Consider the following 72,089-nt stretch of genomic DNA (forward strand, 5'->3'; position numbering starts at 1 on the left):
CACTTGCCTACTTCAATATACGGTATTATATTTTGTTGCATCTGTTGTGATGAAGTGGGAATGTTCTTAATATTTTCTCTGAATACTGTGTGGGTGCCTCAGTTTCCCCTGCAAGATGCCAACTGAAGGTGTTGGGGACAAAGAGATCAGGTGGCCTCCCTGTCCGGAAGAGACACAGAGGCCAGAGGAGGGAGTGTCAGTTTGGAGCTGGCTGGGGAAAATGGGGAGAGACCCAGAACTTGGTTCTGGGCTCCCCACCCCCCAAGATGGACCTGACAGAGGGGTTCTGTTTTCTGTACCAACAAGCTCTGTTTAAACTGTGTTCCCGTCATCTAATAAACCTTCTGTTTTACTGTCTGGCTGAGAGTCACATCTGACTGCAGAGTTGGGGTGCAGGGACCTCTGGTTGCCCCAGGACCAGCCTGGGCAGACTCACTTTGGAAAGTGCATGACGTGGAAGGGCATGCTGAATGCTCCGAGGTCAGACCCAGGAAGGTGTAAGCTTCTTGCCCTGGAGACAGTATGCTCCGAGAGAGGAGGCTCCCCCAGAGTCCTGACTGGCTTTGTATGGAGATGTTCCAAAGCATCACAGCATCCCCTTCCACACCGTGCACTTCCCAGAAGTCCGCACAGGCACTGACACTCCCTCCTCTGGCCTTTGTCTCTTTTCCAGGCATTAGGAGGCCACCCGATCTCTCTGTTCTCCAACACCTTCAGTTGGCACCTTGCAGGGGAAACTGATTTGGGAGAAATGAAGTAAAAGCTGCCCAAACCGAGCTTGAGCACTCCTGAATTTTGAGGTGTTCAAATCTGGAAGGCAGGTGCTGGGGGTGGGAGAGGGCTGTGGGCTCCATGGGGGAGCATGGCAGCAACTGTCTGGAGCTGCATGGAGCCAGATACGCTGGTCTGAGTGGCACAGTAAGCGGTTTGGGGGTTGGAGAAGAGGTAGGGAGTTCCGGGGGGCAGTCAAGGGACAAGGAGCAGGGGGAGTTGGATGGGGCAGAGGTTCGAAGGGGCAGTCAGGGGACAGGCAGCAATTGGATAGGCATGGGAGTCTAAGAGGTTTATCAGGGGACAGGTAGGGGGTGCGGTCCTGGGGGGGGGAAGTTGGGTGGGGTCTCAGGAGGGGGCAGTTGGGGACAAGGAGAAGGGAGGCTTAGATAGGGGCTGAGGTCCCAAGGGGCAGTTAGGGGCAGGGGTCTCGGGAGGGGGTAATTGGGGAACAAGGACCAGTGGTGCTTAGATAGGGGGTGGAGGTTCTGGGGGGCAGTTGGGGCAGGGGTCTGGGGAGGGGGCAATCAGCGGACAGAGGCTGGGATTCAAAGGGCTCTGGGCTGCTGGCAGCCGCGGGGATCCCAGAGCCCTTTGAATCCCAGCCCCGGCTGGGAGTCAGAGGACTCTGGGCTGCCTGCAACCGCAGGGAGCCCAGAGCCTTTTAAATCCCAGCCGGGGCCGGGAATCAGAGGGCTCTGGGCTGCCCGCTGCGGCGGGGAGCCCAGAACCCTTTAAATCTCAGCCGCTGCTGGGATTTAAAGGGCTCTGGGCTGCCTGCAACCGCGGGGAGCCCGCAGCCCATTTCACCTCAGCCGCGGCAGGGATTTAAAGGGCTCTGGGCTGCCTGCAACCGGGGGGAGCTGAGACCCTTTTAAATCCCAGCCGCAGCCGGGAATCAGAGGGCTCTGCGCTGCCCGCTGCGGCGGGGAGCCCAGAGCCCTTTAAATCTCAGCCGCGGCTGGGATTTAAAGGGCTCTGGGCTGCCTGCACCCGGGGGGAGACCATTCCTTTAAAAAGCCCCGCGGCGGCCGCGAATCCGGGGGCTCGGGCCACCCCGCCGCAGCAGGCAGCCCAGAGCCCTCTGATTCCCGGCCGCGGCTCGGATTTAAAAGGCTCTGGGCTCCCCGTGGTTGCAGGCAGCCCAGAGCCCTCTGATTCCCGGCGGCGGCTGGGATTTTAAAAGCTCTGTGCTCCCCGCGGTTGCAGGCAGCCCAGAGCCCTCTGATTCCCGGCCGCGGCTGGGATTTAAAGGGCTCTGGGCTCCCCGCCGCAGCAGACAGCCCAGAGCCCTCTGATTCCCGGCCGCGGCTGGGATTTAAAGGGCTCTGGGCTCCCCACCGCAGCGGGAAGCCCAGAGCCCTCTGATTCCCGGCTGCGGCTGGGATTTAAAGGGCTCTGGGCTCCCCGCCGCAGCGGGAAGCCCAGAGCCCTCTGATTCCCGGCTGCGGCTGGGATTTAAAAGGCTCTGCGCTCCCCGCGGTTGCAGGCAGCCCAGAGCCCTTTAAATCCCAGCCGCGGCCGGGAATCAGAGGGCTCTGGGCTGCCGGCTGCAGCGGGAAGCCCAGCGCCCTCTGATTCCCGGCTGCGGCTGGGATTTAAAAGGCTCTGGGCTGCCCGCCGCGGCGGGGAGCCCAGAGCCCTCTGATTCCCGGCCGCGGCTCGGATTTAAAAGGCTCTGGGCTCCCCGTGGTTGCAGGCAGCCCAGAGCCCTCTGATTCCCGGCCGCGGCTCGGATTTTAAAAGCTCTGTGCTCCCCGCGGTTGCAGGCAGCCCAGAGCCCTCTGATTCCCGGCCGCGGCTGGGATTTAAAAGGCTCTGGGCTCCCCGCCGCAGCAGACAGCCCAGAGCCCTCTGATTCCCGGCTGCGGCTGGGATTTAAAGGGCTCTGGGCTCCCCGCCGCAGCGGGAAGCCCAGAGCCCTCTGATTCCCGGCTGCGGCTGGGATTTAAAAGGCTCTGGGCTCCCCGCGTTTGCAGGCAGCCCAGAGCCCTTTAAATCCCAGCCGCGGCTGGGATTTAAAAGGCTCTGCGCTCCCCGCGGTTGCAGGCAGCCCAGAGCCCTTTAAATCCCAGCCACGGCCGGGAATCAGAGGGCTCTGGGCTGCCGGCTGCAGCGGGGAGCCCAGAGCCCTCTGATTCCCGGCCGCGGCTGGGATTTAAAAGGCTCTGGGCTGCCCGCCGCGGCGGGGAGCCCAGAGCCCTCTGATTCCCGGCCGCGGCTCGGATTTAAAAGGCTCTGGGCTCCCCGTGGTTGCAGGCAGCCCAGAGCCCTCTGATTCCCGGCTGCGGCTGGGATTTTAAAAGCTCTGTGCTCCCCGCGGTTGCAGGCAGCCCAGAGCCCTCTGATTCCCGGCCGCGGCTGGGATTTAAAAGGCTCTGGGCTGCCCGCCGCAGCAGACAGCCCAGAGCCCTCTGATTCCCGGCCGCGGCTGGGATTTAAAGGGCTCTGGGCTCCCCGCCGCAGCGGGAAGCCCAGAGCCCTCTGATTCCCGGCTGCGGCTGGGATTTAAAAGGCTCTGGGCTCCCCGCGTTTGCAGGCAGCCCAGAGCCCTTTAAATCCCAGCCGCGGCTGGGATTTAAAAGGCTCTGCGCTCCCCGCGGGTGCAGGCAGCCCAGAGCCCTTTAAATCCCAGCCGCGGCCGGGAATCAGAGGGCTCTGGGCTGTCTGCTGCGGCGGGCAGCCCAGAGCCTTTTAAATCCCAGCCGCCGCCGGGAATCAGAGGGCTCTGGGCTGCCTGCAACCGCGGGGAGCCCAGAGCCTTTTAAATCTCAGCCGCTGCTGGGATTTAAAGGGCTCTGGGCTGCCTGCAACCGCGGGGAGCCCAGAGCCTTTTAAATCCCAGCCGCCGCTGGGAATCAGAGGGCTCTGGGCTTCCCGCCGCAGCAGGCAGCCCAGAGCCCTCTGATTCCCGGCGGCGGCTGGGATTTAAAGGGCTCTGGGCAGCCCTGGCGGCGGCGGCGGCAGCGGCGGGGGGGCGCTCCAAGCAGGGGAGAAAAAACATTGGTGGGGCAGAGCCCCTGCTTGGGATTTATTCATGGGGCTAAAGCCCCAGAGCCCCATATAAGTCGGCGCCTATGGATAGGATTGAAGTTCTGATGGTGTTCTGACAGTCTTAGAGGTTTGTAAGGCCCGGCTTGACAAAGCCCAGGCTGGGATGATATAATTGGGGTTAGTCCTGCTTTGAGCAGGGGGTTGGGCTAAATGAGCTCCTGAGGTCTCTTCGAACCCTAATCTTCTATGGTTATATGAGATATGGATTGTTTTGTGACAAAGAAAAGCGTACAGCGCAAACTGAAGTGAGGGCAGTGAGCAGTGGAGGTTCCGGCATTACTCAAAAACCGAAAATGTGACAATATTTATTTCAAACTGGGCTTCACGTGGAGCGGGTCCAGTGATGCACCGATCACTCAGTGTGTTGTATGCAATGATGTACTGGCAAATGACCGTATGCAGCCTTGCAAGCCACGAGATAATATTGAAACAATACACCCTACCTTAGTATTGTAACTTTCAGAGGAAACTCAATGAGCTAATGAGACAAAAAAGCGCTGTTGAAGTGCACAGCACTATTAACAGACAGGGTACGGAGGCTTCTTTCTGTGAGGCTCTGCACACTGCCAAAGCTAGTAAGGCACACATGATACGTTAGGAAACACTGCTTCCAGCTGCAAAGGATATGTGTGCTGGTTATGAGAGAGAAAGCCGCATCACAGCTTGACGTGATCCCATTTCCTAATGACACAGTTGCATGCAATATTGTGGAGATGGCCACTGATGTAAAAGGGTAGTTCCTTGAAATTGTTCATCAGAGAATGAAAGAAAGCTATTTTAATTTCAGCATACATGTAAGTTTTGTATCATTTTGAAAAATAAAATTTTATTTTACGGTATAGTTTTGTTTTTATTTTGAATAACATATGTGGGGGGGGCACCATAATCTTTTCAGTGCTTAGAACCTCTAAAGGTCTTAATCTGGCCCTGCGGGCCTTGCATGAGGCCCATGCTTCAGGCTTTCTCTTTATACTACTTAAACATTCAGAGAATTCAGTCGCTCTCCACTTGTACAGAGTTTCCATGGCATTCATTGGATAGCTCTGTTGTCATATCTGGCTGCCACATTCATATTACTGACAAGGAAAATATGGACTTCCTCACGCAGTTCACATAGTGTTGTCAGCATCTTGCCTCTGGACTGCCAACAAATTGGCAAAAACCCATCTTGAATTAACTGGGCATAACTTTATAAAATTCATAATATTTACTGCACCTGAAAGACCATTCCTAAGCTACTCTGCCATCTTCTTTGTAGCCAATCCCTGTCTATGGATCATGTGATGACTCCAGGTTGCTGAGGGAACCACTTCTTGTCCCCTTGTCAAAAGCCTGCTATGCCGTCCTATCATAGACTGTGCTCCATCGCTGCAAATTCCAAAACTATGTCCCCAATCCAGGCCTGTGTCTTGGACAAAAATATTTAATTATTTAAAACAACTCTTCACCAGTTGCTGGTGTTGGTAGTGGACGGCACCTGAGAAATTAATAAATAACAGCAAATAAACAGAAATTAAAAATGTTGTTCTGCAAGATTCTAAGACTCAGAAGGCAACGCTGAGTGATTTTGCTATCACCAATTCTGATATCACTTGTTACAGATTTATATTTTGAGAAACACAATGAAGGTCTTTATAGAAAAGTTTCTTCATCACTTTGACACGTTTTAATGACAGACACGTGGGGCTTTTTTTAAATACTATCAACACCAAGATTTTTAGTTATTTTCTTAGCTGTTGTCAGAGCTCCTCCCATACCTGTAGCTTACAATATAGTCAGGACAGACATTTATAAAAGTTTGTGGCTGCAACTATGTTGATGATTTTCCCACATTTCTTGCTTTTGATCACCACATTGACTTGGAAAAGGGTGTCAGACCACACCACAATGGAGACAAGAAACTTGAATTCAGTTAATTGACATGCCAGGGAGATTGATTCATGGCGGACACCAATGCCTGCTTGCTCCAATTCAGCCAATGTGATGAGGGCATCGTGGACTTCAGCTGTTTGTTATCATGTTAGATATAAAAATTGACCGCTATAAAATCGACCTATTTCGTAGTGTTATACCATGTTATGCATGTGTTTCTTATGTTATGACTCATGAGTGGCCAGGCTTTGGTGTGACCGTTGTGTGCGTTTCTCCTTGATGCAAACCTGCCCCCTTTGTTGATTTTAATTCCCTGTAAGCCAATCACCCTACCCCCTTCGAAGTAAAGTAACTATTGTTTTGAAACCATGCATTCTTTCTTTATTAATTAAAAAATAATGAGATAACGGACAAGGTAGCCCTCGTGGGGTGGGGGAGGAGGGAAGGACAAGGCCACATTGCATATTGTAGCCACACTAAAATCAATCTGTTTGAATGACACCCTTTTGTTACTTGGGCCATCCTCTGGAGTGGAGTGGCTGGGTGCCTGAAGCCTCTCCCCGCGTTCTTGGGCATCTGGGTGAGGAGGATATGGAATATGGGGAGGAGGGTAGGCGGTTATACAGTGGATGCAGCAGGGGGCTTTCCTGCAGCTCCAACAGATGCTTGATCATATCCATTTGCTCCCCCATTAGCATCAGCATCGTGTCCTGCCTCCACTCTTCGCACTCACTTAATTCTTTCCTGGCCTCTGCCACTGAATGGCTCCATGCCCTAAGCGGTGCCCTATCAGTGCGGGAGGACTGCATGAGCTCGGAAAACATGTCATCGTGAGTGCGTTTTTTCACCTTCTAATTTGCGATAACCTCAGGGATGGAGATGATGGGGGAGCGTAGAAACATTCTATGATCTACGATTCTGCGGGGATTGCATGGTCACCTGTGCTGCGGAGTGCTGCTGAGTTCGCCATGCTGACCAAACAGGAAATGAAATTCAAAAGTTCCTTGGGCTTTCCCTGTGTACCTGGCTAGTGCATCGGAGTTCAAAGTGCTGTCCAGAGCGGTCACAATGGAGCACTTTGGGATAGCTCACAGAGGCCAATACCGTCGATTTGCATCTACACTACCCCAAATTCGACCAAGCAAAGTCTATTTTAGCTCTACTCCCCTCACCGGGGAGGAGTACAGAAGTTGATTTTAAGAACCCTTTAGGTCAATGGAACGCGATTGGTTTTGTGGACACAGTCATTTTTAAGTCGAACTAACATGGCTAAATTCGATCTAATCCTGTAGTGTAGACCAGGCCTTTATTTCTTTTTCAATGATTCTTGATGTTTCCATTGTGACCATTTCGCTACTACTGTGTGGGTTTCCGTTAACAGATTTCAAGTATTTTTTCATTGCATCCACACCTTTCTTCATTGTTGTCATTTCCTCAGCTTTTTGTGTCCTCTACTACACACCTGACATTTTCTTTTTAGGTACCGGTGACATTTTGTTTCCTTTCAAATATCCTGAAATACCAAAAACATTTAAAAAATTAAAAAAAAACCCTAAGTTACAAGACATTTGTTACTCTATATCACATTTGTGTTTTAATATCTTTAAAGCTTAAACTCTTTGAATCTCAACATCTAGTGCCATGAAAAAAAATTAGCTGACCTCCGCCCATAATTTCCCACAACTGTGAAAAATAAAAATTATAAAACTACAAAAAAACTTAAAAATAAAGAGTTGATATTATCCATCACTTAAAAAAATATAAAAATTAAATTCTGAGAAGCCTATTTATAAGCCACTAGAGCAACAGGGTTGAAGCATGGGGAAATGGGGAACGGTGAGGGAAGAATCTATCCCCACCAGAGTTCTCCCAATTTAAGGGCCTGAAAACTGTAAATCATAATTCCCCACTGTCCTGACACTAGCAGCAGGAACCTCAGCCACTTCCAGAGGACAAAGAAGGCTTGCAGGGTATGGGATTAAGTCAGAGATGGGAGTAAAGGAGGGAGTTTGTTTATTCTTCATGCCATGTAGAAAGGTGCAGTGCTTTGCCCAACATCATAGCCGAAGCTTTGCCCCAGGAGTTTCAGTGTTCTGTGAAATACAACCGGTAGAAACAGAAACAGTTACAAACAGAAAGCCTGAGAATGGGGATAGGTGATCAGGGATTGTAAGAAAGGGAGATGGGTTTCAGGGAGGCCACAGCAGGCACTAATGGTTAATCTACCATTGTTGGGAACATCCCTAGGACAGAGCACAGCGCAGGGAGTCGGCTTTCTACTCTCCTACCCACTGTGGCCCCCATTCCCACTCCTGATCAAATCAGGGGGAGGCACATGTGGGAGCTGATCCCACACCCATTGATCTCCTCTGCACCAGCCTGCCTGACTTTGGGAAGGCAGCCCCTGGGACCAAGGAAGTGAAGCGTCTGAGCCAGGGCAGCAGAGAGGACCCTTATCTGCTCATAGTGGGAAGGCACAATTTGAAGGTCCCCCATAACAGCTCAAATCATTCCCCCGCTCTCCAGGCAGCCTCTTCCTTATCCTCAGTTCTCCTATGTGAAAGCAGCTGTTCCTCCCCTACCTCTCCCTGTGAGGCTAAAGCAGCAGCCCCTCCCTGCAGGTCCCAGCTATTTGGTGCATGTGCTGTTTGTTTGCCTCTCTAGTTCCCTGGCTTCAGCAAGTGCTGAGTGGGGGGGAGGGACTCAGCAAGCAATGCTTGGTAGAAAGCTGGGGGGTAGGTTATATGACCCCGCATGCTCCCCCCCATGAGTCACCTCTCTGCAGGGGAAGGCTGGGAACAGGCTGCAGGATCCCTGGTTACTGTGGTGCTCCACTGTGCAGAACAAAGTCTGTGCACACTTGCCTGCTGGGATTGCCGGGGAAAGAGCCAGCCCTTTCCTGGGCAAGTGTGGGGCTCTTAGGGGACAACAGTGTAGGCCCACCCGAGCCCTCACAACCTAGACAGCAGGGAGGCACCAAGCCCCCAGCCAGGACACAGAGCTGCTTGGACACTCACCCCGCCTCCTCTTCCCCCCCTCCCCACCTCAGCCACCCACCCCAGAGATCAGATTGGGAGCCACTTCCAGCCCATCCCCACTCCAGGCACGGCTTCTAACGCACGGGGCCCTCTGTCCTGGGAGAGTGGGGAGCCCTGAGCACCCCGGCTCCCACTGGAGGATTTAGCTGGCTGAGTGCCTGCCTGGTCGAGCTGAAGGCTGGCTCCAGCACTGACGGTCTCTTGCCTGGCTGGCTGGGTGCCTGCCTCCACAAGCCGAGCCGGCTCTTGGTCGGCAGTTCAGGTCACGTGGGAGACACCAAACCATGCCCCCTACAGGACCTCGCATTGGGCCATCACCTGGACCGCCCACGTCAAAGGCCGGTGCTGGGTTTGACCCCCAGGTCTCATTGTGATCACTGAAGAGAGGTGCTAGCGTGGCCTCAGTCTGGGTGCTGTCTCCGCACCAGCCACTCCCCTAACCCACTGCTCACTGCACGACGTTCAAACCACATACAATTCATTTAACAGCAAGGGTGAGAAAAATAAAGAACAAATTGAAAAGATTAAGTGAAACAAGGAACACAGTTCTGTGGGCATGGGGACACCACACACATCTGTCTCTGGGATATAAGAAAAGTTCACAGTCTGCTCCACACATGTCTCAGGCCTCCCTCCCAGGCCCTGGCTGCACTGTGCTGATACATGGGGTCAGTAACCTGGTCTGGTGGAGGTCACACACCCTCAGGTTCTTGGTGGCAGGACACTTCTCCCCAGCATCTGTCCTTCCATTGGGTTCACCTCCTGCCCTCTGAGTCCAGCCTTCAAGGGCCTCCCGCATGGTAAAGTCTCCTTGCACTGGGAACTCTGCCCATGGCCCCACCTGGCTCTCCCCAGCTGCTCATCACGTTCGCCTGCCATATAACTTGTGGCACAGCTGACATCCACTATCCTAGCTCTGGCCCCGCAGCTCCTCGCTGTAGCTCAGCCCTGGCTCCCCACTGGGGCAGATGGTTTGTGCTGCCCCATCTCCCGATTGTGGTCTGCTCCAGGTGCAACTCCCCAGCTCTGCCTCATCACTGCTGCTCTGCCTTCAGCCCAGCTCTACTTTCTGGGCCTCTTCTCTGGCCCCTCTGGTTCTGGCTGAGGTTGCCAGATTTCCACTGCATTAAAGCCAAAAGTCATTTAAAAACTAACCTAAAACTAACCTAACAATCAATTTATTGAAACAATTTTTTTTAATTCAGTTTGGTCTATACACCAAATAACAAAAGGAAGGTTTTGTTTGATACCTAGTACAGATTTGATTAAAGAAACCAGCTACAAGCCCCAGCAGAAATTTGTCCACGTTAGCAACAAAGCTATCAAAGGATAATAAAATTCAAATTCAAAACCCCAGTACTGGTATTTATTTCCTGACTGAGGGTTGGCAGGAGTTTCAAACAAACTGCTGCAACTGATGTCGTGAAAATAGCCCAAAAGTAGCCCAAAAGATCTGTAGCACAGAAACATGATTATAGTATTTATTTCTAATTGCATTCAGTGACGGTAGTCAATGTCCACATTTTGTGTTGAATTACTTTGTTACTGTTACTCTTTACTTGGTTTATCTGCCGGGTTTCCTGAAGGATTGGACGTGAAAAAAAAATTGCTCACTGGATTACTGTACATATGATAAAGAAATTCAGCATTGTAGTTTCTTTCTTTTCTGTTTGACTATCTGAAAGTATACCTTCTGTTCATCAAACTTATAAGGAATCCTGTTCACACAGGGACTAAGGGGAATCTGCAGAATCTTCTGGTAGTCTCGGAGTTACAGAAAGGCCGAGTGACATGGTATGTGGGGTTGAGAACTGATGGGTGAGAATGAAAGAGGACGGGTGATGGTCAAAGAGAGGGAACTTAGCAACAGAGAGCGCAGCTCTTGGTGATGGAGTGATAAGACATTAGATGAGAGGAATTTCTCAGACTGTGAACTTCCAAAGTGCTGAGCTCAGCCAAAAGGACCATCCTTTCACCCTCATGTCACACAGGTTGAAATCAGTGGCCTCTGGTGATCACCTTCTGCAAGTGTATTTGCCCACTTTATCACGCAGCTCTTGGGTATTGACCCCATAAATGATGGGGTTGAGCACAGGAGGAACAAGGTTATAGAGGACAGACAAGATGATGCGACCATAGGATGTGACGTCTCCACTTAACCGGATTGTCAGGATGGTGAAGAGGACGGGAGTATAAAACATCACCAGTACGCAAATGTGGGCTGTGCAGGTGTTGAGGGCTTTCTGGTGGGCTCTTTTGGAGGAGATTCTGAGGACGGCCCTAATAACGAGAGAATAGGACAGGGCAATGAGCATCAGATCTGACCCCATGAGTAAAAATGGTATCACAAAGCTGTATGTCCTGTTGAATGTGATATCCCCACACGATATCACTGCCAAAAGCATGTGCTCGCATTGTGTTTGGGGAATAAAGTGGTTGTCACAGAATGGCAGCCTGATCAGGGTCAAGGGCAGGGGCACCATGAAGAGTAAAGCTCTTACCAAACAAGCAAGCCCTAGCATAACTATTCGTGCGTTGGTGAGGATGGTAGGGTATCTCAAAGGGTTACATATGGCAACACAGCGATCAATGGCCATTAGCATGAGAACACCAGACTGCACAAAACCAACTGTGTGAAGGAAGAAAATCTGGGTGAGGCAGCCACCCATAGTAATGCCTTTCAAATTGAACCAAAATATACACAGTGCCTTTGGCATGATTGTACTAGACTTGCTGATGTCTGTGAGTGCCAGCATGCAGATCAGCAGGTACATTGGCTTTTGCAGGGTCTCCTCTTTGCCTACAACAAATAGAACCATGCAATTTCCCAACAGGCACATAATGTAGGACGTAGCGAAAGGGATGGAAATCCAGATGTGGACATCTTCCATGCCAGGGACCCCCATTAGGATGAATGTTGACGGATCAGAGTGGGTGAGGTTCAAAGCTGCCATGAAGTCATCAATGCGTCGATCGGGTTTAGAAATGCTCAATATACCTGTGAAGGGAGAGGACACAGTGAGAGGGATTACATGGTTTATAAAATAATTAGTAGGGTAAACATTTTATAGCTATTACCGAAATGGGGGTGAGCAGTGATGTGACAACATTTGAAGATGGCACCAGATTATTTAGGTCATTATCAAGTACAGAGAAGTTCTCAGAGGGAGCTAACCCAACCATGTGAATGTGCAGCATATTGGCAGATGAACTTTGATGGCAATAATTGCCTCGTGTATGCACACTGGAGGGAAAAACTTGAATTCCTCAAACACCTTACAAGGTTCTAATTTAAATGTATGCACTCAGGACAGGGATCTGGGTGTCACGGTACACAGCTCTGTGAAACCCTGCTCACAATGCAAGCACAGACAGAAACTAAGCAAAATATTGGGATCCAGGAAGAGTGTTATGGGGAATCATACAGAAAATAGAGTGTCATGAGATCAGTCAGTCAATGTTTCACCCTCCTCTGGATTCCACTGTGTAGTACTGGGCACCCTTCTCACATGGAATATTGCAGAAATAGAGGGTTTCAGGCCAGGGGAACAAGAATGATCTAGGGCCTGGGAAAACACTCATATGGAGAGAGGTTGAAAAGACTGGGATTATTACCTTACAAATGAGATGAAGAAAAGGGGATATGAGAAAAGTCTATAAAATACTGATTGGTAGAGAGTAGATTGAGAATGTGATCTCCATCTCATTGCACAAGTTTAAGAGGACATTGGATTAAACTGAAACGTAGCAAATTCAAAACAGATAAAAAAGAATGCTTTCTTCACTCAATGCCTAATTAGACTGAGGAATTTGTTGCCAAAAGAGGTAGCTGAGGCCATCAGCTAAGCAAGAATCAGGAAGGATTTGGGCATTCATATGGAAAGAGAGATATCCAGTTACAATAGTTGCAGCTAAATAAATATTTGGAAAGCCTATATGCCAATGTGATTCAGAGCACAAGCCAGTGTCTAGCTTTTAGGCATTTAGGTGACACCCTCCTGATTATCAAGTCAACTCCCCCATATATCTACTGTTGGGTTTTTTACACATTCTCCTGAAACACCTGTGGCTGTCACTGTCACAGAGAGGACACTGGAGTAGATAGGCCATAGGTCTGATCCACAATGCAGTTCCTATATTGGAAAGGAGCCAAGTTTTCCCCATGGAAACAGAAATCATTATAGAATTATAGAATATTAGGGTTAGAAGAGACCTCAGGAGTTCATCTAGACCAATCCCCTTCTCAAAGCAGGACTAACCCCAACTAAATCATCCCAGCCAGGGCTTTGTCAAGCCGGGCCTTAAAAACCTCTAAGGATATAGATTCCGCCACCTCCCTAGGTAACCCATTCCAGTGCTTCACCATTCCCCTAATGAAATAGCATTTACTAATATACAACATAGATCTCCCCGACTGCAACCTGAGACCATTGCTTCTTGTTCTGTCATCTGCCACCACTAAGAACAGCCGAGCTCCATCCTCTTTGGACCCCCCTTCAGGTAGCTGAAGGCTGCTAGCAAATTCCCCCTCAATCTTTTCTTCTGCAGACTAAATAACCCCAGTTACTTCAGCCTCTCCTCATAAGTCATGTGCCTCAGCCCATAAATCATTTTCGCTGCCCTCCACTGGACTCTCTCCAATTTGTCCATAACTCTTCTGTAGTCGGTAGACCAAAACTGGATGCAATACTCGAGGTGTGGCCTCACCAGTGTTGAATAACGGGAATAATCTTTTCCCGCATTCTGCTGACAATGCTCATAAGAACATAAGAACGTCTGTACCGGGTCAGACCAAAGGTCCATCTAGCCTATTATCTGTCTACCGGCAGTGGCCAATGTCAGGTGCCCTGGAGGGAGTGAACCTAACAGGCCAAGTTCAGGTACGATCTTGGAGTCAAAGTGCCTCTAGCTGACTACTGGGGACATGTTCATAGATTCAAAGCCAGAAGGGACAATTGTGATCATCTAGTCTTTATAACACAGGCATGAGAATTTCTCCAAAATTATTCCTAGAGCAGATCTTTTAGAGAAACATCTAACCTTTATTTATACATTCTCAGTGATGAAGAATGTGTGAAGACCCTTGGTAAATTGTTCCAATGGTTAATTACTCTCACCATTTAAAAAATGTACGCCTTATCTCATAATTTCTTTAAGTTCGACTTCCAGCCATTGGGTCATGTTATTCTGAAAAGCCTAATATTACATATTGGTTCCCTGTGTAGGTACTTACACACTGTTAAGAAGTTAATGCCTAGACATCTGTGTTAAAATAAATAGATTGAAATATTTGAGTCTATCATAAGGCAGGATTTCTAATCATTTAATAATACTTGTGACTCTTCTTTGAACATTACATCCATCTTTGATGGTGGACATCAGAACTGGACACAGGATTAGAGCAGCAGTTGCACCAGTGCCAAATACAGAGGTAAAATAACTTTACTTCTCCTTAAGATTTCCATGGTTATCCTCCAAGGATCACATTGGTTCTTTTGGCTGCACGGTCACACTGGGAGCTTATGTTAATTAATTACCCCTTCGTGCTCCCAAATCTTGTTCCGAGTCATTGTGCTTCCCATGAGACACCCCCACCATGTTAGCATCACCTACGTTATTTGCTCCTAGATGTAGATATCTATAGCTATACTAGAACACATATTGTTTGCTTTAAACCAGTTTACCAACCAATACAGATTTCTCTGAATCAGGGACCTGTCCTCTTCATTATTTAAAATCCCCAAATATTTGTGTCATCTGCAAACTTCATCGATTGTCAGGCATGAGGAGGATAAGTGGCTGAGATGCTGACACAAGTCTTTGTTACACTTGTCAGTTAGCTCCACTAACTTATGTCTCGGACAAAGCAGGGTGGCTGCAAGAAATTGTCTCACTAAAAGAAAGAAACAAGGGAAGTAACAGGGCTGCAGGCCTGTAGCACTAAATAACAAATGCCTTGTGCATTTCGTGCCCATTCTGTCGAGCATAAAGTCATAGCCCAGAACCTGGGTGTAGCGGGGTGAGCACCCACTCCAAGCCTGAAGGGTTTGGAAAAGCCCTGCAGAGGGCTGGGGCTGGGAAAGGGAGCAAAACCCCGGCTGATTGGCGGAAGTGGCTGCAGCTGTGGCCATGCCCCAAATAGAGCAACTGGGCCTTTGAAGGAAGCCAGGGCAGCCAGAAGCTGAGCAGTCTCTCTCTGACTGGAAAGACAGGCCTGGCTGCTGGGGAATTCACCCGGGGACCTAGACGGAGACAGGGCTGGGGAAAGGCCTTTAGGAGCAGGGAAGCCCTAGGCCAGCAACTCCCCAGGCTGCGGGGCCTGGTCCTAGGCCCACGTAGGTATTGGCGTTGCAGGGGGGCAGCCTGAGGGTGGGTAAAGGCAGACGGTCCAAAGCCCTTGTTGCCTGTGATGATTGGCTGATAGACTGCAGTCTGCCCCAGGGCACGAGGGCTAGACGGTGACTGGCAGTAGCCATGACTGAGGCAATGTGGGGATAGGAGGTGGGGGTTCCCCTGGGTGAGGAAACCTAGAGAGAGTGGGGTACTGTCAGGGGAGCAGCACCCAAGACAAGGGCATTGTGGTCTGGGAGGGTTATAGGGGCCAATGACAGGTGGGACACCTGGCCTGCAGAGGGCACTCAGGCGACTGGTGAGCTAATTCCTGAGATGACCAGCAGGAGGCACCGCCGGGTGAGTCTATGCCTGATTACACTGGGGAACTACAGACCGGTCAGCTTCACTTCAGTCCCCGGCAAAATCATGAAGCAGGAACTCAAGGAATCCATTTAGAAGCACTTGAAGGAGAGGAAGGTGATCAGGAACAGTAAACATGGATTCACGAAGGGCAACGCATAGCTGACTAACCTGACTGCCTTCTATAATGAGATAACTGGCTCTGTGGATATAGGGAAAGTGGTGGATGTGATATATCTTGACTTTATCAAGATGAATGAAGTATAAGGCCTATAGAAATCTAGCTAGATGGTCAGGCTCAACAGATAGTGATCAATGGCTCAAGGGCGAGTTGGCAGCCAGTATCAAGAGGAGTGCCCCAGGGATCGGTCCTGGGGCCCGTTTTGTTCAGCATCTTTATTAATGATCTGGAGGTTAGAAAATAAGAACATAAGAATATAAGAACGGTCGTACCGCATCATACCAAAGGTCCATCTAGCCCAGTATCTGTCTACCGACAGTGGCCAATGTCAGGTGCCCCAGAGGGAGTGAACTTAACAGGCAATGATCAAGTGATCTCTCTCCTGCCATCAATCTCCATCCTGTGACAAACAGAGGCTAGGGACACCATTCCTTACCCATCCTGGCTAATAGCCATTTATGGACTTCAAAACCATGAATTTATCCAGTTTCTTTTTAAACGCTGTTATAGTCCTAGCCTTCACAACCTCCTCAGGTAAGGAGTTCCACAAGTTGACTGTGCGCTGCGTGAAGAAGAACTTCCTTTTATTTGTTTTAAACTTGCTGCCTATTAATTTCATTTGGTGGCCCCTAGTTCTTGTATTATGAGAATAAGTAAATAACTTTTCCTTATCGACTTTCTCCCCATCACTCATGATTTTATATACCTCTATCATATCCACCCTTAGTCTCCTCTTTTCCAAGCTGAAGAGTCCTAGCCTCTTTAATCTTTCCTCATACGGGACTCTCTCCAAACCCCTAATCATTTTAGTTGCCCTTTTTTGAACTTTTTCTAGTGCCCGTATACCTTTTTTGAGATGAGGAGACCACATCTGTACACGGTATTCGAGATGTGGGCGTACCATGGATTTATATAAGGACAATAATATATTCTCAGTCTTATTCTCTATCCCCTTTTTAATTATTCCTAACATCCTGTGAGCTTTTTTCACTGCCTCTGCACACTGAGTGGACATCTTCAGAGATCTATCCACAATGACTCCAAAATCTTTTTCCTGACTCGTTGTAGCTAAATTAGCCCCCATCATATTGTATGTATAGTTGGGCTTATTTTTTCCAATGTGCATTACTTTACATTTATCCACATTAAATTTCATTTGCCATTTTGTACCTGAACTCACTGAAAGCATTTTTTCTATTCATGACCCTGATTAATTTAGCCCTGTGGGGAGAATTTCTCATGTGACTATGGTGCCTTGGAAATGTTACACTAGGTGTCTATTTCACAAGGCTGAGGGATCCCATGACGCACTGCATGGACGAATGTTTAAGGTGAGAAAAATAATGGCTTGATCCCATAAAGTCTCCGCACTGAGGGATGAATGAATAACAACACTTGCAATGAATGACTAAGAATTGGCTAGCAAATGGTCTCAGAGCACCTTGGGTTTAATGTCTGTGCTGCGGTCGCCCACTGTTTCAGTCAGCGGCCAGTGGCTCCTCTATTTATTGAGGCCCTAACCTGTCCCACAGTTGCCCCCTCTCATTATATAATGTGCAAACTTCTCAGCTTGTGAGCTCTTCCTGTGTAGCAATCCTTGATGCACCTTGGCATTTGCCACTGATGATATTTCTCACTGGTGAGACACAGTCAGTGATTACCCCCAACCAAGGGAGCAGCTATGATGGGAGGCATGTCACCCCCCTACAGAGGAAGAGCTGTGGCTAGCATGGGGCAGCTCAGAGGTGGCAGGAGTGAGGGATGACTATGGAGCATGGAGAAGACACCGGTGACCAGTGTGCTGTTGGAATTTGGGCAGCCTGGCAGGCAGAAATAGAGTACAGACAGGGTTCAGCGTATGATGGGAGACTGAAACAATGAGGAACAAAGGTCAGTGGTTCTTTTCACTAGTGAAATGCCATGTAATGTATATAACATTCAACAACAACAACAACAACTTTTGGAAACAAAACTGAATAAAGTTTGTTTCTCTGGGAGTCAGCAAAGAACCAGAGCAGGGAAAACAAATCTCTTTAAGCGTATCTGGACTAAGCATCTGGTATTGCAGAAATAGTAAGTAACATAAAAAAAAATGCATTAGATTTTCTTTTGTTTTAGGTTGTGAATTTATCCCTGTTTTTGTAACTTTAATGTTTTGCCTAGAGAGGAAATTGTCTGTGTTTTTAATTTTTTTCTTATTTTGTAAAGTGCTTACCAGTGCTGCCTGGCTGTCCATGTACACACTGCTCCCCACTCCCGCAACTCCCAATGCTGCCCCCCTATTCCTGTATAGCCACTGCCTATCCCCACAACCCCCATCAATGCCAGCCTCTTCATGTACACCCCTCTCCCCACCTCAATACCCTCAGTGTCCATCACACTCCATGCCCCAGAACACCCAGTGCCCTGAACAAGACCTTCAGAACTGTCTGTCTAGCCTGAAAGCATTTTGCAAAGAGCTGTCACCCAGGTGTAACTACACTGAAATACAGCTATGTAGTCAATATACATAACTTCAGATACAAATATGATACATACCTACAAATAGGATACAGGACATGTCTATGCCATAATCATATCAAAATAACATCAATTTGAAGAATACGGGGTGCAGTGTCACACAAAGATCGATGGTACTTTCCACCAGTGAAATGCCTGAAGTTACGTAAATAACATTAAACAAAAACAATTGGAAACACCCAGGCTGCAGTTCTGTGGCCCGCCAGGGCAAAGAGACCCTGAGTCCCTCAGAAACACTCTTGGGGCGAGGAAAGGTCCCAGCACTGGCCTGGGACCAACAATCACAATGAAAAATTTAACCTTAATGGCCCTGCCTGTCTGTGTGTGTATACCCTGCTCCCTGCCCTCACAACCCCCAGCGCTGCCTGTCTGTCCATGTACACCCTGCTCCCTGCCCTCACAACCCCCAGCGCTGCCTGTCTGTCTGTGTATACCCTGCTCCCTGCCCTCACAACCCCCAGCGCTGCCTGTCTGTCCATGTACACCCTGCTCCCTGCCCTCACAACCCCCAGCGCTGCCTGTCTGTCTGTGTATACCCTGCTCCCTGCCCTCACAACCCCCAGCGCTGCCTGTCTGTCCATGTACACCCTGCTCCCTGCCCTCACAATCCCCAGCACTGCCTGCCTGTCCATGTACACCCGCTGCCTGCCCTGACAACCACCAGTACTGCCCACCTGTCCATGTACACCCCCGGCCAGCCCTCACAACCCCCAGCGCTGCCTGCTTGTCCCTGTAAATTACTTGCCTGTCCCCAAAACCCCCATCACCACCTGTCTGTCCGTATACACCCTGCTCCATGCCCCGATAACCCTCAGTGCTGCCTGTCTGCCCATGTGCATCCCACTCCCTCCCCCACAACCTCCAGTGTTGGCCACTTGTCCATGTAGGCCCCCCACACCGACAATGTCCAGCCAGGCCACACAGTGATACCCCTCACCCAGGACTAAAACCAGGTGCCAGACCCCACAGCAACAGCTCACAGAAATATCTCCTCAGACGAGGTTAAACTCAGTATCTGCCTGCACCGAGGAAAAAAGGAGAAGATCAGTCTGAACTGCCTCTCTGGGTGCGAAGGGAACCCCAGCAGCAGCTCAGCCGGTGCAGGGAAGGAGAGAGGGACAGATCCAGTGGGAGGGAGAGAGCACGTGGAAACTAAAAGAAGCCACCATGAGTAACTCACCCTAGAAAAATGACTACAAAGCTTCAGTGTATTGCAGGCAGTTAGAAAGCTGGATACACCTTCTTGAGGCTGCTTTTCTGTATCGGCATTGCTGACATCACCACAAGGCTGTAGTGGTGTTGCTCACAGGAGGTGGGATGGTCCGAATGAGGGAAGGTGTCAGGGACCATCTGCTACAGTGCGGTCCACATTCTGTTATAGTCTGAGACATCCCCCTACCACAGGAGGCCTCATTACGCCTCTTTGGTCTGTGGGTTAGGCAGGATGCCCAGTCCCTATTTCGCCCACTTTCAGGACTCGGAGCCACTGTGATCTGGATACCACATGTTGCCCCCAAACACACTCATTTTGCTTTCCTGGACATCACTCAGTGAGATTTCCAACACCACCTGGTTCCCTCCAAGCTAGAAACATGCTTTTATTTTTACTGCCTTTTGTTGGTTCCTGTCCTCTCCAGACCCAGGGATGCAAGTGCGTGGAGAGAGCAGACCCATCTTCCTCTCTGCATTTTTTTTTATCCCAATTGTTCCGAACCTCTAAGCCTTTGAGTTTGAGATTTCAGCAACTCTCCTGTTGGTTCTTCCTTGGTCCAAATGACATCCCCCACCCTTAGAGGCCACAGGATGACTCCAGTTGATGTCATTGGAGGCTCATGGCTGGTGTAAATCAGGCCATTTATTTAAGTCCCTACGTGTGGATTTAGAGTGAACTCCTGGCCATGTTGAGAGTTTTGTCATTGCACTCAAGGGGACCAGATTCACCCTGAGTGTTTAACTTTTGGCTTCAAGTTGCGTATTCTGTTCAGGTGCTAAAAGAGTCTGAAGGAAACCGCCAGTGCATGTGGTGTTCTGAGACCTGGCATAAAAGATGGGAATTTCAAAACACAGAGGCCTTGATTTTGCTCTCAGGGAAGCCTTTCTCAATCTTCAGTCACCCACTGAAGACAAAAGGTGGAAGAAGAATCTGTCCAGTTTGCCACCCATTCCTGTTGTGAACCCTCTGGTTACACATATACCCACTGCAGAGGCTTTGGCTGTACTACCTAACAGGGCGATGAAGTTCCTGAATTGGAAAACTTGAATGAACCAGAGGAAAAAACACACAGCCTCCCTTTCCCCCCCCAAAAAAAAAGAAAAAAGGAAGCTACTGAGACAGATAGAAGGACAACTCACCAAAATCCTGATCAGCAGAGGGAGGAAATCTTCCTACTGCGACAGAAAGGCAGAGCTCTGAGACTCACTATATGACTCTCACGTGTCTGACACTCAGCGTGCTGGACAGTTACCTTTATTATTCCCTTGTACAGTCTCTGTGGACTCTCTGGTTGGCCTGGACTCCCAGACAATTCCCTTGGCTCCCTGAGCAGTTGGAAGAGCAGAAATAGGCCCTGGAGAACTTTGACTTGAGAGCCTCCCCTGGGAGCTAAAAATGATTTGCTGATACCAGAGGCTCATATTGTCAGGGCAAACTGAGTCTTGCAGACTGTTCAGTCTAGCAATTGATGATGGCTTTCTTTTTTGTGTTTAATGTACTGCCATCTGCACTCTGTGTGGGAATGCTACCATAAGAGACAAGACCAGTGTACCGCTTCATTCCACCCATGCAGTTGTAATAACTAGTCTATTATCCTCCCAAATGTCACTGCCACCGTGTGGAGGCCAAATGATGTGATCCTGAATTAATGCAGGCCAAAGGGCCTGGGAAAGGCTCTCTTCTCCCACAATACTGTCATCAAAGGTTTTTACCAGTATCCTGCTACTGGGGTGGCTTTCTCTGATCCTTTACTTCCTCTTTTGTAGTCAACGTCTCTGGTTCCTCTGCCTGTGAAGAAATATTTCTTTTCCAGAAAAATTTTAACTCTATTAACATGACATAATTTATCTAACTTTTTTTTGTTTCTGATTCTGTATACAGGGGAACCAAGTCTATTCATAATTTCACGTGGCCCAGGTTATTCGTTACATAAATTGTGTTCTGGTACAAAATATCATCACCTGATTTTCAATTTCTCAAGCATTCTCTCTTTGGCTTTTGCTTTCTATTTGGATTTTCCCAATTTTATAGCTACCTGCAAGAGAACCTGATTCAAATGTTTCTGTAATGCTCGCAAATAGGTGTTCAGTTTGACTTCCTCTAGCTGTGTGCCACTGGTATGCCAGAAAATATGCTCTGGCATTCACATGGTTCACCCAATCATCACCTCAAAGAGTGTATGATCTGTGGATACAGTGGGAGTTGTCCTGAGTGCCATTAAATTGAATGGAATTAGAGTATTCCACTTGCATCCATTGGCATCTGCCAGTTTCCGCAGCATTAATTTGCAATGTGTTTTCTCTAGCATCCCTGATGATTGAGGTCTATATGAAATGTGCAATTTTGTTGCACTTTGAACAACTGTAAACATTTTTGGAGTACTTGCCCAGTAAAATGTGTTCCTCTATCTGACTCTACCCTAGCAGGGAGTTTCCAATGAGAGCAGACTTGTTTCAACAAGTGTTTTGTTGTGGCTAAAACAGCATTTGCCTTAAAGAGAAATGCTTCCACCCATTTGGAGAATGGATCAATAACAAGACAATATTAGTTTCCTCTGATCATAGTGGTTGGATTCATTTATGAAAGAGCAATATGCTTCTCAGATTTTTATTTTGGGAAGTATTAATGTGAAAAAACTGGGTTAAGGTTTTTCCTTAATCAACATCTGGGCACACATGGGGGTTCCCAGAATACAGTAGGGCATCCAGCAATGGAGATAGGGTCCATACTGGGGTCATTGTTATATCTTTATCATGCACTAGCAAAGTCCAGTGTGGTAGTTGAGCATTAGACACCTATTCATCCTTGATTCGACTGGAAAGCAAGAACTAGAGAGGGATGTGTGTGTGTGTGTATGTGTGTGTGTGTGTGTGTGTGGAATGTAGAGCTATTGGGTTTAAAGCAATTAAAATGCAAAATGCTTGGCTGTTCAGCTGGTGACCAAGAAGTATTTTTCACACATGGAATATTTAAGTTCCACTAGGCTCATTTTTGTTAGAACATTGGCTATTGGTCTGTATTTTTTCATGCCTCTCTTTAGAAGCTACTGTAACCAGTGCAATTGCACTCAAAGACCTTCTTAGTCAGTGGTTCGGAATCAGGGGTCAGGGGCCTCCTGGGGGGCCACGAGAGGTTTTATGGGGTCCACCAAGCACAGCCAGTGTTAGGCTTGCTGGGGACCAGGGCAGATATATGAAGTCCGTCATATGGAGGTGAAGCCCTGGGGCCCTGAGCCCTTCCACCTGGGACTGAAGCTGAAGCCTGAGCAACTTAACTTCTTGGGGGCCTCTGTGGCATGGGGCCCCAGGAAATTGCACTGCTTGTTACCGTCTAATGCCGGTCCTGGCTTTCATGTGTAGAGAACTAGTGGTAGTGGCACAGGTGGGCAGTGGAGTTGTTATAGCACGTTGCGGGTGGGGGAGCAGCTCTGAAAGAAAAATGTTGAGAACCCCTGTTCTAAGTGATTTGGTTTGCTGGGATCTGGAGCAATCAGCACAGATGCTTGCATTCCTGCTTGCTTCAATTTTTGCAAATGCATTGACATGGCAGTCCGTGCTGGGCCAAGCAATCCCTTTCTTAAAACTTTATACAGTGGACATGCAATGGAAGAAAAGATAGGATTGAAGTTCTGATGGTGTTCTGACAGTCTTAGAGGTTTGTAAGGCCCGGCTTGACAAAGCCCAGGCTGGGATGATATAATTGGGGTTAGTCCTGCTTTGAGCAGGGGGTTGGGCTAAATGAGCTCCTGAGGTCTCTTCGAACCCTAATCTTCTATGGTTATATGAGATATGGATTGTTTTGTGACAAAGAAAAGCGTACAGCGCAAACTGAAGTGAGGGCAGTGAGCAGTGGAGGTTCCGGCATTACTCAAAAACCGAAAAAGTGACAATATTTATTTCAAACTGGGCTTCACGTGGAGCGGGTCCAGTGATGCACCGATCACTCAGTGTGTTGTATGCAATGATGTACTGGCAAATGACCGTATGCAGCCTTGCAAGCCACGAGATAATATTGAAACAATACACCCTACCTTAGTATTGTAACTTTCAGAGGAAACTCAATGAGCTAATGAGACAAAAAAGCGCTGTTGAAGTGCACAGCACTATTAACAGACAGGGTACGGAGGCTTCTTTCTGTGAGGCTCTGCACACTGCCAAAGCTAGTAAGGCACACATGATACGTTAGGAAACACTGCTTCCAGCTGCAAAGGATATGTGTGCTGGTTATGAGAGAGAAAGCCGCATCACAGCTTGACGTGATCCCATTTCCTAATGACACAGTTGCATGCAATATTGTGGAGATGGCCACTGATGTAAAAGGGTAGTTCCTTGAAATTGTTCATCAGAGAAAGAAAGAAAGCTATTTTAATTTCAGCATACATGTAAGTTTTGTATCATTTTGAAAAATAAAATTTTATTTGACGGTATAGTTTTGTTTTTATTTTGAATAACATATGGGGGGGCACCATAATCTTTTCAGTGCTTAGAACCTCTAAAGGTCTTAATCTGGCCCTGCGGGCCTTGCATGAGGCCCATGCTTCAGGCTTTCTCTTTATACTACTTAAACATTCAGAGAATTCAGTCGCTCTCCACTTGTACAGAGTTTCCATGGCATTCATTGGATAGCTCTGTTGTCATATCTGGCTGCCACATTCATATTACTGACAAGGAAAATATGGACTTCCTCACGCAGTTCACATAGTGTTGTCAGCATCTTGCCTCTGGACTGCCAACAAATTGGCAAAAACCCATCTTGAATTAACTGGGCATAACTTTATAAAATTCATAATATTTACTGCACCTGAAAGACCATTGCTAAGCTACTCTGCCATCTTCTTTGCAGCCAATCCCTGTCTATGGATCATGTGATGACTCCAGGTTGCTGAGGGAACCACTTCTTGTCCCCTTGTCAAAAGCCTGCTATGCCGTCCTATCATAGACTGTGCTCCATCGCTGCAAATTCCAAAACTATGTCCCCAATCCAGGCCTGTGTCTTGGACAAAAATATTTAATTGTTTAAAACAACTCTTCACCAGTTGCTGGTGTTGGTAGTGGACGGCAACTGAGAAATTAATAAATAACAGCAAATAAACAGAAATTAAAAATGTTGTTCTGCAAGATTCTAAGACTCAGAAGGCAACGCTGAGTGATTTTGCTATCACCAATTCTGATATCACTTGTTACAGATTTATATTTTGAGAAACACAATGAAGGTCTTTATAGAAAAGTTTCTTCATCACTTTGACACGTTTTAATGACAGACACGTGGGGCTTTTTTAAAATACTATCAACACCAAGATTTTTAGTTATTTTCTTAGCTGTTGTCAGAGCTCCTCCCATACCTGTAGCTTACAATATAGTCAGGACAGACATTTATAAAAGTTTGTGGCTGCAACTATGTTGATGATTTTCCCACATTTCTTGCTTTTGATCACCACATTGACTTGGAAAAGGGTGTCAGACCACACCACAATGGAGACAAGAAACTTGAATTCGGTTAATTGATATGCCAGGGAGATTGATTCATGGCGGACACCAATGTCTGCTTGCTCCAATTCAGCCAATGTGATGAGGGCATAGTGGACTTCAGCTGTTTGTTATCATGTTAGATATAAAAATTGACCGCTATAAAATCGACCTATTTCGTAGTGTTATACCATGTTATGCATGTGTTTCTTATGTTATGACTCAGGAGTGGCCAGGCTTTGGTGTGACCGTTGTGTGTGTTTCTCCTTGATGCAAACCTGCCCCCTTTGTTGATTTTAATTCCCTGTAAGCCAATCACCCTACCCCCTTCGAAGTAAAGTAACTATTGTTTTGAAACCACGCATTCTTTCTTTATTAATTAAAAAATAATGAGATAACGGACAAGGTAGCCCTCGTGGGGTGGGGGAGGAGGGAAGGACAAGGCCACATTGCATATTGTAGCCACACTAAAATCAATCTGTTTGAATGACACCCTTCTGTTACTTGGGCCATCCTCTGGAGTGGAGTGGCTGGGTGCCTGAAGCCTCTCCCCGCATTCTTGGGCATCTGGGTGAGGAGGATATGGAATATGGGGAGGAGGGTAGGCGGTTATACAGTGGATGCAGCAGGGGGCTTTCCTGCAGCTCCAACAGATGCTTGATCATATCCATTTGCTCCCCCATTAGCATCAGCATCGTGTCCTGCCTCCACTCTTCGCACTCACTTAATTCTTTCCTGGCCTCTGCCACTGAATGGCTCCATGCCCTAAGCGGTGCCCTATCAGTGCGGGAGGACTGCATGAGCTCGGAAAACATGTCATTGTGAGTGCGTTTTTTCACCTTCTAATTTGCGATAATCTCAGGGATGGAGATGATGGGGGAGCGTAGAAACATTCTATGATCTACGATTCTGCGGGGATTGCATGGTCAACTGTGCTGCGGAGTGCTGCTGAGTTCGCCATGCTGACCAAACAGGAAATGAAATTCAAAAGTTCCTTGGGCTTTCCCTGTGTACCTGGCTAGTGCATCGGAGTTCAAAGTGCTGTCCAGAGCGGTCACAATGGAGCACTTTGGGATAGCTCCCAGAGGCCAATACCGTCGATTTGCATCTACACTACCCCAAATTCGACCCAGGAAAGTCAATTTTAGCACTACTCCCCTCACCGGGGAGGAGTACAGAAGTTGATTTTAAGAACCCTTTAGGTCAATGGAACGCGATTGGTTTTGTGGACACAGTCATTTTTAAATCGAACTAACATGGCTAAATTCGATCTAATCCTGTAGTGTAGACCAGGCCTTTGTTTCTTTTTCAGTGATTCTTGATGTTTCCGTTGTGACCATTTCGCTACTACTGTGTGGGTTTCCGTTAACAGATTTCAAGTATTTTTTCATTGCATACACACCTTTCTTCATTGTTGTCATTTCCTCAGCTTTTTGTGTCCTCTACTACACACCTGACATTTTCTTTTTAGGTACCGGTGACATTTTGTTTCCTTTCAAATATCCTGAAATACCAAAAAAATTTTAAAAATTAATAAAAAAACCCTAAGTTACAAGACATTTGTTACTCTATATCACATTTGTGTTTTAATATCTTTAAAGCTTAAACTCTTTGAATCTCAACATCTAGTGCCATGAAAAAAAATTAGCTGACCTCCGCCCATAATTTCCCACAACTGTGAAAAATAAAAATTATAAAACTACAAAAAAACTTAAAAATAAAGAGTTGATATTATCCATCACTTAAAAAAATATAAAAATTAAATTCTGAGAAGCCTATTTATAAGCCACTAGAGCAACAGGGTTGAAGCATGGGGAAATGGGGAACGGTGAGGGAAGAATCTATCCCCACCAGAGTTCTCTCCCAATTTAAGGGCCTGAAAACTGTAAATCATAATTCCCCACTGTCCTGACACTAGCAGCAGGAACCTCAGCCACTTCCAGAGGACAAAGAAGGCTTGCAGGGTATGGGATTAAGTCAGAGATGGGAGTAAAGGAGGGAGTTTGTTTATTCTTCATGCCATGTAGAAAGGTGCAGTGCTTTGCCCAACATCATAGCCGAAGCTTTGCCCCAGGAGTTTCAGTGTTCTGTGAAATACAACCGGTAGAAACAGAAACAGTTACAAACAGAAAGCCTGAGAATGGGGATAGGTGATCAGGGATTGTAAGAAAGGGAGATGGGTTTCAGGGAGGCCACAGCAGGCACTAATGGTTAATCTACCATTGTTGGGAACATCCCTAGGACAGAGCACAGCGCAGGGAGTCGGCTTTCTACTCTCCTACCCACTGTGGCCCCCATTCCCACTCCTGATCAAATCAGGGGGAGGCACATGTGGGAGCTGATCCCACACCCATTGATCTCCTCTGCACCCGCCTGCCTGACTTTGGGAAGGCAGCCCCTGGGACCAAGCAAGTGAAGCGACTGAGCCAGGGAAGCAGAGAGGACCCTTATCTGCTCATAGTGGGAAGGCACAATTTGAAAGGTCCCCCCCAACAGCTCAAATCATTCCCCCGCTCTCCAGGCAGCCTCTTCCTTATCCTCAGTTCTCCTATGTGAAAGCAGCTGTTCCTCCCCTACCTCTCCCTGTGAGGCTAAAGCAGCAGCCCCTCCCTGCAGGTCCCAGCTATTTGGTGCATGTGCTGTTTGTTTGCCTCTCTAGTTCCCTGGCTTCAGCAAGTGCTGAGTGGGGGGGAGGGACTCAGCAGGCAATGCTTGGTAGAAAGCTGGGGGGTAGGTTATATGACCCCACATGCTCCCCCCCATGAGTCACCTCTCTGCAGGGGAAGGCTGGGAACAGGCTGCAGGATCCCTGGTTACCGTGGTGCTCCACTGTGCAGAACAAAGTCTGTGCACACTTGCCTGCTGGGAGTGCCGGGGAAAGAGCCAGCCCTTTCCTGGGCAAGTGTGGGGCTCTTAGGGGACAACAGTGTAGGCCCACCCGAGCCCTCACAACCTAGACAGCAGGGAGGCACCAAGCCCCCAGCCAGGACACAGAGCTGCTTGGACACTCATCCCGCCTCCTCTTCCCCCCCTCCCCACCTCAGCCACCCACCCCAGAGATCAGATTGGGAGCCACTTCCAGCCCATCCCCACTCCAGGCACGGCTTCTAACGCACGGGGCCCTCTGTCCTGGGAGAGTGGGGAGCCCTGAGCACCCCGGCTCCCACTTGAGAATTTAGCTGGCTGAGTGCCTGCCTGGTCGAGCTGAAGGCTGGCTCCAGCACTGACGGTCTCTTGCCTGGCTGGCTGGGTGCCTGCCTCCACAAGCCGAGCCGGCTCTTGGTCGGCAGTTCAGGTCACGTGGGAGACACCAAACCATGCCCCCTACAGGACCTCGCATTAGGCCATCACCTGGATCGCCCACGTCTAAGGCCAGCGCTGGGTTTGACCCCCAGGTCTCATTGTGATCACTGAAGAGAGGTGCTAGCGTGGCCTCAGTCTGGGTGCTGTCTCCGCACCAGCCACTCCCCTAACCCACTGCTCACTGCACGACGTTCAAACCACATACAATTCATTTAACAGCAAGGGTGAGAAAAATAAAGAACAAATTGAAAAGATTAAGGGAAACAAGGAACCCAGTTCTGTGGGCATGGGGACACCACAAACATCTGTCTCTGGGATGTAAGAAAAGTTCACAGTCTGCTCCACACATGTCTCAGGCCTCCCTCCCAGGCCCTGGCTGCACTGTGCTGATAGATGGGGTCAGAAACCTGGCTTGTTGGGGGCTACACACCCTCAGGTTCTTGGTGGCAGGACACTTCTCCCCAGCATCTGTCCTTCCATTGGGGTCACTTCCTGCCCTCTGAGTCCAGCCTTCAAGGGCCTCCCGCATGGTAATGTCTCCTTGCACTGGGAACTCTGCCCATGGCCCCACCTGGCTCTCCCCAGCTGCTCATCACGTTCGCCTGCCATATAACTTGTGGCACAGCTGACATCCACTATCCTAGCTCTGGCCCCGCAGCTCCTCGCTGTAGCTCAGCCCTGGCTCCCCACTGGGGCAGATGGTTTGTGCTGCCCCATCTCCCGATTGTGGTCTGCTCCAGGTGCAACTCCCCAGCTCTGCCTCATCACTGCTGCTCTGCCTTCAGCCCAGCTCTGCTTTCTGGGCGTCTTCTCTGGCCCCTCTGGTTCTGGCTGAGGTTGCCAGATTTCCACTGCATTAAAGCCAAAAGTCATTTAAAAACTAACCTAAAACTAACCTAACTATCAATTTATTGAAACAATTTTTTTTTAATTCAGTTTGGTCTATACACCAAATAACAAAAGGAAGGTTTTGTTTGATACCTAGTACAGATTTGATTAAAGAAACCAGCTACAAGCCCCAGCAGAAATTTGTCCACGTTAGCAACAAAGCTATCAAAGGAAAATAAAATTCAAATTCAAAACCCCAATACTGGTATTTATTTCCTGACTGAGGGTTGGCAGGAGTTTCAAACAAACTGCTGCAACTGACGTCGTGAAAATAGCCCAAAAGTAGCCCAAAAGATCTGTAGCACAGAAACATGATTATAGTATTTATTTCTAATTGCATTCAGTGACGGTAGTCAATGTCCACATTTTGTGTTGAATTACTTTGTTACTGTTACTCTTTACTTGGTTTATCTGCCGGGTTTCCTGAAGGATTGGATGTGAAAAAAAATTGCTCACTGGATTACTGTACATATGATAAAGAAATTCAGCATTGTAGTTTCTTTCTTTTCTGTTTGACTATCTGAAAGTATACCTTCTGTTCATCAAACTTATAAGGAATCCTGTTCACACAGGGACTAAGGGGAATCTGCAATATCTTCTGGTAGTCTCGGAGTTACAGAAAGGCCGAGTGACATGGTATGTGGGGTTGAGAACTGATGGGTGAGAATGAAAGAGGACGGGTGATGGTCAAAGAGAGGGAACTTAGCAACAGAGAGCGCAGCGCTTGGTGATGGAGTGATAAGACATTAGATGAGAGGAATTTCTCAGACTGTGAACTTCCAAAGTGCTGAGCTCAGCCAAACGGCGACAGAGCATCCTTGATTAATGAGGACCATCCTTTCACCCTCATGTCACACAGGTTGAAATCAGTGGCCTCTGGTGATCACCTTCTGCAAGTGTATTTGCCCACTTTATCACGCAGCTCTTGGGTATTGACCCCATAAATGATGGGGTTGAGCACAGGAGGAACAAGGTGATAGAGGACAGACAAGATGATGCGACCATAGGATGTTACGTCTCCACTTAACCGGATTGTCAGGATGGTGAAGAGGACGGGAGTATAAAACATCACCAGTACGCAAATGTGGGCTGTGCAGGTGTTGAGGGCTTTCTGGTGGGCTCTTTTGGAGGAGATTCTGAGGACAGCCCTAATAATGAGAGAATAGGACAGGGCAATGAGCATCAGATCTGACCCCATGAGTAAAAATGGTATCACGAAGCTGTATGTCCTGTTGAATGTGATATCCCCACACGATATCACTGCCAAAAGCATGTGCTCGCATTGTGTTTGGGGAATAAAGTGGTTGTCACAGAATGGCAGCCTGATCAGGGTCAAGGGCAGGGGCACCATGAAGAGTAAAGCTCGTACCAAACAAGCAAGCCCTAGCATAACTATTCGTGCGTTGGTGAGGATGGTAGGGTATCTCAAAGGGTTACATATGGCAACACAGCGATCAATGGCCATTAGCATGAGAACACCAGACTGCACAAAACCAACCGTGTGAAGGAAGAAAATCTGGGTGAGGCAGCCACCCATAGTAATGCCTTTCAAATTGAACCAAAATATACACAGTGCCTTTGGCATGACTGTGCTAGACTTGGTGATGTCTGTGAGTGCCAGCATGCAGATCAGCAGGTACATTGGCTTTTGCAGAGTCTCCTCTTTGCTTACAACAAACAGAACCATGAAATTTCCCAACAGGCACATAAGGTAGGATGTAGAGTAAGGGATGGAAATCCAGATGTGGACATTTTCCATGCCAGGGACGCCCATTAGGATGAATGTTGACGGATCAGAGTGGGTGAAGTTCAAAGCTGCCATGATGTCATCAAAGCGTCAATCGGGCTTAGAAATGCTCAATATACCTCTGAAGGGAGAGGAGCACAATGAGAGGGATTACATGGTTTATAAAATAATTAGTAGGGTAAACATTTTATAGCTATTACCAATCTAGAAATGGGGGTGAGCAGTGAGGTGACAACATTTGAAGATGGCACCAGATTATTTAGGTCATAGTCAAGTACAGAGAAGTTCTCAGAGGGAGCTAACCCAGCCATGTGAATGTGCAGCATGTTGGCAGATGAACTTTGATGGCCCACTAGAGGGAAAATCTTGAATTCCTCAAACACCTTACAAGGTTCTAATTTAAATGTTTGCACTCAGGACAGGGATTGGTCATGGTACATAGCTCTGGGAAACCCTGTTCACAGTGCAAGCACAGACAGAAACTAAGCAAAATATTGGGATCCAGAAGGAGTGTTATGGGGAATCATACAGAAAATACAATGTCATGAGATCAGTCAGTCAATGTTTTACCTTCCTCTGGACTCCTCTGTTTAGTACTGGGCACCCTTCTCACATGGAGTATTGCAGAAATAGAGGGTTTCAGGCCAGGGGAACAAGAATGATCACGGGCCCGGGAAAACACTCATATAGAGAGAGGTTGAAAAGACTGGGATTATTACCTTACAAATGAGATGAAGAAGAGGGGATATGAGAAAAGTCTATAAAATACTGAGTCGTAGAGAGTAGATAGAGAATGTGCTCTCCCGTCTCATTGCACAAGTTTAAGAGGACATTGGATTAAACTGAAACGTAGCAAATTCAAAACAGAGAAAAAAAAGAATGCTTTCTTCATTCAATATCTAATTAGACTGAGGAATTTGTTGCCATAAGAGGTAGTTGAGGCCATCAGCTAAGCAAGAATCAGGAAGGGTTTGGACATTCACATGGAAAGAGAGATATCCAGTTACAGTGGTTGCAGCTAAATAAATATTTGGAAAGCCTATATGCCAATGTGATTCAGAGCACAAGCCAGTGTCTAGGTTTTAGGCATTTGGGTGACACCCTCCTGATTATCAAGTCAACTCCCCCATGTATCTACTGTTGGGTTTTTTACACATTCTCCTGAAACACCTGTGGCTGTCACTGTCACAGAGAGGACACTGGAGTAGATAGGCAATAGGTCTGATCCACAATGCAGTTCCTATATTGGAAAGGAGACAAGTTTTCTCCATGGAAACAGACTTATTATAGAATTATTGAATATTAGGGTTAGAAGAGACCTCAGGAGCTCATCTAGACCAATCCCCTTCTCAAAGCAGGACTAACCCCAACTAAATCATCACAGCCAGGGCTTTGTCAAGCCGGGCCTTAAAAACCTCTAAGGATGTAGATTCCGCCACCTCCCTAGGTAACCCATTCCAGTGCTTCACCATTCCCCTAGTGAAACAACATTTACTAATATACAACATAGATCTCCCCGACTGCAACCTGAGACCATTGCTTCTTCTTCTGTCATCTGCCACCACTAAGAACAGCTGAGCTCCATCCTCTTTGGACCCCGCTTCAGGTATTTGAAGGCTGCTATCATATCCCCCCTCACTCTTCTCTTCTGCAGACTAAATAACCCCAGTTCCCTCAGCCTCTCCTCATAAGTCATGTGCCTCAGCCCATAAATCATTTTCGCTGCCCTCCACTGGACTCTCTCCAATTTGTCCATAACCCATCTGTAGTCAGGAGACTAAAACTGGATGCAATCCTCCAGGTGAGGCCTCACCAGTGTTGAATAAACGGAAATAATCACTTCCCACATTCTGCTGACAATGCTCGTAAGAACATAAGAACGTCTGCAGGGGAGAGCTGGAGCCGGTTCGCACCGGTTCGCACGAACCGGTTGTTAAATTTAGAAGCGGTTTTAGAACCGCTTGTTAACTAGCTTCCCCGCAAGGGAAGCTTTGATTGACTTGGGCTGGGAAGCCTGTAATTCCTCCTCCCGGCCACCAGGGGGCGCTGCGCTGTGCTGCGGGAGCCATGTGGGCTGGCTCCTGGCCCTGTTGCTGCTGCTGCTCCTTGGACCTCTGGCCCTGGGGCTCCTGCTGCTGCTGCCTGGTGAGTCCCCGGCTGCTACCAGCCCCCCCCCGCCCCGTGTGAGTATCTGCGCCCCTCCCCCGCCTTCCCTGTCCCCAGCCACCCCCTGCCCCTGCCCCTGCCCCCAGCCAGCCCCCAGCCAGCCCCTGCCCCCAGCCACCCCCTGCCCCTGCACCTGCCCCCAGCCAGCCCCCAGCCAGCCCCTGCCCCCAGCCACCCCCAGCCACCCCCTGCCCGCAGCCACCCGCAGCCACCCCCTGCAACAGCCACCCTCTGCCCGCAGCCACATGCAGCCACCCTCTGCCCGCAGCCACCCGCAGCCACCCCCTGCCCGCAGCCACCCGCAGCCACCCCCTGCCCGCAGCCACCCGCAGCCAGCCCCTGCAACAGCCACCCTCTGCCCGCAGCCACCCGCAGCCACCCCCTGCCCGCAGCCACCCGCAGCCACCCCCTGCCCGCAGCCACCCGCAGCCAGCCCCTGCAACAGCCACCCTCTGCCCGCAGCCACCCGCAGCCACCCCCTGCCCGCAGCCACCCGCAGCCACCCCCTGCCCGCAGCCACCCGCAGCCAGCCCCTGCAACAGCCACCCTCTGCCCGCAGCCACCCGCAGCCACCCCCTGCCCGCAGCCACCCGCAGCCAGCCCCTGCAACAGCCACCCTCTGCCCGCAGCCACCCTCTGCCCACAGCCACCTGCAGCCACCCCCTGCCCGCAGCCACCCTCTGCCCACAGCCAGCCCCTGCCCCAGCCACCCCCTGCCCGCAGCCACCCTCTGCCCGCAGCCACCCGCAGCCACCCCCCGCAACAGCCACCCTCTGCCACAGCCACCCCCTGCCCCAGCCACCCTCTGCCACAGCCACCCTCTGCCCGCAGCCACCCGCAGCCACCCCCTGCCCGCAGCCACCCGCAGCCAGCCCCTGCCCGCAACCACCCGCAGCCACCCCCTGCAACAGCCACCCTCTGCCCGCAGCCACCCCCTGCCGGCAGCCACCCGCAGCCATCCCCTGCAACAGCCACCCTCTGCCTGCATCCACCCCCTGTCCGCAGCCACCCGCAGCCACACCCTGCCCGCAGCCACCCGCAGCCAGCCCCTGCAACAGCCACCCTCTGCCCGCAGCCACCCCCTGCCAGCAGCCACCCACAGCCACCCCCTGCCCGCAGCCACCCGCAGCCACCCCCTGTCCGCAGCCACCCGCAGCCACCCCCTGCAACAGCCACCCTCTGCCCGCAGCCACCCCCTGCCGGCAGCCACCCGCAGCCACCCCCTGCCCGCAGCCACCCGTAGCCACCCCCTGCAACAGCCACCCTCTGCCTGCATCCACCCCCTGCCCGCAGGCACCCACAGCCACTCCCTGCCTGCAGCCACCCGCAGCCAGCCCCTGCAACATCCACCCTCTGCCCGCAGCCACCCCCTGCCGGCAGCCACCCGCAGCCACCCCCTGCCCGCAGCCACCCGCAGCCAGCCCCTGCAACAGCCACCCTCTGCCCGCAGCCACCCCCTGCCGGCAGCCACCCGCAGCCACCCCCTGCCGGCAGCCACCCGCAGCCAGCCCCTGCAACAGCCACCCTCTTCCCGCAGCCACCCCCTGCCGGCAGCCACCCCCTGCCGGCAGCCACCCGCAGCCACCCCCTGCCCGCAGCCACCCGCAGCCAGCCCCTGCAACAGCCACCCTCTTCCCGCAGCCACCCTCTGCCCACAGCCACCTGCAGCCACCCCCTGCCGGCAGCCAGCCCTTGCCGCAGCCAGCCTCTGCCCGCAGCAAGCCCCTGCCACAGCCCCTGTCCGCTTCACCTGCCCACAGCCAGCCCCTGTTGCAACCACCCCATGTTACACTCCCTGCCTCCAGCCAGCCCCATGTCCACTGGTGCTCTGCAGTTCCCAGGGCAGTAACCCTACACACCTGCTTCAATGAGGGGGGGGCAGGGAACAGCTGGGACCCCACATGTGCACACCCTAGGGTGACCAGACAGCAAGTGTGAAAAATTGGGACGGGGGTGAAGGGTAATAGGCGCCTATATAAGAAAAAGACCCAAAAATTGAGACTGTCCCTATAAAATTGTGACATCTGGTCACTTTAGCACACCCCAAGGGAGTGGCAGGGACCCACACATGTGAAAAGGAGCTCATTTTTAGTTCAGGCCCATCTTTTTAAAAAAGAACTTTAGGTAGGGTTAACGTACATTTGTATTTTCCAGGACATATCAGGCTTTTCGGTTCTTAAATCGCTTTCTGGGCGGAATTTTTAAAATTTAAAAATTCCTCCTGGGAAAATACGGATGTATGGTAACCCTATTGGTACAAAAAATACATGCTGTGGCACATCCCTTAAATCAGAACTTTTTATAGGGAACTGGTTGTTAAGATTTTAGCAGCTCATCACTGAACGTCTGTACCGAGTCAGACCAAAGGTCCATCTAGCCTAGTATCTGTCTACCCACAGTGGCCAATGCCAGTGCCCTCGAGGCAATGATCAAGTGATCTCTCTGCTGCCATCAATCTCCATCCTCTGACAAACAGAGGCTAGGGACACCATTTCTTACCCTTCCTGGCTAATAGTTATTTATGGACTTCACCACCATGAATTTACCAGTTCTCTTTTAAACGCTGTTATAGTCCTAGCCTTAGAGGAGTCTAAGGGTGGATATGATAGAGGTATATAAAATCTGTTATAGTCCTAGCCTTAGAGGAGTCTAAGGGTGGATATGATAGAGGTATATAAAATCATGAGTGATGTGGAGAAAGTGGATAAGGAAAAGTTATTTACTTATTCTCATAATACAAGAACTAGGGGCCACCAAATGAAATTAATAGGCAGCAAGTTTAAAACAAATAAAAGGAAGTTCTTCTTCACGCAGCGCACAGTCAACTTGTGGAACTCCTTACCCATCCTAGCTAATAGCCATTTATGGACTTAGCCACCATGAATTTATCCAGTCCCTTTTTAAACATTGTTATAGTCCTAGCCTTCACAACCTCCTCAGGTAAGGAGTTCCACAAGTTGACTGTGCGCTGCGTGAAGAAGAACTTCCTTTTATTTGTTTTAAACCTGCTGCCTATTAATTTCATTTGGTGACCCCTAGTTCTTGTATTATGGGAATAAGTAAATAACTTTTCCTTATCTACTTTCTCAACATCACTCATGATTTTATATACCTCTATCATATCCCCCTTAGTCTTCTCTTTTCCAAGCTGAAGAGTCCTAGCCTCTTTAATCTTTCCTCATATGGGACCCTCTCTTAACCCCTAATCATTTTAGTAGCCCTTTTCTGAACCTTTTCTAGTGCTAGAATATCTTTTTTGAGGTGAGGAGACCACATCTGTACACAGTATTCGAGATGTGGGTGTACCATGGATTTATATAAGGGCAATAATATATTCTCAGTCTTATTCTCTATCCCCTTTTTAATGATTCCTAACAGTCTGTTTGCTTTTTTGACCGCCTCTGCACACCCACTCTCTCTGGGTTTCCTCACCTAGGGGAACCCCACCACCTATCCCCACATTGCCTCAGTCATGTCTACTGCCAGTCACTGTCTAGCCCCCACGCCCTGGGGCAGACTGCAGTATCAGCCAATCATCACAGGCAACAAGGGATTTGGACCGTCTGCCTTTACCCACCCTCAGGCTGCCCCCCTGCAACTCCAATACCTACGTGGGCCTAGGACCAGACCCTGCAGCCTGGGGAGTTGCTGGCCTAGGGCTTCCCAGCTCCTAAGGCCTTTCCCCAGCCCTGCCTCTGTCTAGGTCCCCGGGTGAATTCCCCAGCAGCCAGGCCTGTCTTTCCAGTCAGAGAGAGATTGCTCAGCTTCTGGCTGCCCTGGCCTCCTTCAAAGGCCCAGTTGCTCTATTTGGGGCATGGCCACAGCTGCAGTCACTTCCGCCAATCAGCCGGGGTTTTGCTCCCTTCCCCAGCCCCAGCCCTCTGCAGGGCTTTTCCAAACCCTTCCGGCTTGGAGTGGGTGCTAACCCCGCTACACCCAGGTTCTGGGCTATGACTTTGTGCTAGACAGAATGGGCAGCCCTGTTACTTCCCTTGTTTCTTTATTTTAGTGAGACAATTTCTTGCAGCCACCCAGCTTTGTCTGAGACATAAGTTAGTGGAGTTAACTGACAAGTGTAACAAAGACTTGTGTCAGCATCTCAGCCACTTATCCTCCTCATGCCTGAAAATCGATGAAGTTTGCAGATGACACACAAATTTGGGGATTTTAAATAACAAAGAGGACAGGTCCCTGATTCAGAGAAATCTCTATTGGTTGGTAAACTGGTTTAAAGCAAACAATATGTGTTCTAGTATAGCTATGTACATATCTACATCTAGGAAGAAAGAACGTAGGTGATGCTAACATGATGGGGGTCTCTCGTGGGAAGCACAATGACTCTGAACAAGATTTGGGAGCATGAAGGGGTAATTAGTTAACATGAGCTCCCAGTGTGACCCTGCAGCCAAAAGAACCAATATGATCCTTGGAGGATAACCAGAGGAATCTCCAAGAGATGGATAGAAGTTATTTTACCTCTGTATTTGGTACTGGTGTGACTGCTGTTCTAATCCTGTGTCCAGTTCTGATGTCCACCATCAAAGATGGATGTAGATTCACTGAAGAGTGTTCAGAGAAGAGTCACAAGTATTATTAAATGATTAGAAATCCTGCCTTATGATAGACTCAAATATTTCAATCAATTTATTTTAACAGAGATGTCTAGGCATTAACTTCTTAACAGTGTGTAAGTACCTACACAGGGAACCAATATGTAATATTAGGCTTTTCAGAATAACATGACCCAATGGCTGGAAGTTGAACTTAAAGAAATTCTGACTGGAGATAAGGCGTACATTTTTTAAATGGTGAGAGTAATTAACCATTGGAGCAATTTACCAAGGGTCTTCACACATTCTTCACCACTGAGAATGTATAAATGAAAGTTGGATGTTTCTCTAAAAGATCTGCTCTAGGAATAATTTTGGAGAAATTCTCAGGCCTGTGTTATAAAGACTAGATGATCAGAATGGTCCCTTCTGGGCTTTGAATCTATGAACATGTCCCCACTAGTCAGCTAGAGACACTTTGACTCCAAGATCGTACCTGAACTTACTGAAGGCATTTTTTCTATTCATGACCCTGCTGAATTTAGCCCTGTGGGGAGAATTTCTCATGTGACTATGGTGCCTTGGAAATGTTACACTAGGTGTCTATTTCACAAGGCTGAGGGATCCCATGACGCACTGCATGGACGAATGTTTAAGGTGAGAAAAATAATGACTTGATCCCATAAAGTCTCTGCACTGAGGGATGAATGTATAACAACACTTGCCATGAATGACTAAGAGATGGTTAGTAAATGGTCGCAGAGCACCCTGGGTTTAATGTCTGTGTTGCGGTCGCCCACTGTTTCAGTCAGCGGCCAGTGGCTCCTCCATTTATTGAGGCCCTAACCTGTCCCACAGTTGCCCCCTCTCATTATATAATGTGCAAACTTCCCAGCTTGCGAGTTGTTCCTGTGTAGCAATCCTTGATGCACCTTGGCATTTGCCACTGATGATATTTCTCACTGGTGAGACAGTCAGTGATTACCCCCCAGCCAAGGGAGCAGCTATGATGGGAGGCACATCACCCCCCTACAGAGGAAGAGCTGTGGCTAGCATGGGGCAGCTCAGAGGTTGTGGGAGCGAGGGATGACTCTGGAGCATAGAGAAGACACCAATGACCAGTGTGCTGTTGGAATTTGGGCAGCCTGGCAGGCGGAAATAGAGTACAGACAGGGTTCAGAGTATGATGGGAGACTGAAACAATGAGGAACAAAGGTCAGTGGTTCTTTTCACTAGTGAAATGCCATGTAATGTATAAAACATTCAACAACAACAACAACAACTTTTGGAAACAAAACTGAATAAAGTTTGTTTCTCTGGGAGTCAGCAAAGAACCAGAGCAGGGAAAACAAATCTCTTTAAGCGTATCTGGACTAAGCATCTAGTATTGCAGAAATAGTAAGTACTAGCAAAAAAAATGCATTGGATTATATTTTGTTTTAGGTTATTAATTTATCCCTTTTTTTGTAATTTTAATGTTTTGCCTAGAGGGGAAATTCTCTGTGTTTTTAATTTTTTTCTTATTTTGTAAAGTGCTTACCAGTGCTGCCTGGCTGTCCATGTACACACTGCTCCTCACCGCCGCAAATCCCAGTGCTGCCCTCCTATTCCTGTATAGCCACTGCCTATCCCCACAACCCCCATCAATGCCAGCCTCTCCATGTACACCCCTCTCCCCACCTCGATACCCTCAGTGTCCATCACACTCCATGTCCCAGAACACCCAGTGCCCGGAATAGGGCCTTCAGAACCGTCTATCTAGCCTGGAATCATTTTGCCCAGAGCTGATACCAGGGTGTAACTACACTGAAATACAGCTATGTAGTCAATATTCATAACTTCAGGTATAAAAATGATACATGCCTACGAATAGGATACAGGGCGTGTCTATGCCATAATCATGTCATAATAACCTCACTTTGAAGAATATGGGGTGCAATGTCACACAAAGATCAATGGTTCATTCCACCAGTGAAATGCCTGAAGTTACGTAAATAACATTCCACAAAAACAATTGGAAACACCCAGACTGCAGTTCTGTGACCCGCCAGGGCAAAGAGACCCTGAGTCCCTCAGAAACACTCTTGGTGCCAGGAAAGGTCCTAGCAGTGGCCTGGGACCAACAATCACAATGAAAAATTTAACTTCAACAGCGCTGCCCGTCTGTCCGTGTATACCCTGTTCCCTGCCCTCACAACCCCCAGCGCTGCCTGCCTGTCCGTGTATACCCTGCTCCCTGCCCTCACGACCCCCAGCACTGCCTGCCTGTCTGTGTACACCCCTTGCCTGCCCCGACAACCACCAGTACTGCCCACCTGTCCATGTACACCCCCGGCCAGCCCTCACAACCCCCAGCACTGCCTGCCTGTCCCTGGAAACCAGTTGCCTGTCTCCACAACCCCCAGCACAACCCGCCTGTCCATATACACCCTGCTCCACGCCCCAATAGCCTTCAGTGCTTCCTGCCTGCCCCTGTGCATCCCACTCCTTCCACCACAACCCCCAGTGCTGGCCACTTGTCCATGTAGGCCCCCCACCCTGGCAATGTCCAGCCTGGCCACACAGTGATACCCCTCACGCAGGACCAAAACCAGGTGCCAGACCCCATGGCAACAGCTCACAGCAATATCTCCTCAGACTAGGTTAAACTCAGTGTCTGCCTGCAGCAGGGAAAAACAGGGAGGATCAGTCTGACCTGCCTTTCTGGGGGCAAAGGAAACCCCGGCAGCAGCTCAGCCTGTGCAGGGAAGGAGAGGGACAGACCCGGTGGGAGGGAGAGAGGACGTGGAGACTAAAAGGAGCCAGCGTGAGTAACTCTCCCTAGAAAAATGACACAAAGCTTTCGTGTATTGCAGGCAGTTAGAAAGCTGGGCACATCTTCTTGAGGCTGCTTTTCTGTGTCGGCAATTGCTGACATCACCACGAGGCTGTAGTGGGGTTGCTCACAAGAGGAGGGATGGTCTGGATGTGGGAGGGTGTCAGAGAATCTTCTACACTGTGGTCCACATTCAGTTACTGTCTGAGACATCCCCCTACCACAGGAGGCCTCATTACGCCTCTTTGGTCTGTGTATTAGGCAGGATGTCCAGTCCCTATTTCACCCAGTTTCAGGACTCGGAGCCACAGTGATCTGGATACCTCATGTTGCCCCCAAACACTCTCATTTTGCTTTCCTGGACATCCCCCAGTGAGATTTCCAACACTGCCTGGTTCCCTCGAAGCCAGAAACATGCTTTCATTTTTACTGCTTTTTCTTGGTTCCTGTCCTCTCCAGAGGGATGCAGGTGCATGGAGAGAGCAGGTGCATGGAGAGAGCAGACCCATCTTCCTATCTTTTTTTTTTATCCCAATTGTTCTGAACCTCTAAGCCTGTGAGTTTGAGATTTCAGCAACTCTCTTGTCAGTTCTTTCTTGGTGCAAATGACATCCCCCACCCTTAGAGGCCACAGGATGACTCCAGTTGATGGCATTGGAGGCTCATGGCTGGTGTAAATCAGGCCATTTATTTAAGTCCCTACGTGTGGATTTAGAGTGAACTCCTGGCCATGTTGGGAGTTTTGTCATTGAACTCAAGGGGACCAGATTCACCCATAGTGTTTAACTTTTGGCTTCAAGTTGCGTAAATCACAGCGTTGGGTCCTGCTACAGAGCGCGCTATGAAACCACCAGTGCATGTGGTGTTCTGAGACCTGGCATAAAAGATGGGAATTTCAAAACACAGGGGCTCTGATTTTGCTCTCAGGGAAGCTTTTCTCAATCTTCAGTGACCCACTGAAGACAAAAGGTGGGAGAAGAATCTGTCCAGTTTGCCACCCATTCCTGTTGTGAACCCTCTGGTTACACATATACTCACTGCAGAGGCCTTGGCTGTATTACCTAACAGGGCAATGAAGTTCCTGAATTGGAAAACTTGAATGAACCAGAGGAAAAACCACACAGCCCCCCACCCCCCAAAGAAGCTACTGAGAGAGATAGAAGGACAACTCACCAAAATCCTGGCCAGCAGAGAGAGGAAATCTTCTTACTGTGACAGAAAGGCAGAGCCCTGAGAATCACTATATGACTCTCACATGTCTGACACTCAGCGTGCTGGACAGTTACCTTTATTATTCCCTTGTACAGTCCCTGTGGACTCTCTGGTTGGCCTGGACTCCCAGACAATTCCCTTGGCTCCCCGAGCAGTTAAAGAGCAGAAAATAGGCCCTGGAGAACTTCGACTTGAGAGCCTCCCCTGGGAGTTAAAAATGATTTGCTGATACCAGGGGCTCATATTGTCAGGGCAAACTGAGTCTTGCAGACTGTTCAGTCTAGCAATTGATGATGACTTTCTTTTTGTGTTTAATGTACTGCCATCTGCACTTTTTGTGGGAATGCTACCATAAGAGACAAGACCAGTGTACCGCTGCATTCCACCCATGCAGTTGTAATATCCAGTCCATTAGCCTCACAAAATTAACATGACAGAATTTATCTACCTTTCCTTTTGTTTCTGATTCTGTATTCAGAGGAACCGAGTCTATTCATAATATCATGTGGCCCAGTTTTTGGTTACATAAGTTGTGTTCTGATACAGAATATCATCACCTGATTTCTCAAGCATTCTCTTTGGCTTTTATCAAAATAAACTTTTGCTTTCTGTTTGGATTTTCCCAATTTTATAGCTACCTGCAAGAGAACCTGATTCAATTGTTTCTATAATGTAATGATTTTCAGTTTGACTTCCACTAGTTGTGTGCCACTGGTATGCCATAAAAGATGCTTTAGCATTCACGTTATTCACCCAATCATCACCTCAAAGGATGTATGATGTGTGGAGATAATGGGAGTTTTCCTGAGTGTCATTAAAATGAATGGAATTAGAGTATTCCACTTGCATCCATTGGCATCTGCCAGTTTCCGCAGTATTAATTTTTTGCAATTTGTTTTCTCTAGTATTCTGGATGATTGAGGTCTATGTGAAATCATAGAATCATAGAATATCAGGATTGGAAGGGACCTCAGGAGGTCATCTAGTCCAAGCCCCTGCTCAAAGCAGGACCAATTCCCAACTAATTCAATTTCGTTGCACTTCCAACAGCTGAAAACATTTTTGGAACACTTGCCCAGTAAATGTGTTCCTCTATCTGACTGTACCCTGAAGGGGAGTTTCCAATGAGAGCAGACTTGTTTCAACAAGTGTTTTGTTGTGGCTAAAGCAGCATTTCCCTTAAGGAGAAATGATTCCACCCATTTGGAGAATGGATCAATAACAAGACAATATTAGTTTCTCCTGATCATAGTGGTTGGATTCATTTATGAAAGAGCAATATGCTTCTCAGATTTTAATTTTGTGAGGTATTAATGTTAGAAACTGGGTTAAGATTTTTCCTTAATCAACATCTGGGCACACATGGGGGTTCCCAGAATACAATAGGGCATCCAGCAATGGAGATAGGGTCCATACTGGAGTCATTGTTATATCTTTATCATGCACTAGCAAAGTCCAGTGTGATAGTTGAGCATTAGACACCTATTCATCCTTGATTCGACTGGAAAGCAAGAACTAGAGAGGGATGTGTGTGTGTGTATGTGTGTGTGTGTGTGTGTGTGTGTGGAATGTAGAGCTATTGGGTTTAAAGCAATTAAAATGCAAAATGCTTGGCTGTTCAGCTGGGGACCAAGAAGTATTTTTCACACATGGAATATTTAAGTTCCACTAGGCTCATTTTTGTTAGAACATTGGCTATTGGTCTGTATTTTTTCATGCCTCTCTTTAGAAGCTACTGTAACCAGTGCAATTGCACTCAAAGACCTTCTTAGTCAGTGGTTCTGAATCAGGGGTCAGGGGCCTCCTACGGGCCGCGAGAGGTTTTATGGGGCCCGCCAAGCACAGCCAGTGTTAGGCTTGCTGGGGACCAGGGCAGATATATGAAGTCCGTCATATGGAGGTGAAGCCCCGGGGCCCTGAGCCCTTCCACCTGGGACTGAAGCTGAAGCCTGAGCAACATAACTACTTGGGGGCCCCTGTGACATGGGGCCCCAGGAAATTGCACTGCTTGTTACCCTCTAATGCCAGTCCTGGCTTTCATGTGTAGAGAACTAGTGGTAGTGGCACAGGTGGGCAGTGGAGTTGTTATAGCATGTTGCGGGTGGGGGAGCAGCTCTGAAAGAAAAATGTTGAGAACCCCTGTTCTAAGTGATTTGGTTTGCTGGGATCTGGAGCAATCAGCACAGATGCTTGCATTCCTGCTTGCTTCAATTTTTGCAAATGCATTCACATTGCAGTCCGTGCTGGGCCAAGCAATCCCTTTCTTAAAACTTTATACAGTGGACATGCAATGGAAGAAAAGATAAGATTGAAGTTCTGATGGTGTTCTGAGAGTCTTAGAGGTTTGTAAGGCCCGGCTTGACAAAGCCCAGGCTGGGATGATATAATTGGGGTTAGTCCTGCTTTGAGCAGGGGGTTGGGCTAAATGAGCTCCTGAGGTCTCTTCGAACCCTAATCTTCTATGGTTATATGAGATATGGATTGTTTTGTGACAAAGAAAAGCGTACAGCGCAAACTGAAGTGAGGGCAGTGAGCAGTGGAGGTTCCGGCATTACTCAAAAACCGAAAATGTGACAATATTTATTTCAAACTGGGCTTCACGTGGAGCGGGTCCAGTGATGCACCGATCACTCAGTGTGTTGTATGCAATGATGTACTGGCAAATGACCGTATGCAGCCTTGCAAGCCACGAGATAATATTGAAACAATACACCCTACCTTAGTATTGTAACTTTCAGAGGAAACTCAATGAGCTAATGAGACAAAAAAGCGCTGTTGAAGTGCACAGCACTATTAACAGACAGGGTACGGAGGCTTCTTTCTGTGAGGCTCTGCACACTGCCAAAGCTAGTAAGGCACACATGATACGTTAGGAAACACTGCTTCCAGCTGCAAAGGATATGTGTGCTGGTTATGAGAGAGAAAGCAGCAGCACAGCTTGACGTGATCCCATTTCCTAATGACACAGTTGCATGCAATATTGTGGAGATGGCCACGGATGTAAAAGGGTAGTTCCTTGAAATTGTTCATCAGAGAAAGAAAGAAAGCTATTTTAATTTCAGCATACATGTAAGTTTTGTATCATTTTGAAAAATAAAATTTTATTTTACAGTACAGTATTGTTTTTATTTTGAATAACATATGGGGGGGCATCATAATCTTTTCAGTGCTTAGAACCTCTAAAGGTCTTAATCTGGCCCTGCGGGCCTTGCATGAGGCCCATGCTTCAGGCTTTCTCTTTATACTACTTACACATTCAGAGAATTCAGTCGCTCTCCACTTGTACAGTGTTTCCATGGCATTCATTGGATAGCTCTGTTGTCATATCTGGCTGTCACATTCATATTACTGACAAGGAAAATATGGACTTCCTCATGAAGTTCACATAGTGTTGTCAGCATCTTGCCTCTGGACAGTCAACAAATCTCTACATGTAACAACCACTGTGTGAATTTCGCCCCCACTTTTCACATAAGATGGCAAAAACCCATCTTGAATTAACTGGGCGCAACTTTATAAAATTCATAATATTTACTGCACCTGAAAGACCATTGCTAAGCTACTCTGCCATCTTCTTTGCAGCCAGTCCCTGTCTATGGATCATGTGATGACTCCAGGTTGCTGAGGGAACCACTTCTTGTCTCCTTGTCAAAAGCCTGCTATGCTGTCCTATCATAGACTGTGCTCCATCGCTGCAAATTCCAAAACTATGTCCCCAATCCAGGCCTGTGTCTTGGACAAAAATATTTAATTGTTAAAACAACTCTTCACCAGTTGCTGGTGTTGGTAGTGGACGGCAACTGAGAAATTAATAAATAACAACAAATAAACAGAAATTAAAAATGTTGTTCTGCAAGATTCTAAGACTCAGAAGGCAACGCTGAGTGATTTTGCTGCCACCAATTCTGATATCGCTTGTGACAGATTTATATTTTGAGAAACACAATGAAGGTCTTTATAGTGCTTCAGAAAAGTTTCTTCACTTTGACACGTTTTAATGACAGACACGTGGGGCTTTTTTAAAATACTATCAACACCAAGATTTTTAGTTATTTTCTTAGCTGTTGTCAGAGCTCCTCCCATACCTGTAGCTTACAATATAGTCAGGACAGACATTTATAAAAGTTTGTGGCTGCAACTATGTTGATGATTTTCCCACATTTCTTGCTTTTGCTCACCACATTGACTTGGAAAAGGATATCAGACCACACCACAATGGAGACAAGAAACTTGAATTCGGTTAATTGACATGGCAGGGAGATTGATTCATGATGGACACCAATGTCTGCTTGCTCCAATTCAGCCAATGTGATGAGGGCATCGTGGACTTCAGCTGTTTGTTATCATGTTAGATATAAAAATCGACCGCTATAAAATTGACCTAATTTCGTAGTGTTATACCATTGTATACACGTGTTTCTTATGTTATGACTCATGAGTGGCCAGGCTTTGGTGTGACCGTTGTGTGTGTTTCTCCTTGATGCAAACCTGTCCCCTTTGTTGATTTTAATTCCCTGTAAGCCAACCAACCTCCCCCCTTCGAAGTAAAGTAACTATTGTTTTGAAACCATGCATTCTTTCTTTATTAATTAAAAATAATGAGATAACGGACAAGGTAGCCCTCGTGGGGTGGGAGAGGAGGGAAGGACAAGGCCACATTGCATATTGTAGCCACACTAAAATCAATCTGTTTGAATGACACCCTTCTGTTACTTGGGCCATCCTCTGGAGTGGAGTGGCTGGGTGCCTGAAGCCTCTCCCCGCGTTCTTGGGCATCTGGGTGAGGAGGATATGGAATATGGGGAGGAGGGTAGGCGGTTATACAGTGGATGCAGCAGGGGGCTTTTCTGCATCTCCAACAGATGCTTGATCATATCCATTTGCTCCCCCATTAGCATCAGCATCGTGTCCTGCCTCCACTCTTCGCACTCACTTAATTCTTTCCTGGCCTCTGCCACTGAATGGCTCCATGCATTAAGCTGTGCCCTATCAGTGCGGGAGGACTGCATGATCTCAGAAAACATGACATCGTGAGTGTGTTTTTTCACCTTTTAATTTGCGATAACCTCAGGGACGGAGATGATGGGGGAGCGTAGAAACATTGTATGATCTACGATTCTGGGGGGACTGCATGGTCACCTGTGCTGCTGACTTCGCCATGCTGACTAAACAGGAAATGAAATTCAAAAGTTCCTTGGGCTTTCCCTGGGTACCTGGCTAGTGCATCGGAGTTCAAAGTGCTGTCCAGAGCGGTCACAATGGAGCACTTTGGGATAGCTCCCAGAGGCCAATACCGTCGATTTGCATCTACACTACCCCAAATTCGACCCAGGAAAATCAATTTTAGCACTACTCCCCTCACTGGGAAGGAGTACAGAAGTTGATTTTAAGAGCCCTTTAGGTCAATGGAATGCGATTGGTTTTGTGGACACAGTCATTTTTAAATCGAACTAACATGGCTAAATTCGATCTAATCCTGTCGTGTAGACCAGGCCTTTTTTCTTTTTCAGTGATTCTTGATGTTTCCGTTGTGACCATTTCGCTACTACTGTGTGGGTTTCCGTTAACAGATTTCAAGTATTTTTTCATTGCATCCACACCTTTCTTCATTGTTGTCATTTCCTCAGCTTTTTGTGTCCTCTACTACACACCTGACATTTCCTTTTTAGGTACCGGTGACATTTTGTTTCCTTTCAAATATCCTGAAATACCAAAAACATTTAAAAAATTTAAAAAAAACCCTAAGTTACAAGACATTTGTTACTCTATATCACATTTGTGTTTTAATATCTTTAAAGCTTAAACTCTTTGAATCTCAACATCTAGTGCCATGAAAAAAAATTAGCTGACCTCCGGCCATAATTTCCCACAACTGTGAAAAATAAAAATTATAAAACTACAAAAAAACTTAAAAATAAAGAGTTGATATTATCCATCACTTAAAAAATTATAAAAATTAAATTCTGAGAAGCCTATTTATAAGCCACTAGAGCAACAGGGTTGAAGCATGGGGAAATGGGGAACGGTGAGGGAAGAATCTATCCCCACCAGAGTTCTCTCCCAATTTAAGGGCCTGAAAACTGTAAATCATAATTCCCCACTGTCCTGACAGTAGTAGCAGGAACCTCAGCCACTTCCAGAGGACAAAGAAGGCTTGCAGGGTATGGGATTAAGTCAGAGATGGGAGTAAAGGAGGGAGTTTGTTTATTCTTCATGCCATGTAGAAAGGTGCAGTGCTTTGCCCAACATCATAGCCGAAGCTTTGCCCCAGGAGTTTCAGTGTTCTGTGAAATACAACCGGTAGAAACAGAAACAGTTACAAACAGAAAGCCTGAGAATGGGGATAGGTGATCAGGGATTGTAAGAAAGGGAGATGGGTTTCAGGGAGGTCACAGCAGGCACTAATGTTTAATCTACCATTGTTGGGAACATCCCTAGGACAGAACACAGCGCAGGGAGTCGGCTTTCTATTCTCCTACCCACTGTGGCCCCCATTCCCACTCCTGATCAAATCAGGGGGAGGCACATGTGGGAGCTGATCCCACACCCATTGATCTCCTCTGCACCCGCCTGCCTGACTTTGGGAAGGCAGCACCTGGGACCAAGCAAGTGAAGCGTCTGAGCCAGGGCAGCAGAGAGGACCCTTATCTGCTCATAGTGGGAAGGCACAATTTGAAAGGTCCCCCCCAACAGCTCAAATCATTCCCCCGCTCTCCAGGCAGCCTCCTCCTTATCCTCAGGTCTCCTATGTGAAAGCAGCTGTTCCTCCCCTACCTCTCCCTGTGGAGCTAAAGCAGCAGCCCCTCCCTGCAGGTCCCAGCTATTTGGTGCATGTGCTGTTTGTTTGCCTCTCTAGTTCCCTGGCTTCAGCAAGTGCTGAGAGGGGGGGAGGGACTCAGCAAGCAAAGCTTGGTAGAAAGCTAGGGGGTAGGTTATATGACCCCACATGCTCCCCCCCATGAGTCACCTCTCTGCAGGGGAAGGCTGGGAACAGGCTGCAGGATCCCTGGTTACCGTGGTGCTCCACTGTGCAGAACAAAGTCTGTGCACACTTGCCTGCTGGGAGTGCCGGGGAAAGAGCCAGCCCTTTCCTGGGCAAGTGTGGGGCTCTTAGGGGACAACAGTGTAGGCCCACCCGAGCCCTCACAACCTAGACAGCAGGGAGGCACCAAGCCCCCAGCCAGGACACAGAGCTGCTTGGACACTCACCCCGCCTCCTCTTCCCCCCCTCCCCACCTCAGCCACCCACCCCAGAGATCAGATTGGGAGCCACTTCCAGCCCATCCCCACTCCAGGCACGGCTTCTAACGCACGGGACCCTCTGTCCTGGGAGAGTGGGGAGCCCTGAGCACCCCGGCTCCCACTGGAGAATTTAGCTGGCTGAGTGCCTGCCTGGTCGAGCTGAAGGCTGGGTAGAGACCGTCGAATCGTGGAAATCAACGAATGGCTACGCAGATGGTGTCGGAGAGAAGGGTTTGGATTCTTTGACAATGGGATGGTCTTCCAAGAAGAAGGATTGCTAGGCAGAGACGGGCTCCACCTCACGAAGAGAGGGAAGAGCATCTTTGCAAGCAGGCTGGCTAACCTAGTGAGGAGGGCTTTAAACTAGGTTCACCGGGGGAAGGAGACCAAAGCCCCGAGGTAAGTGGGGATGTGGGATACCGGGAGGAAGCACAAGCAGGAGATTACAAGAGGGGAGGACTCCTGTCTCAGACCAAGAAAGCGGGACAATCAGCGGGTTATCTTAAATGCCTATACACAAATGCAAGAAGCCTGGGGAACAAGCAGGGAGAACTAGAAGTCCTGGCACAGTCAGGGAATTATGATGTAATTGGAATAACAGAGACTTGGTGGGATAACTCACATGATTGGAGTACTGTCATGGATGGATATAAACTGTTCAGGAAAGACAGGCAGGGCAGAAAAGGTGGGGGAGTTGCGTTGTACGTAAGAGAGCAGTATGACTACTCAGAGCTCCGGTATGAAACTGCAGAAAAACCTGAGTGTCTCTGGATTAAATTTAGAAGTATGAACAACAAGGGTAATGTCGTGATGGGAGTCTGCTACAGACCACCGGACCAGGGGGATGAGGTGGACGAGGCTTTCTTCCAGCAACTAACAGAAGTTGCTAGATCACAGGCCCTGGTTCTCATGGGTGACTTTAATCACCCCGATATCTGCTGGGAGAGCAATACAGCAGTGCACAGACAATCTAGGAAGTTTCTGGAAAGTGTAGGGGACAATTTCCTGGTGCAAGTGCTGGAGGAACCAACTAGGGGAAAAGCTCTTCTTGACCTGCTGCTCACAAACAGGCAAGAAATAGTAGAGGAAGCAATAGTGGATGGGAACCTGGGGGGCAGTGACCATGAGATGGTCGAGTTCAGGATCCTGACACAAGGAAAAAGGGAAAGCAGTAGAACAGAGACCCTGGACTTCAGAAAAGCAGACTTTGACTCCCTCAGGGAACTGATGGGCAAGGTCCCTTGGGAGAATAACATGACGGGGAAAGGAGTCGAGGAAAGCTGGCTGTATTTCAAAGAAACCTTATTGAGGTTGCAGGAACAAACCATCCCGATGTGTAGGAAGAAAAGTAAATATGGCAGGCGACCAGCTTGGCTTAAAAGTGAAATCCTTGCTCGTCTTAAACACAAAAGAACAGCTTACAAGAAGTGGAAGATTGGACAAATAACCAGGGAGGAGTATAAAAGTATTGTTCAGGCATGCAGGTGTGAAATCAGGAAGGCCAAATCACACTTGGAGTTGCAGCTAGCCGGAGATGTTAGGAGTAACAAGAAGAGTTTCTTTAGGTATGTTAGCAACAGGAAGAAAGTCAAGGAAAGTGTGGGCCCCTTGCTGAATGAGGGAGGGAACCTAGTGACAGAGGATGTGGAGAAAGCTAGTGTACTCAATGCTTTTTTTTGCCTCTGTCTTCACAGACAAGGTCAGCTCCCAGACAGCTGCACTCTGCAGCACGGTATGGGGAGGAGGTGACCAGCTCTCTGTGGAGAAAGAAGTAGTTCGGGGCTATTTAGGAAAGCTGGACGAGCACAAGTCCATGGGGCCGGATGCGCTGCATCCGAGGGTGCTAAAGGAGTTGGCCGATGAGATTGCAGAGCCATTGGCCATTATCTTTGAAAAATCATGGCGATCGGGGGAGGTCCCGGATGACTGGAAAAAAGCTAATGTAGTGCCCATCTTTAAAAAAGGGAAGAAGGAAGATCCAGGGAACTACAGGCCAGTCAGTCTCACCTCAGTCCCTGGAAAAATCATGGAATAGGTCCTCAAGGAATCAATCCTGAACCACTTAAAGGAGGGGAAAGTGATCAGGAACAGTCAGCATGGATTCACCAAGGGCAAGTCATGCCTGACTAACCTAATTGCCTTCTATGACGAGATAACCGGCTCTGTGGATGAGGGGAAAGCAGTGGATGTACTATTTCTGGATTTTAGCAAAGCTTTTGATACAGTCTCCCACAGTATTCTTGCCAGCAAGTTAAAGAAGTCTGGGCTGGATGAATGGACGGTAAGGTGGATAGAAAACTGGCTAGATGGTCGGGCTCAACGGGTAGTGATCAATGGTTCCATGTCTAGATGGCAGCCGGTATCAAGTGGAGTGCCCCAAGGGTCGGTGCTGGGGCCGGTTTTGTTCAATATCTTCATTAACGATCTGGAGGATGGTGTGGACTGCACCGTTAGCAAGTTTGCAGATGACACTAAACTGGGAGGAGTGGTTGATACGCTGGAGGGTAGGGATAGGATACAGAGGGACCTAGACAAATTAGAGGATTGGGCCAAAAGAAATATGATGAGGTTCAACAAGGACAAGTGCAGAGTCCTGCACTTAGGACGGAAGAATCCCATGCACTGCTACAGACTAGGGACCGAATGGCTGGGTAGCAGTTCTGCAGAAAAGGACCTAGGGGTTACGGTGGACGAAAAGCTGAATATGAGTCAACAGTGTGCCCTTGTTGCCAAGAAGGCTAATGGCATTTTGGGTTGTATAAGTAGGGGCATTTCCAGCAGATCAAGGGATGTGATCATCCCCCTCTACTCAGCACTGGTGAGGCCTCATTTGGAGTACTGTGTCCAGTTTTGGGCCCCACACTACAAGAAGGATGTGGATAAATTGGAGAGAGTCCAGCGGAGGGCAACAAAAATGATTAGGGGGCTGGAGCACATGACTTATGAGGAGAGGCTGAGGGAACTGGGATTGTTTAGTCTGCAGAAGAGAAGAATGAGGGGGGATTTGATAGCTGCTTTCAACTACCTGAAAGGGGGTTCCAAAGAGGATGGATCTAGACTGTTCTCAGTGGTAGAAGATGACAGAACAAGGAGTAATGGTCTCAAGTTGCAGAGGGGGAGGTTTAGGTTGGATATTAGGAAAAACTTTTTCACTAGTAGGGTGGTGAAGAACTGGAATGGGTTACCTAGGGAGGTAGTGGAATCTCCTTCCTTAGAGGCTTTTAAGGTCAGGCTTGACAAAGCCCTGGCTGGGATGATTTAGTTGGGTTTGGTCCTGCTTTGAGCAGGGGGTTGGACTAGATGACCTCCTGAGGTCCCTTCCAACCCTGAGATTCTATGATTCTATGATTCTATGATTCTGACGGTCTCTTGCCTGCCTGGCTGGGTGCCTCCCTCCACAAGCCGAGCCGGCTCTTGGTCGGCAGTTCAGGTCACGTGGGAGACACCAAACCATGCCCCCTACAGGACCTCGCATTGGGCCATCACCTGGACCGCCCACGTCTAAGGCCAGCACTGGGTTTGACCCCCAGGTCTCATTGTGATCACTGAAGAGAGGTGCTAGCGTGGCCTCAGTCTGGGTGCTGTCTCCGCACCAGCCACTCCCCTAACCCACTGCTCACTTCACGACGTTCAAACCACATACAATTCATTTAACAGCAAGGGTGAGAAAAATAAAGAACAAATTGAAAAGATTAAGGGAAACAAGGAACCCAGTTCTGTGGGCATGGGGACACCACACACATCTGTCTCTGGGATGTAAGAAAAGTTCACAGTCTGCTCCACACATGTCTCAGGCCTCCCTCCCAGGCCCTGGCTGCACTGTGCTGATAGATGTGGTCAGAAACCTGGCTTGGTGGGGGCTACACACCCTCAGGTTCTTGGTGGCAAGACACTTCTCCCCAGCATCTGTCCTTCCATTGGGTTCACCTCCTGCCCTCTGAGTCCAGCCTTCAAGGGCCTCCCGCATGGTAATGTCTCCCTGCACTGGGAACTCCACCCATGGCCCCACCTGGCTCTCCCCAGCTGCTCATCACGTTCGCCTGCCATATAACTTGTGGCACAGCCGGCATCCACTATCCTAGCTCTGACCCCGCAGCTCCTCGCTGTAGCTCAGCCCTGGCTCCCCACTGGGGCAGATGGTTTGTGCTGCCCCATCTCCCCACTGTGGTCTGCTCCAGGTGCAACTCCCCAGCTCTGCTTCATCATTGCTGCTCTGCCTTCAGCCCAGCTCTGCTTTCTGGGCGTCTTCTCTGGCCCCTCTGGTTCTGGCTGAGATTGCCAGATTTCCACTGCATTAAACCCAAAAGTCACTTAAAAACTAACCTAAAAGTAGACCAAGTAATTTCTTGAAAAAATATATATTTTTTATGAACACTTTGGTCTATACATCAAATAACAAAAGGAAGGTTTTGTTAGATACCTAGTACAGATTGTATTAAAAAAAAATTAGCTACAAGCCCCAGCAGAAATTTGTCCACATTAGTGTGGAAGTAGGGAAAGAATTAACAAGGATTTGAAGGGGATCTTAATGCATGTCAGTCAGTTAGCAAGAGTCAGGCTAGTAGTTAGCAAGAGTTAGGCCACACTGTAACCCTAATGACGTGATACTTGTAGAAGCGAGGATGGTGTGAGGCGAGAGGGAAAGAACTGTGTGAGAAGTTGTTACGACCTTGCAACTGATAGCCAAATATGTAGACTGGCGTCTCCTAGAAGTGAGAAAAATAAGATAGCAGGATGGCTTATGTATAAACAAAATGCAGTTGTTGCTCATTATTGTCTGTATTATAGCTTGTTATTGTCTGTAACAAAGGTATAAATGCTTGCTGTAATTGTTTACCAGTTGAGAGACCTGTCCGGGACTGGGGCGACCCTGTGTCCTAGGGCATTCCCTCCCTCTATTGTAATTACTGGAGAAATAATAAAGTATATGATTTTGCTGGACCCAAAGAAAAAGCGAGAACTGAGTTTTTCTCCGACATTAACAACAAAGTTATCAAAGGACAATAAAATTCAAATTCAAAACCCCAGTACTGGTATTTGTTTCCTGACTGAGGGTTGGCAGGACTTTCAAACAAACTGCAGCAACTGGCGGTGTTAAAATAACCCCAAAGTAGCTCAAAACATATGTAGCACAAAAATACGATTATAGTATTTATTTCTAATTGCATTTAGTGATGGTAGTCAATATCCACATTTTGTGTTGAATTAGTTTGTTACTGTTAGTCTCTATATGGTTTATCCGCCGGGTTTCCTGAAGGATTAGACGTGAAGAAAAAAATTGCTCACTGGATCACTGCACATATAATAAAAAAAATCAGCATTGTAATTTCTTTCTTTTCTGTTTGGCTATCTGAAAGTATGCCTTCTGTTCATCAAACTGATCAGGAATCCTGTTCACACAGGGACTAAGGGAAAGGCACCTTGCATCAGAAATCGACAGTATTTTCTGGTAGTCTAGGAGTTACAGAAAGGCCGAGTGACATGGTGTGTGGGGTTGAGGGCTGATGGATGAGAATGAAAGAGGATGGGCGATGGTCAAAGAGAAGGAACTTAGCAACAGAGAGCGCAGCGCTTGGTGATGGAGTGATAAGACATTAGATGAGAGGAATTTCTCAGGCTGTGAACTTCCAAAGTGCTGAGCTCAGCCAAACAGTGACAGAGCACCCTTGATTAATGAGGACCATCCTTTCACCCTCTTGTCACACAGGTTGAAAATCAGTGGCCTCCGGCGATCACCTTCTGCAAGTGTATTTGCCAACTTTATCACGCAGTTCTTGGGTTTTGACCCCATAAATGATAGGGTTGAGCATAGGAGGAATGAGGTAGTAGAGGACGTTCAAGATGATGCGACCATGGGGAGCGATGCCCCCACTGATCCGTATTGTCAGGGTGGTGAGGAGTATGGGCGTATAAAACATCAGCATCACACAGATGTGGGCTGTGCAGGTGTTGAGGGCTTTCTGGTGGGCTCTCTTGGAGGATATTCTGAGGACGGCCCTAATGATCAGACCATACGACAGGGCAATAAGCGTCAGATCTGACCCCATGAGTACAAATGGTATCACCCAGCTGTACGTCCTGTGAAATGTGATGTCCCCACACGATATCATTGCCAAAAGCATGTGCTCACAGTGCGTGTGGGGGATAATGCGGTTGTCACAGAATGGCAGCCTACTGATGAGCAGGGGCAGGGGCAGCATGAAGACTACAGCTCTTACCAAACAAGCAAGCCCTAGCATAGCTATTCGTGTATTGGTGAGGATGGTGGAATATCTCAGAGGATTGCATATGGCAACATAGCGATCTAAGGCCATTGTCATGAGAACAGCAGATTGCAGAAAAGCAACTGTGTGAATGAAGAACATCTGGATGAGGCAGCCATCCACAGTAATGCCTTTCAAATTGAACCAAAATATACACAGTGCCTTTGGCATGAGTGTGCTAGACTTGGTGATGTCTGTGAGTGCCAGCATGCAGATCAGCAGGTACATCGGCTTGTGCAGGGTCTGCTCTTTGCCTACAACAAACAGAACAATGAAATTTCCCAACAGGCTGATAATGTAGGAGGTAGCGAAAGGGATAGTAATCCAAATGTGGGCATCTTCCATGCCAGCGACGCCCATTAGGATGAATGTTGACGTGTGGCTGAGGTTCAAAGCTGCCATGAAGTCATCAATGCGTCAATCGGGCTTAGAAATGCTCAATATAGCTGTGAAGGGAGAGGAGCACAGTGAGAGGGGTTACACGGTTTATACAACAATTAGTAGGGTAAAGAGTTTATAGTCATTACCAATCTAGAAAAGGGGGTGACAGTGAGGTGTCAACATTTGCAGATTTCACCAGATTATTTAGGTCATAGTCAAGTACAGAGAAGTTCTCAGAGGGATCTAACCAAGCAAGGTGAATGGGCAGCATGTTGGCAGATGAACTTTGATGGCAATAATTGGAGGCAAAAGCTTGAATTCCTCAAACACCTTACAAGGTTCTAATTTAAATGTATGCACTCAGGACAGGGATCTGGGCGTCAGGGTACACAGCTCTGTGAAACCCTGCTTACAGTGCAAGCACAGAGAGAAACTAAGCAAAACACTGGGATCCAGGAGGTGTGGGATGGAGAATCATATAGAAAATACAATGCCATGAGATAAGTCAGTCAATGTTTCACCCTCCTGTGGACTCCTCTGTGTAGTACTGGGCACCCTTCTCACATAGAATATTGCAGAAATAGAGAGTTTCAGGCCAGGGGAACAAGAATGATCAAGGGCCCGGGAAAACACTCATATGGAGAGAGGTTTAAAAGACTGGGATTATTAATTTACAAATGAGATGAAGACGTGGGCACATGAGAAAAGTCTATAAAGTACTGATTGGTAGAGAGTAGATCGAGAGTGTGATCTCCCGTCTCATTACACAAGTTAAAGAGGACATTGGATTAAACTGAAATGGGGCAAATTCAAAACAGATAAAAAAGATGCTTTCTTCACTCAGTGCCTAATTAGGCTGAGGAACTCGTTGCCACAAGAGGTAGTTGAGGCCATCAGCTAAGCAAGAATCAGGAAGGGTTTGGACATTCACATGGAAAGAGAGATATCCAATTACAATAGTTGCAGCTAAATAAATATTTGAGAAAGGCTATATGCCAATGTGATTCAGAGCACAAGCCAGTGTCTAGCTTTTAGGCATTGGGGTGATACCCTCCTGATGGTCAAGTCACCTCTCCCATCCATCTACTGCTGGGTTTCTTACACATGCTCCTGCAACTCCTGCAGTTGTCACTGTCACAGAGAGGACACTGAACTAGATCGACTATAGGTCTGATCCATGATGCAGTTCCTATACTGGAAAGGAGCCAAGTTTTCCCCATGGAAATGGACATTATCATAGAATTATAGACTATTAGGGTTGGAAGAGACCTCAGAAGTTCATCTAATCCAATCCCCTGCTCAAAGCAGGACCAACACCAACTAAATCATCCCAGCCAGGGCTTTGTCAAACCAGGCCTTAAAAATCTCTGAGGATGGAGATTCCACCACCTCCCTAGGTAATCCATTCCAGTGCTTCACCACCCTCCTAGTGAAATAGCGTATCCTAATATCCAACCTAGACTTCCCACACTGCAACCTGAGACCATTGCTCCTTGTTCTGTCATCTGCCACCACTGAGAACAGCCGAGCTCCATCCTCTTTGGACCCCTCTTCAGGTAATTGAAGGCTGCTATCAAATCCGCCCCCTCAGTCTTCTCTTCTGCAGACTAAATAAATCCAGTTCCCTCAGCCTCTCCTCTTAAGTCATGTGCCCCAGCCCCCTAATAATTTCTGCTTCCCTCCGCTGGACTCTCTCCAATTTGTCCACAACCCTTCTGTAGTGGGGGGACCAAAACTGGGCACAAGACTCCAGGTGTGGCCTCACCAGTGTCGAATAGAGGGGAATAATCACTTCCCACATTCTGCTGGCAATACTCCTACTAATGCAGGCCAATATGCTGTTGGCCTTCTTGGCAATGAGTGCACAATGCTGATTCATATTCAGCTTCTCATCGACTATAATCTGCAGGTCCTTTTCTGCAGAACTGCTGCTTAGCCAGTCAGTTCCTAGCCTGTGACGATGCATGAGATTCTTTCTTCCTAAATGCAGGACTCTGCACTTATCCTTGTTGAACCTCATCAGATTTATTTTGGCCCAATCCTTCAATTTGTCTAGGTCACTCAGTACCCTATCCCTACCCTCTAGCATATCTACCTCTCCTCCCATCTTAGTGCTATCTGCGAACTTGCTGAGGGTGCAATTCATCCCATCATCTAGATCATTAATATAGATGTTGAACAAAACCAACAACAGGACCGACCCTTGGGGGACTCCTCTTGATACCGGCTGCCAACTAGACATGGAGCCATTGATCACTACCCGTTGAGCCCGACAATCTAGCCAGCTTTCTATCCACCTTATACTCCATTCATCCAATCCATACTTTTTTAACTGGCTGGCAAGAAAACTGTGGGAGGCTGTATCAAAAGCTTTGCTAAAGTCAAGATATATCATATCCACCGCTTTTCCTATAGCCAGAGAACCAGTTATCTCATCATAGAAGGTTGGTCAGGCATGACTTGCTCTTGTTGAATCCATGTTGACTGTTCCTGATCACCTTCCTATTCTTGAAGTGCTTCAAAATGGATTCCTTGAGTATCTGCTCCATGATTTTGCCGGGGACTGAAGTAAAAATGACCGGTCTGTAGTTCCCCTGGTTCTTGGCTATGACTTTGTGCTGGGCTATGACTTTATGCTCAACAGAATGGGCACGAAATGCACAAAGCTCTTGGTATTTAGGGCTACAGGCCTGCACCTCTGTTACTTCTCTTGTTTCTTTCTTTTAGTGAGACAATTTTTTGCAGCCGCCCAGCTTTGTCTGAGACATAAGTTAGTGGAGTTAACTGACAAGTGTAACAAGGGCTTGGGTCAGCATCTCAGCCACTTATCCTCCTCATGCCTGAAAATTGATGAAGTTTGCAGATGACACAAATATTTGGGGATTTTAAATAATGAAGAGGACAGGTCCCTGATTCAGAGAAATCTGTATTGGTTGGTAAACTGGTTTAAAGCAAACAATATGTGTTCTAGTATAGCTATGTAGACATCTACATCTAGGAAAAAAGAACGTAGGTGATGCTAACATGATGGGGGTCTCTCGTGGGAAGCACAATGACGCTGAACAAGATTTGGGAGCATGAATGGGTAATTAGTTAACATGAGCTCCCAGTGTGACCCTGCAGCCAAAAGAACCAATGTGATCCTTGGATGATAACCAGAGGAATTTCCAAGAGATGTAGAGAAGTTATTTTACCTCTGTATTTGGCACTGGTGCGACTGCTGCTTGAATCCTGTGTCCAATTTTGATGTCCACCACCAAAGATGGATGTAGATTCACTGAAGAGTGTTAAGAGAAGAGTCACTAGTATTATTAAATGATTAGAAATCCTGCCTTATGATAGACTCAAATAGTTCAGTCTATTTATTTTAACAGAGATGTCTAGGCATTAACTTCTTAACAGTGTGTAAGTACTTACACAGGGAACCAATATGTAATATTAAGCTTTTTAGGATAACATGACGCAATGGCTGGAAGTTGAACTTAAAGAAATTCTGACTTGAGATAAGGCGTACATTTTTTAAATGGTGAGAGTAATTAACCATTGGAACAATTTACCAAGGGTCTTCACACATTCTTCATCACTGAGAATGTATAAATGAAAGTTGGATGTTTCTCTAAAAGATCTGCTCTAGGAATAATTTTGGAGAAATTCTCAGGCCTGTGTTATAAAGACTAGATGATCACAATGGTCCCTTCTGGCCTTGGAATCTATGAACATGTCCCCACTAGTCAGCTAGAGGCACTTTGACTCCAAGATCGTACCTGAACTTATTGAAGGCATTTTTTCTATTCATGACCCTGCTGAATTTAGCCCTGTGGGGAGAATTTCTCATGTTACTATGGTGCCTTGGAAATGTTACACTAGGTGTCTATTTCACAAGGCTGAGGGATCCCATGACGCACTGCATGGACGAATGTTTAAGGTGAGAAAAATAATGACTTGATCCCATAAAGTCTCCGCACTGAGGGATGAATGTATAATAACACATGCCATGAATGACTAAGAGATGGTTAGTAAATGGTCGCAGAGCACCCTGGGTTTAATGTCTGTGTTGCGGTCGCCCACTGTTTCAGTCAGCGGCCAGTGGCTCCTCCATTTATTGAGGCCCTAACCTGTCCCACAGTTGCCCCCTCTCATTATATAATGTGCAAACTTCCCAGCTTGCGAGTTGTTCCTGTGTAGCAATCCTTGATGCATCTTGGCATTTGCCACTGATGATATTTCTCACTGGTGAGACAAAGTCAGTGATTACCCCCCAGCCAAGGGAGCAGCTATGATGGGAGGCACGTCACCCCCCTACAGAGGAAGAGCTGTGGCTAGCCTGGGGCAGCTCAGAGGTTGTGGGAGCGAGGGATGACTCTGGAGCATAGAGAAGACACCAATGACCAGTGTGCTGTTGGAATTTGGGCAGCCTGGCAGGCGGAAATAGAGTACAGACAGGGTTCAGAGTATGATGGGAGACTGAAACAATGAGGAACAAAGGTCAGTGGTTCTTTTCACTAGTGAAATGCCATGTAATGTATATAACATTCAATAACAACAACAACAACTTTTGGAAACAAAACTGAATAAAGTTTGTTTCTCTGGGAGTCAGCAAAGAACCAGAGCAGGGAAAACAAATCTCTTTAAGCGTATCTGGACTAAGCATCTAGTATTGCAGAAATAGTAAGTAATAGCAAAAAAAATGCATTAGATTATATTTTGTTTTAGGTTATTAATTTATCCCTTTTTTTGTAATTTTAAAGTTTTGCCTACAGGGGAAATTCTCTGTGTTTTTAATTTTTTTCTTATTTTGTAAAGTGCTTACCAGTGCTGCCTGGCTGTCCATGTACACACTGCTCCGCACCGCCGCAATCCCAGTGCTGCCCTCCTATTCCTGTATAGCCACTGCCTATCCCCACAACCCCCATCAATGCCAGCCTCTCCATGTACACCCCTCTCCCCACCTCGATACCCTCAGTGTCCATCACACTCCATGTCCCAGAACACCCAGTGCCCGGAATAGGGCCTTCAGAACCATCTATCTAGCCTGGAATCATTTTGCCCAGAGCTGATACCCGGGTGTAACTACACTGAAATACAGATATGTAGTCAATATTCATAACTTCAGGTATAAAAATGATACATGCCTACGAATAGGATACAGGGCGGGTCTATGCCATAATCATGTCATAATAACCTCACTTTGAAGAATATGGGGTGCAATGTCACACAAAGATCAATGGTTCATTCCACCAGTGAAATGCCTGAAGTTACGTAAATAACATTCCACAAAAACAAGTGGAAACACCCAGACTGCAGTTCTGTGACCCGCCAGGGCAAAGAGACCCTGAGTCCCTCAGAAACACTCTTGGTGCCAGGAAAGGTCCTAGCAGTGGCCTGGGACCAACAATCACAATGAAAAATTTAACTTCAACAGCGCTGCCCGTCTGTCCGTGTATACCCTGTTCCCTGCCCTCACAACCCCCAGCACTGCCTGCCTGTCTGTGTACACCCTGCTCCCTGCCCTCACGACCCCCAGCACTGCCTGCCTGTCTGTGTACACCCCTTGGCTGCCCCGACAACCACCAGTACTGCCCACCTGTCCATGTACACCCCCGGCCAGCCCTCACAACCCCCAGCACTGCCTGCCTGTCCCTGGAAACCAGTTGCCTGTCTCCACAACCCCCAGCACAACCCGTCTGTCCATATATACCCTGTTCCACGCCCCAATAGCCTTCAGTGCTTCCTGCCTGCCCCTGTGCATCCCACTCCTTCCACCACAACCCCCAGTGCTGGCCACTTGTCCATGTAGGCCCCCCACCCTGGCAATGTCCAGCCTGGCCACACAGTGATACCCCTCAGGCAGGACAAAACCAGGTGCCAGACCCCATGGCAACAGCTCACAGCAATATCTCCTCAGACTAGGTTAAACTAAGTGTCTGCCTGCAGCAGGGAAAAACAGGGAGGATCAGTCTGACCTGCCTTTCTGGGGGCAAAGGAAACCCCGGCAGCAGCTCAGCCTGTGCAGGGAAGGAGAGGGACAGACCCGGTGGGAGGGAGAGAGGACGTGGAGACTAAAAGGAGCCAGCGTGAGTAACTCTCCCTAGAAAAATGACACAAAGCTTTTGTGTATTGCAGGCAGTTAGAAAGCTGGACACATCTTCTTGAGGCTGCTTTTCTGTGTCGGCAATTGCTGACATCACCACGAGGCTGTAGTGGGGTTGCTCACAAGAGGAGGGATGGTCTGGATGTGGGAGGGTGTCAGAGAATCTTCTACACTGTGGTCCACATTCAGTTACTGTCTGAGACATCCCCCTACCACAGGAGGCCTCATTACGCCTCTTTGGTCTGTGTATTAGGCAGGATGTCCAGTCCCTATTTCACCCAGTTTCAGGACTCGGAGCCACAGTGATCTGGATACCGCATGTTGCCCCCAAACACTCTCATTTTGCTTTCCTGGACATCCCCCAGTGAGATTTCCAACACTGCCTGGTTCCCTCGTAGCCAGAAACATGCTTTCATTTTTACTGCTTTTTCTTGGTCCCTGTCCTCTCCAGAGGGATGCAGGTGCATGGAGAGAGCAGGTGCATGGAGAGAGCAGACCCATCTTCCTATCTTTTTTTTTTATCCCAATTGTTCTGAACCTCTAAGCCTGTGAGTTTGAGATTTCAGCAACTCTCTTGTCAGTTCTTTCTTGGTGCAAATGACATCCCCCACCCTTAGAGGCCACAGGATGACTCCAGTTGATGGCATTGGAGGCTCATGGCTGGTGTAAATCAGGCCATTTACTTAAGTCCCTATGTGTGGATTTAGAGTGAACTCCTGGCCATGTTGGGAGTTTTGTCATTGAACTCAAGGGGACCAGATTCACCCTGAGTGTTTAACTTTTGGCTTCAAGTTGCGTAAATCACAGCGTTGGGTCCTGCTACAGAGCGCGCTATGAAACCACCAGTGCATGTGGTGTTCTGAGCCCTGGCATAAAAGATGGGAATTTCAAAACACAGGGGCTCTGATTTTGCTCTCAGGGAAGCTTTTCTCAATCTTCAGTGACCCACTGAAGACAAAAGGTGGGAGAAGAATCTGTCCAGTTTGCCACCCATTCCTGTTGTGAACCCTCTGGTTACACATATACCCACTGCAGAGGCCTTGGCTGTATTACCTAACAGGGCAATGAAGTTCCTGAATTGGAAAACTTGAATGAACCAGAGGAAAAACCACACAGCCCCGCCACCCCCCAAAGAAGCTACTGAGAGAGATAGAAGGACAACTCACCAAAATCCTGGCCAGCAGAGAGAGGAAATCTTCTTACTGTGACAGAAAGGCAGAGCCCTGAGAATCACTATATGACTCTCACATGTCTGACACTCAGCGTGCTGGACAGTTACCTTTATTATTCCCTTGTACAGTCCCTGTGGACTCTCTGGTTGGTCAGGAATACCATACAATTCCCTTGGCTCCCCGAGCAGTTGGAAGAGCAGAAAATAGGCCCTGGAGAACTTCGACTTGAGAGCCTCCCATGGGAGTTAAAAATGATTTGCTGATACCAGGGGCTCATATTGTCAGGGCAAACTGAGTCTTGCAGACTGTTCAGTCTAGCAATTGATGATGACTTTCTTTTTGTGTTTAATGTACTGCCATCTGCACTTTTTGTGGGAATGCTACCATAAGAGACAAGACCAGTGTACCGCTGCATTCCACCCATGCAGTTGTAATATCCAGTTCATTAACCTCACAAAATTAACATGACAGAATTTATCTACCTTTCCTTTTGTTTCTGATTCTGTATTCAGAGGAACCGAGTCTATTTATAATATCATGTGGCCCAGTTTTTGGTTACATAAGTTGTGTTCTGATACAGAATATCATCACCTGATTTCTCAAGCATTCTCTTTGGCTTTTATCAAAATAAACTTTTGCTTTCTGTTTGGATTTTCCCAATTTTATAGCTACCTGCAAGAGAACCTGATTCAATTGTTTCTATAATGTAATGATTTTCAGTTTGACTTCCACTAGCTGTGTGCCACTGGTATGCCATAAAAGATGCTTTAGCATTCACGTTATTCACCCAATCATCACCTCAAAGGATGTATGATGTGCGGAGATAATGGGAGTTTTCCTGAGTGTCATTAAAATGAATGGAATTAGAGTATTCCACTTGCATCCATTGGCATCTGCCAGTTTCCGCAGTATTAATTTTTTGCAATTTGTTTTCTCTAGTATTCTGGATGATTGAGGTCTATGTGAAATCATAGAATCATAGAATATCAGGATTGGAAGGGACCTCAGGAGGTCATCTAGTCCAAGCCCCTGCTCAAAGCAGGACCAATTCCCAACTAATTCAATTTTGTTGCACTTCCAACAGCTGAAAACATTTTTGGAACACTTGCCCAGTAAATGTGTTCCTCTATCTGACTGTACCCTGAAGGGGAGTTTCCAATGAGAGCAGACTTGTTTCAACAAGTGTTTTGTTGTGGCTAAAGCAGCATTTCCCTTAAGGAGAAATGATTCCACCCATTTGTAGAATGGATCAATAACAAGACAATATTAGTTTCTCCTGATCATAGTGGTTGGATTCATTTATGAAAGAGCAATATGCTTCTCAGATTTTAATTTTGTGAGGTATTAATGTTAGAAACTGGGTTAAGATTTTTCCTTAATCAACATCTGGGCACACATGGGGGTTCCCAGAATACAATAGGGCATCCAGCAATGGAGATAGGGTCCATACTGGGGTCATTGTTATATCTTTATCATGCACTAGCAAAGTCCAGTGTGGTAGTTGAGCATTAGACACCTATTCATCCTTGATTCGACTGGAAAGCAAGAACTAGAGAGGGATGTGTGTGTGTGTATGTGTGTGTGTGTGTGTGTGTGTGTGTGTGTGTGGAATGTAGAGCTATTGGGTTTAAAGCAATTAAAATGCAAAATGCTTGGCTGTTCAGCTGGGGACCAAGAAGTATTTTTCACACATGGAATATTTAAGTTCCACTAGGCTCATTTTTGTTAGAACATTGGCTATTGGTCTGTATTTTTTCATGCCTCTCTTTAGAAGCTACTGTAACCAGTGCAATTACACTCAAAGACCTTCTTAGTCAGTGGTTCTGAATCAGGGGTCAGGGGCCTCCTGGGGGGCCGCGAGAGGTTTTATGGGGTCCACCAAGCACAGCCAGTGTTAGGCATGGGGCCCCAGGAAATTGCACTGCTTGTTACCCTCTAATGCCGGTCCTGGCTTTCATGTGTAGAGAACTAGTGGTAGTGGCACAGGTGGGCAGTGGAGTTGTTATAGCACGTTGCAGGTGGGGGAGCAGCTCTGAAAGAAAAATGTTGAGAACCCCTGTTCTAAGTGATTTGGTTTGCTGGGATCTGGAGCAATCAGCACAGATGCTTGCATTCCTGCTTGCTTCAATTTTTGCAAATGCATTGACATGGCAGTCCGTGCTGGGCCAAGCAATCCCTTTCTTAAAACTTTATACAGTGGACATGCAATGGAAGAAAAGATAGGATTGAAGTTCTGATGGTGTTCTGACAGTCTTAGAGGTTTGTAAGGCCCGGCTTGACAAAGCCCAGGCTGGGATGATATAATTGGGGTTAGTCCTGCTTTGAGCAGGGGGTTGGGCTAAATGAGCTCCTGAGGTCTCTTCGAACCCTAATCTTCTATGGTTATATGAGATATGGATTGTTTTGTGACAAAGAAAAGCGTACAGCGCAAACTGAAGTGAGGGCAGTGAGCAGTGGAGGTTCCGGCATTACTCAAAAACCGAAAATGTGACAATATTTATTTCAAACTGGGCTTCACGTGGAGCGGGTCCAGTGATGCACCGATCACTCAGTGTGTTGTATGCAATGATGTACTGGCAAATGACCGTATGCAGCCTTGCAAGCCACGAGATAATATTGAAACAATACACCCTACCTTAGTATTGTAACTTTCAGAGGAAACTCAATGAGCTAATGAGACAAAAAAGCGCTGTTGAAGTGCACAGCACTATTAACAGACAGGGTACGGAGGCTTCTTTCTGTGAGGCTCTGCACACTGCCAAAGCTAGTAAGGCACACATGATACGTTAGGAAACACTGCTTCCAGCTGCAAAGAATATGTGTGCTGGTTATGAGAGAGAAAGCAGCAGCACAGCTTGATGTGATCCCATTTCCTAATGACACAGTTGCATGCAATATTGTGGAGATGGCCACTGATGTAAAAGGGTAGTTCCTTGAAATTGTTCATCAGAGAAAGAAAGAAAGCTATTTTAATTTCAGCATACATGTAAGTTTTGTATCATTTTGAAAAATAAAATTTTATTTTACGGTACAGTATTGTTTTTATTTTGAATAACATATGGGGGGGCATCATAATCTTTTCAGTGCTTAGAACCTCTAAAGGTCTTAATCTGGCCCTGCGGGCCTTGCATGAGGCCCATGCTTCAGGCTTTCTCTTTATACTACTTACACATTCAGAGAATTCAGTCGCTCTCCACTTGTACAGTGTTTCCATGGCATTCATTGGATAGCTCTGTTGTCATATCTGGCTGTCACATTCATATTACTGACAAGGAAAATATGGACTTCCTCACGCAGTTCACATAGTGTTGTCAGCATCTTGCCTCTGGACAGTCAACAAATCTCTACATGTAACAACCACTGTGTGAATTTCGCCCCCACTTTTCACATAAGATGGCAAAAACCCATCTTGAATTAACTAGGCACAACTTTATAAAATTCATTATATTTACTGCACCTGAAAGACCATTGCTAAGCTACTCTGCCATCTTCTTTGCAGCCAATCCCTGTCTACGGATCATGTGATGACTCCAGGTTGCTGAGGGAACCACTTCTTGTCTCCTTGTCAAAAGCCTGCTATGCCGTCCTATCATAGACTGTGCTCCATCGCTGCAAATTCCAAAACTATGTCCCCAATCCAGGCCTGTGTCTTGGACAAAAATATTTAATTGTTTAAAACAACTCTTCACCAGTTGCTGGTGTTGGTAGTGGACGGCAACTGAGAAATTAATAAATAACAGCAAATAAACAGCAATTAAAAATGTTGTTCTGCAAGATTCTAAGACTCAGAAGGCAACGCTGAGTGATTTTGCTGCCACCAATTCTGATATCGCTTGTGCCAGATTTATATTTTGAGAAACACAATGAAGGTCTTTATAGTGCTTCAGAAAAGTTTCTTCATCACTTTGACACATTTGAATGACAGACACGTGGGGCTTTTTTAAAATACTATCAACACCAAGATTTTTAGTTATTTTCTTAGCTGTTGTCAGAGCTCCTCCCATACCTGTAGCTTACAATATAGTCAGGACAGACATTTATAAAAGTTTGTGGCTGCAACTATGTTGATGATTTTCCCACATTTCTTGCTTTTGATCACCACATTGACTTGGAAAAGGGTGTCAGACCACACCACAATGGAGACAAGAAACTTGAATTCGGTTAATTGACATGCCAGGGAGATTGATTCATGGCGGACACCAATGTCTGCTTGCTCCAATTCAGCCAATGTGATGAGGGCATCGTGGACTTCAGCTGTTTGTTATCATGTTAGATATAAAAATTGACCGCTATAAAATCGACCTAATTTCATAGTGTTATACCATTGTATACACGTGTTTCTTATGTTATGACTCATGACTGGCCAGGCTTTGGTGTGACAGTTGTGTGCATTTCTCCTTGATGCAAACCTGCCCCCTTTGTTGATTTTAATTCCCTGTAAGCCAACCAACCTCCCCCCTTCGAAGTAAAGTAACTATTGTTTTGAAACCATGCATTCTTTCTTTATTAATTAATAAATAATGAGATAACGGACAAGGTAGCCCTCGTGGGGTGGGAGAGGAGGGAAGGACAAGGCCACATTGCATATTGTAGCCACACTAAAATCAATCTGTTTGAATGACACCCGCCTGTTACTTGGGCCATCCTCTGGAGTGGAGTGGCTGGGTGCCTGAAGCCTCTCCCCGCGTTCTTGGGCATCTGGGTGAGGAGGATATGGAATATGGGGAGGAGGGTAGGCGGTTATACAGTGGATGCAGCAGGGGGCTTTCCTGCAGCTCCAACAGATGCTTGATCATATCCATTTGCTCCCCCATTAGCATCAGCATCGTGTCCTGCCTCCACTCTTCGCACTCACTTAATTCTTTCCTGGCCTCTGCCACTGAATGGCTCCGTGCCCTAAGCGGTGCCCTATCAGTGCGGGAGGACTGCATGAGCTCGGAAAACTTGTCATCGTGAGTGTGTTTTTTCACTTTCTAATTTGCGATAACCTCAGGGACGGAGATGATGGGGGAGCGTAGAAACATTCTATGATCTACGATTCTGCAGGGATTGCATGGTCACCTGTGCTGCTGACTTCGCCATGCTGACCAAACAGGAAATGAAATTCAAAAGTTCCTTGGGCTTTCCCTGGGTACCTGGCTAGTGCATTGGAGTTCAAAGTGCTTTCCAGAGCGGTCACAATGGAGCACTTTGGGATAGCTCACAGAGGCCAATACCGTCGATTTGCATCTACACTACCCCAAATTCGACCAAGCAAAGTCTATTTTAGCACTACTCCCCTCACCGGGGAGGAGTACAGAAGTTGATTTTAAGAACCCTTTAGGTCAATAGAACGCGATTGGTTTTGTGGACACAGTCATTTTTAAATCGAACTAAAATGGCTAAATTCGATCTAATCCTGTAGTGTAGACCAGGCCTTTGTTTCTTTTTCAGTGATTCTTGATGTTTCCATTGTGACCATTTCGCTACTACTGTGTGGGTTTCCGTTAACAGATTTCAAGTATTTTTTCATTGCATCCACACCTTTCGTCATTGTTGTCATTTCCTCAGCTTTTTGTGTCCTCTACTACACACCTGACATTTTCTTTTTAGGTACCGGTGACATTTTGTTTCCTTTCAAATATCCTGAAATACCAAAAAAATTAAAAAAAATTAAAAAAAAACCCTAAGTTACAAGACATTTGTTACTCTATATCACATTTGTGTTTTAATATCTTTAAAGCTTAATCTCTTTGAATCTCAACATCTAGTGCCATGAAAAAAAATTAGCTGACCTCCGGCCATAATTTCCCACAACTGTGAAAAATAAAAATTATAAAACTACAAAAAAACTTAAAAATAAAGAGTTGATATTATCCATCACTTAAAAAATTATAAAAATTAAATTCTGAGAAGCCTATTTATAAGCCACTAGAGCAACAGGGTTGAAGCATGGGGAAATGGGGAACGGTGAGGGAAGAATCTATCCCCACCAGAGTTCTCTCCCAATTTAAGGGCCTGAAAACTGTAAATCATAATTCCCCACTGTCCTGACACTGGCAGCAGGAACCTCAGCCACTTCCAGAGGACAAAGAAGGCTTGCAGGGTATGGGATTAAGTCAGAGATGGGAGTAAAGGAGGGAGTTTGTTTATTCTTCATGCCATGTAGAAAGGTGCAGTGCTTTGCCCAACATCATAGCCGAAGCTTTGCCCCAGGAGTTTCAGTGTTCTGTGAAATACAACCGGTAGAAACAGAAACAGTTACAAACAGAAAGCCTGAGAATGGGGATAGGTGATCAGGGATTGTAAGAAAGGGAGATGGGTTTCAGGGAGGCCACAGCAGGCACTAATGGTTAATCTACCATTGTTGGGAACATCCCTAGAACAGAGCACAGCGCAGGGAGTCGGCTTTCTACTCTCCTACCCACTGTGGCCCCCATTCCCACTCCTGATCAAATCAGGGGGAGGCACATGTGGGAGCTGATCCCACACCCATTGATCTCCTCTGCACCCGCCTGCCTGACTTTGGGAAGGCAGCCCCTGGGACCAAGCAAGTGAAGCGTCTGAGCCAGGGCAGCAGAGAGGACACTTATCTGCTCATAGTGGGAAGGCACAATTTGAAGGTCCCCCCTAACAGCTCAAATCATTCCCCCGCTCTCCAGGCAGCCTCCTCCTTATCCTCAATTCTCCTATGTGAAAGCAGCTGTTCCTCCCCTACCTCTCCCTGTGAGGCTAAAGCAGCAGCCCCTCCCTGCAGGTCCCAGCTATTTGGTGCATGTGCTGTTTGTTTGCCTCTCTAGTTCCCTGGCTTCAGCAAGTGCTGAGAGGGGGGGAGGGACTCAGCAGGCAAAGCTTGGTAGAAAGCTGGGGGGTAGGTTATATGACCCCACATGCTCCCCCCCATGAGTCACCTCTCTGCAGGGGAAGGCTGGGAACAGGCTGCAGGATCCCTGGTTACTGTGGTGCTCCACTGTGCAGAACAAAGTCTGTGCACACTTGCCTGCTGGGAGTGCCGGGGAAAGAGCCAGCCCTTTCCTGGGCAAGTGTGGGGCTCTTAGGGGACAACAGTGCAGGCCCACCCGAGCCCTCACAACCTAGACAGCAGGGAGGCACCAAGCCCCCAGCCAGGACACAGAGCTGCTTGGACACTCACCCCGCCTCCTCTTCCCCCCCTCCCCACCTCAGCCACCCACCCCAGAGATCAGATTGGGAGCCACTTCCAGCCCATCCCCACTCCAGGCACGGCTTCTAACGCACGGGGCCCTCTGTCCTGGGAGAGTGGGGAGCCCTGAGCACCCCGGCTCCCACTGGAGAATTGAGCTGGCTGAGTGCCTGCCTGGTCGAGCTGAAGGCTGGCTCCAGCACTGACGGTCTCTTGCCTGGCTGGCTGGGTGCCTGCCTCCACAAGCCGAGCCGGCTCTTGGTCGGCTGTTCAGGTCACGTGGGAGACACCAAACCATGCCCCCTACAGGACCTCGCATTGGGCCATCACCTGGACCGCCCACGTCAAAGGCCGGCGCTGGGTTTGACCCCCAGGTCTCATTGTGATCACTGAAGAGAGGTGCTAGCGTGGCCTCAGTCTGGGTGCTGTCTCCGCACCAGCCACTCCCCTAACCCACTGCTCACTGCACGACGTTCAAACCACATACAATTCATTTAACAGCAAGGGTGAGAAAAATAAAGAACAAATTGAAAAGATTAAGGGAAACAAGGAACCCAGTTCTGTGGGCATGGGGACACCACAAACATCTGTCTCTGGGATGTAAGAAAAGTTCACAGTCTGCTCCACACATGTCTCAGGCCTCCCTCCCAGGCCCTGGCTGCACTGTGCTGATAGATGGGGTCACAAACCTGGCTTGTTGGGGGCTACACACCCTCAGGTTCTTGGTGGCAGGACACTTCTCCCCAGCATCTGTCCTTCCATTGGGGTCACTTCCTGCCCTCTGAGTCCAGCCTTCAAGGGCCTCCCGCATGGTAATGTCTCCTTGCACTGGGAACTCTGCCCATGGCCCCACCTGGCTCTCCCCAGCTGCTCATCACGTTCGCCTGCCATATAACTTGTGGCACAGCTGACATCCACTTTCCTAGCTCTGGCCCCGCAGCTCCTCGCTGTAGCTCAGCCCTGGCTCCCCACTGGGGCAGATGGTTTGTGCTGCCCCATCTCCCGATTGTGGTCTGCTCCAGGTGCAACTCCCCAGCTCTGCCTCATCACTGCTGCTCTGCCTTCAGCCCAGCTCTGCTTTCTGGGCGTCTTCTCTGGCCCCTCTGGTTCTGGCTGAGGTTGCCAGATTTCCACTGCATTAAAGCCAAAAGTCATTTAAAAACTAACCTAAAACTAACCTAACTATCAATTTATTGAAACAATTTTTTTTTAATTCAGTTTGGTCTATACACCAAATAACAAAAGGAAGGTTTTGTTTGATACTTAGTACAGATTTGATTAAAGAAACCAGCTACAAGCCCCAGCAGAAATTTGTCCACGTTAGCAACAAAGCTATCAAAGGATAATAAAATTCAAATTCAAAACCCCAATACTGGTATTTATTTCCTGACTGAGGGTTGGCAGGAGTTTCAAACAAACTGCTGCAACTGACGTCGTGAAAATAGCCCAAAAGTAGCCCAAAAGATCTGTAGCACAGAAACATGATTATAGTATTTATTTCTAATTGCATTCAGTGACGGTAGTCAATGTCCACATTTTGTGTTGAATTACTTTGTTACTGTTACTCTTTACTTGGTTTATCTGCCGGGTTTCCTGAAGGATTGGATGTGAAAAAAAATTGCTCACTGGATTACTGTACATATGATAAAGAAATTCAGCATTGTAGTTTCTTTCTTTTCTGTTTGACTATCTGAAAGTATACCTTCTGTTCATCAAACTTATAAGGAATCCTGTTCACACAGGGACTAAGGGGAATCTGCAATATCTTCTGGTAGTCTCGGAGTTACAGAAAGGCCGAGTGACATGGTATGTGGGGTTGAGAACTGATGGGTGAGAATGAAAGAGGACGGGTGATGGTCAAAGAGAGGGAACTTAGCAACAGAGAGCGCAGCGCTTGGTGATGGAGTGATAAGACATTAGATGAGAGGAATTTCTCAGACTGTGAACTTCCAAAGTGCTGAGCTCAGCCAAACGGCGACAGAGCATCCTTGATTAATGAGGACCATCCTTTCACCCTCATGTCACACAGGTTGAAATCAGTGGCCTCTGGTGATCACCTTCTGCAAGTGTATTTGCCCACTTTATCACGCAGCTCTTGGGTATTGACCCCATAAATGATGGGGTTGAGCACAGGAGGAACAAGGTGATAGAGGACAGACAAGATGATGCGACCATAGGATGTGACGTCTCCACTTAACGGATTGTCAGGATGGTGAAGAGGACGGGAGTATAAAACATCACCAGTACGCAAATGTGGGCTGTGCAGGTGTTGAGGGCTTTCTGGTGGGCTCTTTTGGAGGAGATTCTGAGG

The sequence above is a fragment of the Mauremys mutica genome, chromosome 1 (genome assembly GCF_020497125.1).
Source record: "Mauremys mutica isolate MM-2020 ecotype Southern chromosome 1, ASM2049712v1, whole genome shotgun sequence".
Taxonomy (NCBI): domain Eukaryota; kingdom Metazoa; phylum Chordata; order Testudines; family Geoemydidae; genus Mauremys; species Mauremys mutica.